At 45.1% G+C, this 71,722-nt stretch overlaps 1 protein-coding gene and 1 pseudogene across 2 annotated transcripts; one reads left to right on the top strand and one right to left on the bottom strand.

Annotated features, from left to right (window-relative positions):
- Positions 1-8,483: 8,483 nt before the first annotated feature.
- Positions 8,484-8,737, top strand: LOC129044229 (NADH dehydrogenase [ubiquinone] 1 alpha subcomplex subunit 3-like; annotated as a pseudogene).
- Positions 8,738-26,415: 17,678 nt separating this feature from the next.
- On the bottom strand, positions 26,416-44,239 carry SDE2 (SDE2 telomere maintenance homolog). Of its 2 annotated transcripts, XR_008504634.2 has the most exons (8): positions 42,916-44,239; positions 38,980-39,097; positions 36,601-36,712; positions 36,103-36,272; positions 34,950-35,070; positions 31,587-32,079; positions 29,879-30,002; positions 29,063-29,196 (listed from the first exon to the last, which is right to left on the bottom strand). XR_008504634.2 is itself a non-coding variant. In XM_054501978.2 (7 exons), exons 1-7 carry the CDS (start codon positions 43,033-43,035, stop codon positions 28,975-28,977), a joined length of 1,356 nt encoding a protein of 451 aa, XP_054357953.1. In that variant the 5' UTR covers positions 43,036-44,239; the 3' UTR covers positions 26,416-28,974. The 2 variants fall into 2 exon arrangements, 1 of the variants encoding a protein (XP_054357953.1); XM_054501978.2 differs by lacking the exon at positions 29,879-30,002 and having other exon boundaries at positions 26,416-29,196.
- Positions 44,240-71,722: the final 27,483 nt, after the last annotated feature.

Here is a 71,722-nt window from a genome sequence, read left to right as displayed (position 1 = left end):
TGTGGGGAATGGAGGAAAGGAGGCCAGGAGGAGTGGCCTCTGTGGTCACACAGAAGAAAAATTGTGGGACCTGAATCATGGCAGTAGCAAATGGGACAAAGCCACTAGCAATCCAGGAGGTGAGTCTATGGTGACCAAGGACTGAGTAGATGTGGCAGAGGAGACTCCCAGCCTGTAAGAGGAGGCGGGTCCAGATTTCAAGGGAGAAGACATCAGGTTCTGTCTGAGTGATGAGGAGCCTGTGGGAAGTCTGGGAGGAGAAGTTATGGAACCATGACCCTGGGCAACATCAGCACAGCATGTAGGTGGTACCTGGAGCCATGGGGGAAGAGGCCATCATCAGATGATATAGGAGAAGGACACTTATGAAGCCCTTTGGAGACATCCACCAGAACCTCTCCAGAGAAAGATTGTTGTGTAACAAATTATCTTGACTTGGTGGCTTAAACACCAAGCATTTATTGTCTCACCGTTCCTATGGATGAAGAATCCAGAAACAGTTTAGCTGCATGGTTCTGGCTCGGGGTTTCCCATGAGGTTGCCATGAAGATGTCGGCTAGGGCTGCAGTCAGCTGAAGGCTTACCTGGGGCCCGAGGATCCACCTGCAGGATTCACTCACATGGCTGTTGGCTGAAGGCTTCAGCTCCTCTTTGGCTCTTTGCAGAAGGCATCAGGTCCTCCCTGAGTGGACCTCTCCATGGGTTTTCAGAAGGAAGCTGCAGACCCACAACTTTTACTCAACAGAGGAAGTCAGGGCTTAAAAGAGAAATCTGTGAATTGTCCAAATAGAAGTAATACTTGATGTCACAAAAACAAATGTCACAGAAAGAGAGAGACGGATTCTGACTTTATTTAAAAGTCGGGCCGGGCGTGGTGGCTCACACCTGTATTCCCAGCACTTTGGGAGGCCGAGGCAGGTAGATCACCTGAGGTCAGGAGTTCGAGACCAGCCTGGCCAACATGGCAAAACCCCGTCTCTACTAAAAATACAAAAATTAGCCTGGCATGGTGGCGTGTGTCTGTAATCCCATCTACTAGGGGGCTGAGGCAGGAGGATTGCTTGAACCTGGGAGGTGGAGGTTGCAGTGAGCTGAGATCGCACCACTGCACTCCAGCCTGGGAGATAGAGTGAAACTCTGTCTCAAAAAAGAAAAGTTTGGGCCAGCCACAGTGGCTCACACTTGTAATCCCAGCACTTTGGGAGGCTGAGGTGGGGACTGCTTAAGCCCAGGAGTTCAAGACCAGCCTTGGCAACATGGTGAAACCCCACCTCTACAAAAAATACAAAAACAATTAGCCAGACATGGTAGTGCATGCCTATAGTCCCAGCTACTTGGGAGGCTGAGGTGGGAGGATCACCTGAGCCTGGGGAGGTCGAGGCTGCAGTGAGCTGTGATTGCACCACTGTACTCCAGCCTGGGCATCAGAGTGAAACCCTGTCTCAAAAATATATATATATATATTTTGATATTTTGCTCATTGTGATTTTTTGGTGTTAATTTTCACTGAAAAAATGTTAAATTAAAATATTGTTTATCTTGATTACTGAATTCTTTGGTGCCCTCTTAGATTTTGCATCCAAGGTGAGTACCCCACTGACCCCACCTGGGCCCAGTCCTAGGGAGAGCAGAGGGTCCCAGCTGGGGCCTGGGAGAATAGCAGGAAAGTGAGAAAACAAAGTCGAGAGAGGAAAGGGTTTCAGAAAGAAAGCATGGTCAATGAAGACACAGCAGCGGAGATGGGACCGTTCCTTCCTCTACGTGGTTTTTTCTTAATTTATCAAAGGTGAGAGGAGAATTTAGAACTTCCTAGAGTCCGGCCTCAGGCAGTGAGAGATATTTCCAGGCAGATCCCCAGGGGGCTTTGTGGCTTCGATTCCTGCCTCCCAGAGGTTGCAGCACTATCTAAAGAGCAGATCCCCCTGTAAGAAAATCATTTTTGAGAAGGGGGAAAAAGTCAACCCTGAAGCTTCAAATGGTGTCGCCTCTCTTCAGAAGGACCAAGAATGCGAGTGAACTGGGCACAGTGGCTCACATCTGTAATCACAGCACTTTTGGAGGCCATGGCGGGAGGATCCCTTGAGCCCAGGAGTTCAAGGTCAGCCTGGCCAACATAGTAAGACTGCGTCTCTAAAAACAAAATAAGATAAAATAAAAAATAAAAGAATGGGAGTGAACAAGGAACCCTGTGGCTCCCTGATCCCCATTTAAGGCTCAGTGTGTAGTGTTTGTATCTACCCGGGCTGGGTCTCCTTGCTGTCACAGGTGTTCTATTTCTACCCTCAAAACAATGGAGGACTTTGGAAGGGAAACTGAGGCCAAAACGCACAAACTAATTCATCCAAGGCCTTGCAGTGTGACTGCCATGTCAACATGCCATGTCAACAGGGTCAGGGTGTCCTGCTGGGATTTGAACCCAGCCCCCTGACCAGTCTAGGCTGCACCTTTGGCCCCTTAATCTAATGGGTAAACAATCTCCTAATCTTAGTAGATGGGCTACTTCTGGGCAGCAGGCTAATCCCATCCACAGTTCATTCATGCAATCCACATCTACTGAGCACCTATCCATCATCAGCCACCTCAGAGCTGGGGATACAAAGCCCGGGTCCCACCCTTGAGGAGCTCAGTGTTTAGTTAACAGGATGATAGTGGACAGGATACGAAGTGTGGCTGGGCCCAGGCCATGCTAATGTGGATTTCCATCAGCTTCCCACTGAGCAGCTGATTTCAGATTTTCCTTCTTTTGGAGTCAGAGGCCCTTCCACGTTGACTGAACGGATGCAGCCCTGCCACCGACTGAGCAGTGGACCCGGAGAAGGCCCTGGCACAGGGACACACAGGTATAATCCTGGGTATAATCCCTTCAGACCTGCCTCTACTCTTGCCTCATTGCAGGAGGGCTGAGCCACAGCCTTGCTTGCAAAGCAAGTGGCATTCTTGCCACCCTAAAGGACACTGGCCCCAGTTAACGTGACCTGGCTTTGAAAGACCATCAATGAAATAAGACTGGGATGGCCGGGCACAGTGGCTCACGCCTGTAATCTCAGCACTTTGGGAGGCCAAGGCAGGTGGATCACTTGAAGTCAGGAGTTTGACACCAGCCTGGCCAACATGGCAAAACCCTGTCTTAACTAAAAAAACCCTGTCTTTACAAAAATTGGCTGGGCGCGGTGGCTCACACCGATAATCCCAGCACTTTGGGAGGCTGAGGCGGGCAGATCACCTGAGGTCAGGTGTTCGAAACCAGCCTAGCCAACATGGTGAAATTCTGTCTCTACTAAAAATACAAAAAATTAGCTGGGCGTGGTGGCAGGCACCTGTAATCTCAGCTACTTGGGAGGCTGAGACAGGAGCATTGCTTGAACCCAGAAGGCGGAGGTTGCAGTGAGCTGAGATCATGCCATTGCACTCCAGGCTGAACAACAAGAGCGAAACTCCATCTCAAAAACAAACAAACAAACAAACATAAATTAGCCGGGCATAGTGGCGTGCGCCTGTAATCCCAGCTACTCAGGAGGCTGAGGCAGGAGAACCACTTGAATCCAGGAGGCAGAGGTTGCAGTGAGCCGAGAACACACCAGTGCACTCCAGCCTAAGTGACAGAGTGAGACTCCTTCTCAAAAAAAAAAAAAAAAAAAAAAAAAAAAAAAGAAATAAAAAGAAATAAGACTGAGCCTAAAAGAAATAAAGTGATGTCAGGAAATCCGCGGCTGAGACCCACATCAAGGATGCTGGCTTCTTTATTCAGCAGAGACCCCTCCAGCCTGCACTGTCCCTTCCTGCTTCTGAGTGGCCTTGCGCCCACTTCCAGGCAATGTCATGTGCTGGCCAAGCCCACAGAGCCCTGAGCCACATTGCCCAGGCCGGAGCCCAGTTCACCACTCCAGAGTCAGGTGGTCTTGGGTACCCTCCTTGCCTTGGTTTCAACATCTGCAGAATGAGGAGGATAACAGAGTCTTTTTTCTAGGTTTTGTAAATCACTTGCTATTTATTAGGCTCTAAACAGTTCCCAGAACATGGAAAACACTATGTAAATGCTTTAAAAAAACAAAATAAATAAAAGAAGGGAGCCAGGCACAGTGGCTCACACCTGTAATCCCAGCACTTTGGGAGGATCGCTTGGGCTCAGAAGTTCAAGCAGCCTGGGTAACAAAGTGAGACCCTGTCTCTACAAAAAATTAAAAAATTAGCTAGGCATAGTGGCATGTACCCGTGGTCCCAGCTACTCAGGAGGCTGAGGCAGGAGGATCCCTTGAGCCCAGTAGGTCGAGGCTGCACTGAGCTATGTTTGCACCACTGTACTCCAGCCTAGGTGACAGAGCAAGACCCTGTGTCAAAAAATAATAAAAACAAAATAAAATAAGGAATCCAAGAGGCTCTTTGATCCCACTGCTTTCAGCAAGGATCCCATCATCCATCGGGTGTGGAAAGCCTTAGAACACAGCCTTGGCTGGCTGAGGTGGCTCACGCCTGTAATCCCAGCACTTTGGGAGGCCGAAGCAGGTGGACCACGAGGTCAGGAGTTCGAGACCAGCCTGGCCAACATGGTGAAACCCCATCTCTACTAAAAATACAAAAAATTAGCTGGGTGTGGTGGCACACGCCTGTAATCCGTGCCTGTAATCCTCAGGAGGCTGAGGCAGGAGAATCCCTTGAACCCAGGAGTCGGAGGTTGCAGTGAGCCAAGATTGTGCCACTGCACTCTGGCCTGGACAGCAGAGCAAGACGCTGTCTCAAAAGAAAAAAACAAAACAAACAAGAAAAAACAAAAAACCAGCCTTAATCAGCGGAAGGTGGCATTATTCAGGCACTAAATTAGTAAACACTTCTTTTGACCCACCTGGGCAACATGGTGAAACCCACCTCTACAGAAAATACAAAATTAGCTGGGCATGGTGGCAAATGCTTGTTGTCCCAGGTACTTGGGAGGCTGAGGTGGGAGGATTGCTTGAGCCAGGGAGGCGGAGGTTGCAGTGAGCCGAGATCATGCCACTGCACTCCAGCCTAGGTGACAGAGCGAGACCCTGCCTCAAAAAAAAAAAAAAAAGACTTCTTTTGAGAAGGGAATAGCGTTGGTGAGGGAGCAGTGAAATGGTTGCTAGGCACGCTTACAGGTGTCATCTTGTTGTGCAGTATCTTGGTAATATGTGTCAAGAACCTTAAAAATATTTATATCCTTGGCTGGGCGTGGTGGCTCACACCTCTAATCCCAGCACTTTGGGAGGCCGAGGTGGGCAGATCCCTTGAGGCCAGGAATTCAAGACCAGCTTGGCCAACATGGTGAAACCCTGTCTCTACTAAAATACAAAAATTAGGGAGACTGAGACAGGAGAATCACTTGAACCTGGGAGGCAGAGGTTGCAGTGAGCCAAGATCGCGCTGCTTTGCTCCAGCCTGGGCGACAGAGTGAGACTCCATCTCAAAAAAATATACGTATATATATATTCATAGACTAGCGCCAGTAAGGGCCTATTTGTGAATGTCCTGGGGCGATCATTTGAGATTCAGGCAAAGGTCAATATGCAAAGATTTTATACAATTTCAAAAAAATTAAGAAATGCAAATGCCTCACAAAACAAGAAAGGTCAAATGATGGTGCATACACAGAGAAAACTGTTATATGGTCATTAAAAACCACATGTGGAAGAATTTTACATGCCATAAAGAAAGCTCATACTATGCAATGTCAAATCAAAAAGGAACACATATCATCATCACTCATAATATATGATTTCAGTCAATATACACAGAAAAGCAAACAAACAAGGATATTTACCAAAGTATCAACAATGACTATTACTGAGTTGAGGACATCTGGGTGATGTTTAGCCTCATCTTTATATTCTTTATGTATTTTCCAGAATCTCTGAAAGCTTTTTTTAAATAATCAGAAAAAAAGAGCTTTATTCTATTTCATTTTTAATGCACAAACTGAAGTCTCGACAGATAAATTCCTCCAATAACCTACCTAACCTACCTACTTAGAAGCTTAGGCAAGTTATTTAACCACTCGGACACTCCGTTTGATCAACCATGAGATGTGAGAACATCAACTCCATGAAGTGTGGGGATGGAGAATGAAGCAAGGCACCAGAACCTGTGGTCCAGACCCCACCCGCCACATCCCCTAGACGGGATGCCTAGGGGAAGAGTCCTATCCTCCCTTGGGATGTCTTAGAATTTTGTTTCTTTCTTTCTTTCTTTTTTTTGTTTGATGGAGTCTCACTCTGTCACCCAGGCTGGAGTGCAGTGGCGGGATCTCTGCTCACTGCAACCTCCACCTCCCGGGTTCAAGCAATTCTCCTGCCTCAGACTCCCGAGTAGCTGGGATTACAGGCATGTGCCACTGTGCCTGGCTAATTTTTGTATTTTTAGTAGAGATGGAGTGTCTCCATGTTGACCAGGCTGGTCTCGAACTCCTAACCTTGTGATCCGCTCGCCTCGGTCCCCCAAAGTGCTGGGATTACAGGCGTGAGCCACAGAGCCTGGTCGGAATTTTTAGTTTCTGAAGGAAGTACTTCTTGGCTGTATAAGCTGTCTTCATAAACCCACATATTCAAAGAAATTTCCTTCTGAGCACGCCAGTGAAAGAGTATTCGTGAAAAAGGTCTTGCACACTAAAGTGGTCAAGCAACGTCCAAGGGTGGGGGATAGTTACCGGGAAGAATTGTGTGAGGTTTCTCGGGGTCCCTGTCCCACCCCAGGCTGTAGCGGGGGAAGGAGGAAAGAAGACGAAAGGGAGGAGTGGGGAAAATGGACTCAGAGGACCCACCCACCTGCAGCTGCCCAGGCTCCTGGGCAATGCCCTCCAGGAAGCACAGAAGTAGGGGCTGGAGGCGGGCTTCGGTGGACCCCGAGCCCGGGCCGGCAGCCAGCAGGGGTCGCTGCAGACATGGGAATCACCGTGCATCTGCAGCGCTGTCTTCAGGTGCTTTTGCTGAACGGGCATCTCTTCTCTAAACCCAGGGGGTGCAGAGGGTCCTCCCAGATGAAGAAACCGAGGACAGAGAGGTCAAAGGACTTGCCCAGAGTCCCTAACTGGTTAATGGAAAAACTCCTGCTCTTCTAACTTACGTCAAGCCGGAGGATTCAGGCAGCGACTATAAGACACCCTGTAGGAGAGGAAGGGTTACGGCAAGAGTTTATCAAATGTTTAAAAATTATATATTTTATAATAATTCGGCCAGGCGCCGTGGCTCACACCTGTAACCCCAGCTCTTTGGGAGGCCGAGACGGGCGGATCACCTGAGCTCAGGAGTTCCAGACCAGCCTGGCCAGCCTCTCCTCTCTCTGTAGTAGAGAAACTCCGTCTCTACTAAAAATTCAAAAATTAGCTGGGTGTGGTGGGTGCCTATATTCCCATCTGGAGGTGGAGGAACGAGAATCGCTTGAACCCGGGAGGCAGAGGTTGCAGTAGGCCGAGATCGCGCCATTGCACTCCAATCTGGGCGACAGAGTGAGACTCTGCCTCAAAAATAATAATGGTAGTAATAATAATAATAAAATTAAAAAAATATATTGAGCAATGAAATGAGTGTATTTGTTTCCCAGAATCCTCAGCAGTACAGGGAAGTTTCAAAATTAGCTTTCTTGTTTTGTTACTGGTATAATAGCTATAATATGACTTCTCAGTATTGATTTAGGCTATTCTTATTTACAAAAACTTGGTAATTAAACTATATTAAATTTAAGAAGTCCTGTTCATCAAAAGACACCAATAAGAATGAAAATTCAAGCCAGAGTGTGGGAGAAGATATTCATAATTCATATACCTGACAAAGGACTTGAATCCAGAATATAGAAAAACTTGCTAAAAGTCAATAAGAGGCTGGGCACAGTGGCTCACGCCTGTAATTCCAGCACTTTGGGAGGCCGAGGTGGGCGGATCACCTGAGATCAGGAGTTCGAGACCAGCCTAACCAATATGGTGAAACCCCATCTCTACTAAAAATACAAAAATTACGCAGGCATAGTGGTGGGCCCCTGTAATCCCAGCTACTTAGGAGACTGAAGTAGGAGAATCTCTTGAACCCGGGAGGCAGAGATTGCAGTGAGCTGAGATCGCACCACCGCAACAGAGCAAGACTCCATCTCAAAAAAAAAAAAAAAAAAAAAAAGTCAATAAGAAAAGGACAGTCAGACAATTCAATGAAAAAAATGGCAAAAAAAAAAAAACACTCACAAAATGGGCAAAAGACTAGAATAGGCACATGGTAGAAGAGGATATCCATGTGGCCAATCAACAGGAAAAAATGCTTGGCTTCATTAGTCATCAGGGAAATGCAAGTTAATACACGATGTAGCCGGGCACGGTGGCTCATGCCTCTATTCTCAGTGCTTTGGGAGGCTGAGGCGGGAGGATTGCTTGAGCCCTTCAAGACCAGCTTGGGCAACATAGTGAGATGAAATCTCTAATCACAAACAAACACACACACTCCCACTGTAATAAATATATTAAATATATATATATGGCCGAGACCAAGATGCTTGTGAGACTTGGCGCCTTCCTCAAGAACGCCTGGGCCAAGGAGCCAGTGCTGGTGGTCTCCTACATCATCAGGAGCCCCGCTGTAATTCTGCCCCCACTCAGTCCCTACACCAAGTACTCCATCATGATCAATGAGGCCACACCCTACAACTATCCAGTGCCCATCCACGATGATGGGAACATGCGGACACGTGCAGCCACCCCCAGGGCCCCCAGGGCCCCAGCTTGGAGTGGCTGAAGAAAGTGTGAGCACCTCCACTGACAGAAGAGGCCCCTCCCATGGCTCCCAATAAAAATATGAAAACCAACAACAAAATATATGTGTGTGTGTGTATATATATATATATATATATATCTCAAGTGTTGCTATTCCTCCCAATATCTCCCAAAGCTGAATATTTACATATCCTGTGATCAGCATAGGTATATACTGAACAGAAATATGTTCATGTGTGTGATGGTTAATATTAAGTGTCAACTTGATTGTGGCCGGGCGTGGTGGCTCACGCCTATAATCCCAGCACTTTGGGAGGAGGCCGAGGCAGGCAGATCACTTGAGGCCAGAAGTTCAAGACCAGCCTGGTCAACATGGCAAACTCCGTCTCTACTAAAAATACAAAAATCAGCCAGGCATGATGGCATGCACCTGTAGTCCCAGCTACTCAGGAGACTGAGGCAGGAGAATTGCTTGAACCAGGGAGGCAAAGGTTGCAGTGAGCCAAGATTGCGCCACTGCGCCCCAGCCTGGGCAACAGAGCAAGACTCTGTCTCAAAAAAAAAAAAAAAGTGTCAACCTGACTGGATTGAAGGATGCAAAGTATTGTTTCTGGGTGTTTTTTTGTGACAGTGGTACCAGAGGAGATTAACATTTGAGGCAGTGGACTGGGAGAGGCAGCGTGGCTAGAAATAACAGGCAGAAGAAGATGGAAGGGCAGACTTGCTGAGTCTTCAGGCCTTCATCTTTCTCCGGTGCTCGATGCTTCCTGCCCTGGAACATCAGCCTCCAAGTTCTTTGGTTTTTGGACTCTTGGACTTACACTGGTGGTTTGCCAGGGGCTCTCGGGCCTTTGGCCACAGACTGAAGGCTGCACTGTCGGCTTCCCGACTTTTGAGGTTTTGAGACTCAGACTGAGCCACTACTGGCTTCCTTGCTCCTGAGCTTGCAGAGAGTCTATCGTTGGACTTTTCCTTGTGATCTTGTGAGTCAATTCTCCTTAATAAACTTCCTTTCATATATGCATACATCTTATTAGTTCTGACCCTTTAGGTCTGTCCCTAATACAAGGTGTTGATCAAAAGCAAGTTCTAGAATGTTCAGGCTGATTCTGGGCACAGTGCCTATGGGTTAGTCCTCCTACAAAAGGAGCAGCACCAGTTCGGTAAAATAGCTACAGAAAGAGAGAGAGAGAGAGCGAGATTGTTCCATAGTGTAGGGAAAAGAAAGACAGATCAGACTGTTACTGTGTCTATGTAGAAAGGAAAGACATAAGAGACTCCATTTTGAAAAAGACCTGTATTTTAAACAGTTGCTTTGCTGAGATGTTAACTTGTAGCTTTGCCCCAGCCACTTTGCCCCGCCACTTTGCCCCAACCTGGAGCTCACAAAAACATGTGTTGTATGAAATCAAAGTTTAAGGGATCTAGGGCTATGCAGGACGTGCCTTGTTAACACATGTTTACAAGCAGTATACTTGGTAAAAGTCATCGCCATTCTCTAGTCTCAATAAACCAGGGGCACAATGCACTGCAGAAAGCCGCAGGGACCTCTGCCCTTGAAAGCTGGGTATTGTCCAAGGTTTCTCCCCATGTGACAGTCTGAAATATGGCCTCGTGGGATGAGAAAGACCTGACCGTCCCCCAGCCCGACACCCGTAAAGGGTCTGTGCTGAGGTGGATTAGTAAACGAGGAAAGCCTCTTGCAGTTGAGATAGAGGAAGGCCACTGTCTCCTGCCTGACCCTGGGAACTGAATGTCTTGGTATAAAACCCGATTGTACATTTGTTCAATTCTGAGATAGGAGAAAAACCTCCCTATGGTGGGAGGCAAGACATGTTTACAGCAATGCTGCTTTGTTATTCTTTACTCCTCTGAGATGTTTTGGTGGAGAGAAATATAAATCTGACTTACGTGCACATCCAGTCATAGTACCGTCCCTTGAACTTAATTGTGACATAGATTCTATTGCTCACATGTTTGTTGCTGACCTTCTCCTTATTATCACCCTGCCCTCCTACTACATTCCTTTTTACTAAAATAATAAATAATCAATAAAAACTGAGGGAACTCAGAGACCGGTGCTGGTGCAGGTCCTTGGTATGCTGAGTGCCGGTCCCCTGGGCCCACTGTGGTTTCTCTATACTTTGTCTTATTTCTTTTCTCAGTCTCTCGTCCCACCTGACTAGAAATACCCACAGGTGTGGAGGGGCAGGCCACCCCTTCACATAGCAGCACCATTAATAATACCCCCAAACTGGGAATTATCCAAATGTCCATCAAGAGTAGAGTGGATGAACTGGTGCACACTAGAATACTATAAAGCAACGAACATGAATGAATGACCACTACTCATGAATGAATGAAATAGTATGGGGAATCCCACATACATCATACATGTAAAAGAAAACTTGCCTTCTCTCAGATTCCATTTATACAAGTCGGGATAATGGTACCCTTGGAAGGTGGTGACCAGAAGGGATCTCCAGGGCTTTGGAGTTCTTATAATGTTCTGTTTCTTGATCTGGATGCTGGTTACAGAGTTCATTTGTAAAAAAAAGAAATTCACATTATACATTCTGATTTATTCATTGTTCATACTGTTTGTATGTTATATTCAATAACACAATTTTTAAGACACCATTAAGGAAATGGAAAGCTGAGAGTAGGAGGAGATATTTGCAACACATAAAAAATATCACTTAGGTCTTTGCCTTTACTCTAAATTAAGTAAAGGGCGAGGCGTGGTGGCTCACGTCTATAATCCCAGCACTTTGAGGGGCCAAGATGGACAGATCACCTGAGGCCAGGAGTTCAAGACCAGCCTGGCCAACAGAGTGAAACCCTGTCTCTACTAAAAATACAAAAAAATTAGCCAGGCATGGTGGCGCACGCCTATTGTCGCAGTTTCTTGGGAGGCTGAGGCATGAGAATTGCTTGAACCCTGAAGGCAGAGGTTGCAGTGAGCCAAGATCACGCCACTGCACTCCAGCCTGGGCAACAGAGAGAGACGCCGTCTCAAAAAAAAAATAAATAAATAAATTAAGGGCTTTTTTTTTCTTATGATCTCTTCATCTTTCTCTATGAATTTTATGTGTTTCTACAGACATACGTAATTTGAAAATAAATTACTCTTTTTGATTTATGGAATATGTTTCTCCCCATTACAAACTTCTAAATGGAGATGAGTGGAACTTTTGCTATTTCTCTGGAGAAAAATTTCAAATTATTTATGTTGCCCTTGTTTTTTTCCCCCTTTGGCTAAAAGATTTTGTAGTTTTATTTTTTAAGCTCTTCATTCCCCCCCCCCCCCCATATTCTTTGTTTCTCTCTCTCTCTACATCTTTTTTTTTTTTTTTTTTTTCTGAGACAGAGTCTTGCTTTGTTGCCCAGGCTGGAGTGCAATGGTGCGATCTCGGCTCACTGCAGCCTCCGCCTCCTGGGTTCAGTGATTCTCTTGCCTCAGCCTCTCCAGTAGCTGGGGTTACAGGCACTCACCACCACGCCCAGCTAATTTTTGTATTTTTAGTAGAGACGGGGTTTCACCATGTTGGCCAGGCTGGTCTTGAACTCCTGACCTCAGATGATCCACCCACCTCGGTCTCCCAAAGTGCTGGGATTACAGGTGTGAGTCACCGTGACTGGCCTCTCCCCACACCTTCACAAAACTGCTGGGAAGTCACGAGAGGATGCCTGCTGTCAGCATCACCCTCCTTGATGTGACGTAAGAAGAAACTGAGACCTTCAGTCCAGCTCCATGATCTGGAGGGTATGGATGCAAGGAAGAGGAAGAGAGGGGAAAACTAGGCTTCCTAGCCGTCGAACTCAGCCTTTTCCAAGGCCATACATCACCTTCTACTATTAGTATTATTTATTTATTTATTTTTGAGACAGGGTCTCACTCTGTTACCCAGGCTAGAGCGCAGTGACGCGATTATAGCTCACTGCGGCCTCAACCTCCCCAGGATCAGGTGATCCTCCCACTCAGCCTTCTAAGTAGCTGGGACTACACACGCACCACCGTGCCTGGCTATTTTTTTTTTTTTTTTTTTTTCAGTAGAGACAGGGTTTTGCCCTGTTGCCCAAGCTGGTCTCAAACACCTGGGCTCAAGGGATTCGCCTACCTTGGGCTTCCAAAATGCTGGGATTACAGGCATAAGCCACCGTGCCTGGTTCTATTAGTATTTTTATAAACTGCATCTAGGACAAGTGAGCAAGTGACAACAAATCACGCCAGGTGGCACCCCCAGCCAGCCGGCCAGCGCCACATCCAGGGGCACCGAGGCATCCTTACTGAGCCCTGAACACAGCAGTGACCCCAATGGGCCTGTGCCATGAAGCCCACATTCCAGTGAGGGGAGACAGACATAAGCCTCCAGGGACACCAGATAATGGGAAGGAAGGAAACAGGGTGATGAAAGGGAGCGACTAGGGAGGGCTCGCTGAGGAGTTGACTTGAGAATGAACGGCACAAAAAGGACTGGGAAGGTAGTTCCAGACAGAGGGAGCAAGGGGCAGGGTTGAGAAAGGGCTTGGCGTAGTTCCGGATAAGGATAGAGCAGGAGGCGAAGGCCAGGGGCCACAGGAGGAAACCCAGGCCGTGGTGAGGCTCTGACCCTGACAACCATAAGCAGCCACTGAGGAGCTTCAAGCAAAAGACTGACATGGTCTGATTTGCATTTAAAAAAACAATCAGACCAGGTGCGGTGGCTCACGCCTGTAATCTCAGCATTTTGCGAGGCCGAGGCAGGCCGATCACTTGAGGTCAGGAGTTCGAGACCAGCCTGGCCAACATGGTGAAATACCATCTCTACTAAAAATACAAAAATTAGCCAGGCATAGTGGTGTGGACCTGTAATCCCAGCTACTCGGGAGGCTGAGGCAGGAGAATCGTTTGAACCTGGGAGGCGGAGGTTGCAGCGAGCTGGGATTGCGCCACTGCACTCCAGCTGAGAGATGACAGCGTGCTGGCAGTCCTCACAGCCCTCCCTCACTCTGGGCGCCTCCTCTGCCTGGGCTCCTACTTCGGCGGCACTTGAGGAGCCCTTCAGCCCACCGCTGCACTGTGGGAGCCCCTTTCTGGGCTGGCCAAGGCCAGAGCCGGCTCCCTCAGCTTGCAGGGAGGTGTGGAGGGAGAGGCGCGAGCGGGAACCGGGGCTGCGTTCGGCACTTGCCGGCCAGCTGGAGTTTCCGGATGGGCGTGGGCTTAGCGAGCCCCGCACTCGGAGCAGCCAGCCAGCCCGGCCGGCCCTGCTGGCCCTGCCGGCCCCAGGCAATGAGGGGCTTAGCACCCGGGCCAGCGGCTGCGAAGGATGTACTGGGTCCCCCAGCAGGGCCAGCCCACCGGCTCTGCGCTCGATTTCTCACCCGGCCTTAGCTGCCTTCCCGCGGGGCGGGCTCGGGACCTGCAGCCCGCCATGCCTGAGCCTCCCACTCCCTCCATGGGCTCCTGTGCAGCCCGAGCCTCCCCGACGAGCGCCACCCCGGCTCCATGTCGCCCAGTCCCATCAACCACCCAAGGACTGAGGAGTGCGGGTGCACAGCACCGCGACTGGCAGGGAGCTCCACCTGCAGCACCCGTGCTGGATCCACTGGGTGAAGCCAGCTGGGCTCCTGAGTCTGGTGGGGACGTGGAGAACCTTTATGTCTAGCTCAGGGATTGTAAATACACCAATTGGCACTCTGTATCTAGCTCAAGGTTTGTAAACACACCAATCAAAACCCTGTGTCTAGCTCAGGGTTTGTGAATGCACCAATCCACACTCTGTATCTAGCTACTCTGGTGGGGCCTTGAAGAACCTTTGTGTGGACACTCTGTATCTAGCTACTCTGGTGGGGAGGTGGAGAACCTTTGGGTCTAGCTCAGGGATTGTAAACGCACCAATCAGTGCCCTGTCAAAACAGACCACTCGGCTCTACCAATCAGCAGGATGTGGGTGGGGCCAGATAAGAGAATAAAAGCAGGCTGCCCCAGCCAGCAGTGGCAGCCCGCTCCGGTCCCCTTTCATGCTATTTTTTTGCTCTTTGCAATAAATCTTGCTACTGCTCACTCTTTGGGTCCATACTGCTTTTATGAGCTGTAACACTCACTGCAAAGGTCTGCAGTTTCACTCTTGAAGCTAGCGAGACCAGGAGCCCACCAGGAGGAATGAACGACTCCAGATGCGCTGCTTTAAGAGCTGTAACACTCACCTCGAAGGTCTGCAGCTTCACTCCTGAGCCAGCAAGACCACGAACCTACCAGAAGGAAGAAACTCCAAACACATCTGAACATCAGAAGGAACAAACTCCAGACGCGCCACTTTAAGAGCTGTAACACTCACCGCGAGGGTCCGCGGCTTCATTCTTGAAGTCGGTGAGACCAAGAACCCGCCAATTCCAGACACACAGCCTGGGTGACAGTAAGAATCCATCTCAAAACAAATCAAATGGATAAACAAAATGGAGTCTATTCATACAATGGAACATTATTCAACCTTAAAAAGAAAGTAAATTCTGGTCCTGCGCGGTGGCTCACACCTGTAATCCCAGCACTTTGGGAGGCCAAGGTGGGTGGATCACAAGTTAAGGAGTTTGAGACCAGCCTGGCCAACATGGTGAAACCCCTTCTCTACTAAAAATACACAAATTAGGCCAGGCGCAGTGGCTCACGCTTGTAATACCAGCACTTTGGGAGGCCAAGGCAGGTGGATCATGAGGTCAGGAGTTCAAGACCAGCCCGGCCAAGATGGTGAAACCCCATCTCTACGAAAAATACAAAAATTAGCTGGGTGTGGTAGCGCTCCTGTTGTCCCAGCTACTGTGGAGGCTGAGGCACGAGAATCACTTGAACCCAGGAGGCAGAGGTGGCAGTGAGCTGAGATCCTGCCACTGCACTCCAGCCTGGGCAACAGAGTGAGACCCGTCCCAAAGAAAACAAAAGATACATCATTTTTTTCAACAACAAGATTTTAAAACCCACACAGGACAATAAAGCAGGGTGCAGTGGCTCATGCCTGTAATCCCAGCGCTTTGGGAGGCCAAGGTGGGTAGATCGTTTGAGGCCAGGAGTTCAAGACCATCCTGGGAAACATATCAAGACTCCGTCTCTACAAAAAATAACTAAATAAATATTAGCCATGTATGGTGGTACACGTCTGTAGTCCTAGCTACTCAGGAGGCTGAGGCGGGAGGATCACTTGAGTCTAGGAGTTTGAGGCTGCAGGGAACTATGATGGCACCTCTGCATTCCAGCCTGGATGACAGAGCAAGACTCTGTCTCGAAAAAAATAAAAACCGACAGGCAAGGCCACTGCAAGTCCCCAAACCCAGCATATGTCAGGGTGTGGGGTGCCTGGCCTCAGACATCATGACCTTGCGGCTCTTATTCCAGTGGAGGCTGGCTCAGCAAGCTCCATTCCCTCCTGACTCCCAGGGGGATTGTCTAATGGTAGAGGGCGACATTCCAGTCCCTGAGCACAGGAAGGCGCCAGGCACCGTGATGGGTGCTTTAGGGAAATCATCTGCAGCATTCCAGAAACTGCTGTATGAGGCAGGACCTGTGTCCCATAAATTACAAATAAGGGAGCTGAGGCTTGGAGAGACTGGGCTATGAGCCTCTGCTCTCTGTAGCTAGGTCCCAGTGGTCAGTCCATGCTGCTGTGCCCTGGGGTGGGCACAAGGTGGACTCTGATAGCAGGTGGGCTGAACACAAAGCCACCAGTCCACAGTGGGGAGAAGCTCTCGGTTCCCAAGGGGTAGGAGGAGGCTCAGAAAGGAGTCCCATCCAGAACCCCCCTGGGGCCAACAGAGGCAGAGGGGGAAACAGAGGTCCTGAGGGCAGGGCTCTTTCTGGTTCCTTCTCTGGGGCAGGGCTGGGCCTGACTGGCTGAGAGTGTGGGGCAACACAGGCGTTGTCTGGAGAAGCTGGCCTCGGTAGGACCTTAGGACCACCCTTCAGAGGGGGAGCCCCACTGACGCCAGCTTGGACCAGAGCAGGGTTGGCGGTGAGGAGGCCGCAGGCGGAACGGAAGCTCGTGGACTCAAGAGTTGGAAGGCCTCGGCCTCACCCCGGCTCTGCCCTCTCTGAGTTGTGTGCCCTTGGGCTGCTTATTTAATATTTGTCAGCCTCGGTTTCCTCACCTGTAAAATGGAGATGATAACAGTATCTACGTTGAAGGGTTGTAGTGTGAAGCAAATGAGATAAGGCATTTGAGCAGTGTTTTATTCAGACTGTGTGTTGGAGGAGGCTTGGGAGGGTCCGAGGGAGATTATGAGGGGAAGGGGGCAGCGAAACTTCCCCACCTCAGCCAGCCCTGGGCACTGCCTCTCAGTAGGAGAGGATTTATTTATACATCACTGTGTGGCATGGAAATGCTATTTCTTCTTAAGAGCCTTCTCATTTGGCCTCCATGTTTTGCCTGGCTTGGGAGATAGCTTTTAAAACCCAGGGTTCAATTCACCTCCCCAGTGACCTCGCCTCACTCCACCAGATGGAATGCCACACCTCCATCCGCTCCCCGGATGACTGCACTTCATTACTGCACGCTGTGTGTATACAACAACTGTAGTGACATCATAGCCACCTGCTCTTGCTAGATTTGAGTTCTCTCGGTGAGGGAGGCATCCCGGGCTGGTACAGAGCAGAGCACAGAGCAGGTGCTCAGCAGGCACTTGTTGAATAAAATTGAACTAAATCATCATGATATACATATTCCAAGAAAAAAGCCCTAACTTTCTTTTACTATTATAAAAGTATATCTGGGCCAGGTGTGGTGGCTCACACCTGTAATCCCAGCACTTTGGGAGGCCGAGGCAGGTGGATCACCTGAGGTCAGGAGTTCGAGACCAGCCTGGTCAACATGGTGAAACCCCATCTCTACTAAAAATACAAAAATTAGCTGAGTGTGGTAGTGCATGCTTGTAATTCCAGCTACTTGGGAGGCTGAGGCAGGAGAATTGCTTGAGCCTAGGAAGCAGAGGTTGCAGTGAGCCGAGACTGAGATCACACCACTGCACTCCAGCCTGGGTGACAGAGCGAGACTCCGTCTCAAAAAAAAAAAAAAAAAAATGTGATCACAGAAAGCTCAGAATAACAAAAAAGATTGGGAAGAAGGGAAAACAATCCACTTTCATATCCCCAAGGAAAATTTTGGGAAACATTAACCTGTATTTTCCTTCTTGTCATTTTTCCCTAGGCATAATCTTTGTTTTTGCATTAATGGTTTTGCAATCTCCACAAAAATTTTATGTCGTTCCTCTTCTAACATGACAACAGGTACAATATTTCATTCTTATATCTCAGAATCATTTTTCATCTTTTTTCCCCACTTTACTCAGTTAAGAGCTATCCATTTTTCCAAATTCATATTTCTATACAGTGATATAAAAATTAATGCCTGCAAACTTTCAATTTTATCAGTGCTTTTGTAAATAGAATCTTACCTAGAACTCCAATATACAAAAATATAACAGTGATTATCTATCTATTTATCTATCCATATTTTAATAGAGATGAGATCTCACTATGTTGCCCAGACTGGTCTCAAACTTCCAGACTCAAAAGATCCTCCTGCCTCAGCGTCCCAAAGTGCCTAACAGTGATATTTTATTCAAATAAATATACTTTTTGAGTCTAAGGCTTGATGCTCACTTTGGTCATGTTGGTCAGTATGTGTCCTGAGGCTCTTCACACGAAGACAAAACTGGAGCCTGGAGCCGGGGAGGCCCACCTTACAGCCTCATCCTCCTGAGCAACCACAGAAACACAGCCCCTGAAATCGCACTGCCACCGCACAGGGCCTGGCCTGAAGGATCTGTCAACTCCTCGGAAGCTGGGCGGACAAGTCCCCTCCCCACACCTTGCTGTGCCCACTCAGGACTTCCAGGCAGTTCTAGGAGCCCTGCTAACTACACCTACATGAATGGAGCTGGGGAGGAAGGGCGCCTCCTGGACCCGGTCTGCCTGAACACCAACTAAGGATGACCTGGGGAGATGAACCTAGATCAAAAGCAGCCACTTTTTCTCTGAATTTCCAGGGTGAGGGCTGGGATTTTGTCCTCCTCTTCCCCTAGCCTTGTGTTTCTGTGTTTTCTAGATGCAGACTCTGGGCAGAGGCCTCTTTTGCCTGCCTGGTCTAAGAGCAGCTCAGGTCGGGCGTAATAACTGAGTTGAATCCTAATGTCAACACGTGCATTTCCCACCAAGGAGAAATGCAGGGGCCAGTTGCAAATAAATATGTCAGAGCTACACACAACACAGTTATATGTGCCCCCAGATTTATTTATTTATTTTATTTTTATTTTTATTTTTTTTTGAGATGGAGTCTAGCTCTGTTGTCCAGGCTGGAGTGCAGTGGTGCGATCTCGGTTCACCGCAACCTCTGCCTCCTGGGTTCAAGCAATTCTCATGCCTCAGCCTCCCGAGTAGCTGGGATTACAGGCACCCACCAGCATGCCTGGCTAATTTTTGTATTTTTAGTAGAGATGGAGTTTCGCTGTGTCGGCCGGGCTGGTCTCAAACTCCTGACCTCAGGTGATCCGCTCACCCCAGCTTCCTAAAGTGCTGGGATTACAGGCATAAGCCACCGCACCCGGCCCCAGATTTATTTTTGATAACACAAAAATAAAGACATGGTTGTATACACAGATACTGAAATTCCTCTAGCGGAAAACAACAGCAAATGATTAAGATAACGTTGTTTGTTGAGGACAGAAGTAATAATGTTATGGGATATTCAGCAAGACTGTAAATGATTTATTCACCACCTGTACAGAGAAAACTGAAGCTAAATCTGAGAATTCAAGAATCAGAAAGAACAGAGCGCCAGGCGCGGTGGCTCACCTCCGTAATCCCAGGAATTTGGGAGGCCGAGGCAGGCTGATCACGAGGTCAGGAAATGGAGACCATCCTGGCTAACACGGTGAAACCCCATCTCTACTAGAAATACAAAAAATTAGCCGGGCATGGTGGCGGCGGGCGCCTGTAGTCCCAGCAACACGGGAAGCTGAGGCAGGAGAACGGCGTGAACCCGGGAGGCGGAACTTGCAGCGAGCCGAGATCGTGCCACTGCACTCCAGCCTGGGCGACAGAGCGAGACTCCGTCTCGGGAAAAAAAAAAAAAAAAAAGAACAGGGCCTAGTCCAACCCAGGCCAGCTGCACCTAATCATCAGTCTGCCACTTATGGTGTGTAGGGGAGTGTAGGGACGGGGAAAGGTGGGTCTCACAGGATCCTGCTTCCTGTTACCCCACTGCCAGGCAACACTGCCGCATCACCTCCTTCCCGCCTTCCCAGCAGTCTCTCCCTGACGGCTTTGGCTGGCATTTGTTAGTGCACAGCGCCCTCTAGTGGTTACAGGAAGAGTCTTCCACAGAAATAAGTAACCTTTTTAATGGTTGGCTGGTGTTGAGCGACTCAACAGAATCCCTTTCTATAGAATTGCCACTCACGCGCTCACTTCAGTTGCTCTCAGATTTTGGTAAAACAGTAAGTCCCAGTCATTTCCCTCAACCACCTTCAAAGACACCCATTTCTTTCTTTTTTTTTTTTGAGGAGTCTCTCTCTGTCACCAGGCTGGAGTGCAGTGGCGCAATCTCGGGTCCCTGCAACCTCTGCCTCCTGGGTTCAAGCGATTCTCCTGCCTCAGCCTCCCGAGTAGCTGGGATTACAGGTGCGTGTCACCACGCCCGGCTAATTTTTTTGTATTTTTAGTAGAGATGGGGTTTCACCATGTTGGCCAGGCTGGTCTCGATCTCTTGACCTCGTGATCCACCTGCCTCAGCCTCCCAAAGTGCTGGGATTACAGGCGTGAGCCACCGCGCCCGGCCTAAAAGACACCCATTTCTACAAGCAAATGTTTCAAAGCAGGTACATACACCCCAAACTCTCTGCCCTGGCAGAGCTTATTTTCTGAGGGGAGAGGGACATTTAATTTAAAAAAAAGAAAGTATGATAAGGGGTAATAAGTACTATTAAAACAAAACAAAACAAAACAAAAAAACCTGTCAGGACCTGGCACGGTGGCTCACGCTTGTAATCCCAGGACTTTGGGAGGCCGAGGCAGGCGGATCACGAGGTCAGGAGTTCAAGACCAGCCTGACCAACACAGTGAAACCATGTCTCTACTAAAAATACAAAAATTAGCCAGGCGTGGTGGCACGTACCCGTAGTTCCAGCTACTCAGGAGGCTCAGGCAGGAGAATTGCTTGAAGCCAGAAGGCGGAGCTTGCAGTGAGCCAAGATCGCGCCACTGCACTCCAGCCTGGGCGACAGAGCAAGGCTCCATCTCAAAAAAATAAAACTGTCGGCTGGGCGCGGTGGGAGGCCGAGATGGGCAGATCACCTGAGGTCAGGAATTTGAGACCAGCCTGGCCAACACAGTGAAACCCCGTCTCTACTAAAAATAAAATCAATCAATCAATCAATGAATAGCTGGGTGTGGTAGCGTATGCCTGTAGTCTCAATTACTTGGGAGGCTGAGGCAGGAGAATTGCTTGAACTCCGGAGGCACAGATCGCAGTGAGCTGAGACGGCACCACTGCACTCCAGCCTGGGCGACACAGCAAGGCTCTGTCTCAAAAAAACAAACCAACCAACCAACCAGTCAGGAAAGAAAGTGATGGGGGTGGGGGTTGCATTTTAAACGAGTGAGAGGTGAGAGAGTCTTCCCTGGGGACGTCTGGGGAAAGACTGTTCCCGAAGGAGGGACAGTCAGTGCCACGCTGGGGGAGCACAGTGTGTTTGGTTGGTTCAGGAAACAGCAAGGAGGCCCCGGGGGCTGCGGTGGAGTGAGGAGGAGTAGATGAGGTCAGACGGGGAGAGGCGTGCAGCCTGAGAGGGGATTGCCGGCCACTGCAAGTGCGTGGACTTGTATTCCAACGCTGATGGAGGGCTCTGACAGATGAGTGACATCATGTGGGGTGCACCCCCAAATGTTTTACTGATCAGACATGCACAATTAATGTTTGGAGGCTGGAGGGCTGCAGAATAAACTCCATAACAAGCCCACTGTTTCCTCACTGAGGCTCACAGTTGGAAGAGGAAGCCTGTGAGCCATCTTGAAAGTTAAGTACCAGCTTGGCAACACAGTGAGACCTTGTCTCTGCAAGTAATTTTTAAACGATTAGCCAGGCAGGGTGGTCCCAGCCCGAGCGGTGGAGGCTGCAGTGAACTGTGATTGTGCCACTGTACTCCAGCATGAGCTACATAGCAAGACTTCATCTCAAAAAAAAAAAAAAAAAAAAGCAGAACTTCAACAAGGAGAGATGGGACATACCAGGCTAATTGCCATTCCTACACCACCCAGTAATTGGACCAAATGATCTACTTGATCTACTTGGTAAACTGAGGGATCCAGCACTACGGTGTGGTGCAATACCCAGTATCACACTCCTGTTTGCATTGAGCATTTGTCTACAACTCCTAATTCCTTACTACTTTTTCGCAAGATGCTTTAAAGTCTGTTTGTCACCCCCATGCAAATTTCAGCTATGCCTCACAGCTTAATTCATAAAATTAAACAGATACCGCAGTCTGCCAGATGAGGTCACCCAGCCCCGCACCAGCAAGGCCAAGGTTAGGACTCACAGATCACAGCTCTCGCACTTGTTTCTGCACCTCTGCCAGCCTGGCATGTAAGGAGTCCCCACAGGAAAGACATCTGACTGGTCATAAAGCTTTTATTTTCATATATTCCACTTATCACAAGGGAGGCTGAGGGAAGGGCAGAGCATGCTAAAAGCCCCAAGTCCTCTCAGCCTCATTTGGCTTTGATTCAGCTCTGTACACTTGTGTTTGGATTAAGGTAGACAGTTCTGCTGTGCTCACTGCCTTGCCTTAGATGTGTTCTAGAGGGGCACTGCCTAATACAGGAGCTGAAAGTCACACAGGGCTATTAAGCACCTGGAATGTAGCCACTGTGAATTGAAAAGTGCTGTAAGTGTAAAATACACACCAGACTTCAGACTTAGCACAAAAATGTGAACTATCTCATTAATAATTTTCTATTACTTATTGAAATATTTTGAATATTTTTGGGTTAAATAAAATATATTGCTAAAATTAATTTCACCTGCTTCTTTGTAATTTTTTTTTTTTTTTTTTTGAGATGAGGTCTCACTCTGTCACCCAGGCTGGAGTTGCAGTGATGCCTTCAAAGTTCACTGCATCATTGGCTGGGCGTGGTGGCTCATGCCTATAATCCCAGCACTTTGGCAGGCTGAGGCATGCAGATCACTTGAGGTCAGGAGTTCAATACCAGCCTGGCTAACATGGTGAAACTCTGTCTCTACAAAAAATACAAAAATTAGCTGGGCATTGTGGTGCGTGCCTGTAATCCCAGTTACTCAGGAGGCTGAGGCAGGAGAATCACTTGAACTCGAGAGGCGGAGGTTGCAGTGAGCCAAGATCATGCCACTACACTCCAGCCTGGGCAGCAGAGTGAGATTCTGTCTCAAAAAAAAAAAAAAAAAAAAAATTCACTGCAGCCTCCAACTCCTGGACTCAAGCAATCCTCCCACCTCAGCCTCCCAAGTAGCTGGAACTATAGGCATGCACCGCCACACCTGGCTAATTCTTTGTACTTTTTAATGACTGAAAGAAAATGTAAAATTACATTATCTGGCTCATATTACATTTCTATTGGACAATGGTGTTGTAGAGCATTCCAACAGCTTCCATTTACTGAGCAACTACAAATTTGCTAAGCACGGTGCTAGGAACCTTACATACTACTTTAATCCTAACATCCCTAAAAGTAGATATGACCCCATTTAATAGCAAGAGCAGGAAACTGATGCTCAGAAAGGCTATGGAGCTTGTCTGAGGAAACACTATTAGAAAGGAGGAAAATCAGGATTTAGACCCAGATCAATAACTCTAAAACCCTTGCCCTAAGGCCTCCCACACCACATGGCCTGTATTCCAGGGAAAACCGAAGTATAACCATGCACATTCTTTCCTTCAGCTCATCAGTATTATGTGGGGGCCATCCTGAATCAATGACCTATGAATGGTTTGAGTGTAGGCTTACTTTATAGAGCATCATTAATTTAGTTTTTCTCAAAGGAAATCTCATGGAGGTGAATGCAAAGAAAAAGTAGTACCAAACACACCAGGGATGAGACTGGCACTGACTGAATCAGAGATCCCTCCCAGAAACAGGCCAATAGGCAGGTGGCTTGCAGCAACAGTGTGGGTGGCACAGGGCCACCTGGAGTCCATAATATCCTTTCCTGTATTCTAGTTCAGGCACGCAAATAAGGCCGTAAAGTTTAAGTCAACGTCTTTAGGATTTTGATCAGAACCAGCCTAGAATTAACACCTGGTGTTCCTAGACTTTCTCAGGGGGTACTTTTCACCTTGAAAATCACTAACAGGTGCTGGCTTAAGATGGTAATCTGAGCATATTTGTTTAATTCCCTCTTGCAAACTCCCATTTGAACTGACAAAAGGAATATAATGAGAAAGCTTGCAGTATGAGCACTAGAAGAGGAAGGAGGAAGGTAGCTATCTCCAAATCAAAATGTGTGGGTGAGTGAAATGGACCCACAGCAAAAGCCCATTAGCATCCCCACGCACAGATCAGTGAGGGCTGGAAGAACTACAGCCACCTAGGAAGAGTGGCAAGATGGTCAGTTTCTGCTCATCAGCAGCCTCCTTACTTTTAGCCTTTAATGCTACAAGAGAGGGGGCAATTACAAAACTCTACAGTCTTTTCATTTTGCCAGTCAAGGTCTATTTGCCTGCAGGGAGCAGGGCAACGGCTGCTCACACTCCCATGCTAAATAAAGCAGGGCCCAGCTAGAGCTCTGGCAACCTGAAGAGGATAACCAGGCCAATTAGGAAAGGGGCACTGGCCCAGCCAGCTTCACGCTGCCACAAAAGAAAGAAATTCTTTGGGCATGGCTGCCTTAGTCTCCCAAAGATGAACCTCTGATCTTGTAAAGTAAACCTTCACTACGCTGGGTGCGGTGGCTCAGGCCTGTAATCCCTGCACTTTAGGAGGCCGAGGCAGGCGGATCCCAAGGTCAGGAGATCGAGACCATCCTGACTAATACAGTGAAACCCCGTCTCTACTAAAAATACAAAAAAATTAGCCGGGTGTGGTGGCACGCGCCTGTAGTCCCAGCTACTTGGGAGGCTGAGGCAGGAGAATGGCATGAACCCGGGAGGTGGAGCTTGCAGTGAGCCAAGATGGCGTCACTGCACTCCAGCCTGGGCGACAGAGCAAGACTCCGTCTAAAAATAAAATAAAATAAAAAAATTTAAAAAAGTAAACCTTCACTAAATGTTTCCCTTCTCCCTTTGGGTGTGCTTTTTAAGATCTAAACAGGCACCCACATAATTTGAAGAAAACTGTTTCCAACTACCCAAACTAGAAAAATAATCCTCCCTAAGTAACAGAATATACTGTGGCAGTCACGAAAATACGCCTCTCGGATCTCCTGCTGTGGGGAGCATCATTCAGTGATGCTCTGGGGCCACCGGGTTCACACTCCAGCCACACTTTCTGGGGACTCTTTATAGGCAATGAGCACAGTGCAGGTACTAAGGCAGGCCCATTCTGCCAAGATGCCAACTCCTCCAAAAGGCAACTTTGGCTTGAAGACTCTCCATCAACTTAGCTATATTACAGAAATCATCTGAAGAACACAGAGAAGCGTTTGGTGGAAAAAAAAAAAAAGACAGAGACTCAGAGACTGAGACCGAAGCTTATAGTATATTTATAACTGAAGTCCCAGGAGAGAGAAAACATGGGTCAGGAAAAGATCTGAGGAAATAATGGCTGACACTTTCCTATATTTGATTAAATGGCATAAGTTTAGAGAGCCAAGAAATTCATCAAACTCCCAAGATAAATACATAGAAAACCACACCTGAAAGCTGCCAAAGAGAAAGACGGATTCTATAAAGGGAACAACTATTTGAATACCCACTGATTTGTCATCAGAAACAATGAAGGCCAGAAGACAGAAACAAGATCTGTAAAGAGATTCTTTTTAGTTTTTGAGACAGGGTCTCACTCTGTCACCCAGGCTGGAGTGCAGTGGCATGATCTTGGCTCACTGCAACCTCCACCTCCTGGGTTCAAGCAATTCTCATGCCTAAGCCTCTCGAGTAGCTGGGATTACAGGCACGCACCGCCACACCTGGCTCATTTTTTTGTATTTTTAGTAGAGACAGCATTTCATCATGAAGGCCAGGCTGGTCTTGAACTCCTGACCTCAAATGATCCGCCCGCCTCAGCCTCCCAAAGTGCTGGGATTACAGGCCTGAGCCACTGCACCTAGCCAAGAGATTCTTTTTAAAAAAGAGAAAACTGGCCAGGAGCGGTAGTAATCCCAGCATTTTGGGAGGCCGAGGTGGGTGGATCACAAGGTCAGGAGTTGAGACCAGCCTGACCAACATGGAGAAACCCCATCTCTACTAAAAATACAAAATTAGCCGGGTGTGGTGGCACATGTCTGTAATCCCAGTTACTCGGGAGGCTGAGGTAGGAGAATCGCTTGAACCCAGGAGGTGGAGGATGCAGTGAGCCGAGATTGTGCCATTGCACTCCAGACTGGGCAACAAGAGCGAAACTCCATCTCAAAAAAAAAAAAAGAAAAGAAAAAAGAAAAAGAAAACTAATTTGTTGCAGGAGACACAAAAAATGCTACAGAAAGTTCTTCAGGCTTAAGGGGAAGGCTATTAGATCTTCAAGAAGAAATGAAGAATATTAGAAATGGTAAATATGTGAATAAATAGAAAAGATTTTATTTTTTCCTCTTAATTTCTTTAAAATACATATCATTATTTAAAGCAGAAACTGTAACTTATGACAGGACTTACAATATTTAAATATGTAGATTTAATATGTATGACAACTACAGCATAAAAGACAGGTATGATAAATGGATGTACATACTTACAAGATTTCTACATTTTATGTGAAGTGGCACATCAACTCTAGGTAGACTGAAAAATTAAGAATGTATATTGTGATCACTAGAACATCCAACTTAAAAAAATTATTAAAACAGTATAGCTAAAGAGCCAATGAATTAAAATACAATTATAAAATAACCTTATCTAAACAGGAAACATGTAAAATATTAGAAACCTATTAATAATTACATTTAATGTTAATAAACTTATTAAAAGATACAGAGAGAATAGATAAAAATGCAAGACTCAAGTATATGTTGTTTAAAGAAACTACTTTAAATAGGCACAGAAGCACAAAGTAAGTTAATAGAAAGAGGTATACTGTGCAAACACTAAGCTTAAGAAGGCTGCAGTGGCTATATTCACATAAGATAAAGTAGATTTTAAACCCAAATGACCAGAGACAGAGGGAAATTTCATAATGATAAAATGGTCAATACATTAGGAAGACTTAAGTTATTAGAGCTTCATACAAAAACTGGTAGAATTTAAGAAATAGACAATTCCACAATCGTAATTGAAGATTTTAACATCATTTCTCAGCACCTGATAGAAATAAAAAAATCAGTAAAGACATAGAAGATCTGAACAATACTATCAACCACTTAATCTCATCGATATTACAAAACATATTAACCCAACAATTCAAACTACATATTGTTTTTCTTAGAGACATGGTCTTGCTATACACTGCCCAGGCTGGTCTCGAAATGATCCTCCCACCTCAGCCTCCCAAAGTGCTGGATTACAGGCATGAGCCACCACACCTGGCCTAAAATACGCATTCTTTTAAACTGTGTGTGGTACATTCACCATGACAGACAATATATTGGGTCATAAAACAAGTCTCAATAAAACTAAGAGGACTGAAATCAGAAAGAGGATATTTTCTGACCTCAATGGAATTAAAGTAGAAATCAGCAACAAGAAGATATTAAGAGGAAAAAAACCAAATGTTTGCTCATCAGACAACCCACTTCTGATAATCCATGGGTCAAAGAAGAATTGAGGGAGGAAATTAGAAAATAATCAGAGGCTGGGCATGGTGGCTCACACGTGTAATCCCAGCACTTTGGGAGGCCAAAGTGGGTGGATCACCTGAGGTCAGCAGTTCGAGACCAGCCTGGCCAATGTGGTGAAACCCCATCTCTACTAAAAATACAAAAATTAGCCAGGCCTGGTGGCTGGAGCCTGTAATCTCAGCTACTGAGGAGGCTGAGGCAGGAGAATCGCTTGAACCCAGGAGGCAGAGGTTGCAGTGAGTTGAGATCGTACCACTGCACTCCAGCCTGGGCGACAAAAGCGAAATTCCATCTCAAAAAGAAAAAAAAAGAAAATTAGAATTGAATAATAAAAATACGACATAATAAAATTGTAAAGTCGCAACTAAAGTAATGCTTAAAAGGAAATGTATAGCTTTAAATATGTATTTTAAATAACGTCTAAGATCAATGACCTAAGGCTTATCTTAAGGAACTAAAGAAAAAAGATCAAAGGAGACTCAAGCTAAATAGAAGAAAGAAAATAACAGAAATTAATTATATAAACAATTGAGAAAAATAAAACCAAAGGTTGGTTCTTTAAAAGTTAAATCGTCGGCCAGGCGCGGTGGCTCACGCCTGTAATCCCAGCACTTTGGGAGGCCGAGGCGGGTGGACCACGAGGTCAAGAGATCGAGACCATCCTGGCTAACACAGTGAAACCCAGTCTCCACTAAAAATATAAAAAATTAGCCGGGCGTGGTGGTAGGTGCCTGTAGTCCCAGCTACTTGGGAGGCTGAGGCAGGAAAATGGCATGAACCTGGAAGGCGGAGCTTGCAGTGAGCCGAGATCGCGCCACTGCACTCCAGCCTGGGCGACAGTGTAACACTGTCTCAAAAAAAAATAAAAATAAAAAGTCAGATCAGTAAAACTGATAAACCCCTACCCAACCTGATTAGGAAAGTGAGAACAGAAATTACCAGTGTCATAATGAAAAGGAAATTATCAACACAGCTCTTAAAGACATTAAAAGGGTAAGAAGGGACCATTATAAATAACCTTATGTCTACAAATTTGATAACCTAGGTCAAAAGGATAGATTCTTTGGATAGATTCATTACCTAAATGACACAAGATCAAACCAAAAAATGTGAATAGCCCTATATTTACTAAATACATTATAGAAAACCAGACAAAGAAAATTTAAGGCCCAGATGGTTTCAGACATTAATTCTACAACCCTAACAAGGAAAAAGGGGATAGTTAGAATTGGGTTACTAAAAAAGTAGCTTTTAATATCAACAGGAATACTGGTCAAGAGTCCACATTATGCAGGTTGTAAATGGTAGACACTATAAAGAAATAGGAATCAGCTCTGATGATACTCATTTTTTCTTCCCTTTCAAAGGCTTGGCAAATAAAGCCGGGTCAATTTGCTCCTTTGCCAGTCCTCTGACAGAGAAGAGTCTTGCTGCCCGCTCCTGCAGAGTGCCCCCACATTTCAGTCCAAGGGCCATCAGTTCACATTTGAGCTTCTCCAAACCCAGCAACTCCAGTTCTGCAACAGAGGTGAACGCCAATAAATCTATAGTTTCCTTATCAATAACCTGAGGGAAAAAAATAAGAAAATATTTAAAACAGGCTCCTTCCTCTGAATAAAGACTCTTTAACTGTCAACTACATTTCTTGAGAAATTTTCATTTAATTTGCCATACCTTGCAACTGAATTTTAATCATCATCCATCCACATGTTAGTCCATAAGTATTCTCAATACACATAATAACTAATTTTTCATCTATACATTTAGAAACAAGCATTCAGAACAGTAACAGAAGTATAGCATTCCCAAACAGATTTTTAATATTGCTCTTTCTTTTCTGATTTTTCTAGTAAACATCTAAACAGTAAAATATAGCCAGCCTATCCCCACACTATTCCCACAGAAAAGAGCAGGTACTCCTAAAAGCTTAATGAGAATCCCATGCCTCTGAATCTACTAATTCCATAATCTTAATGCTTTCTATTCTAATTGAGTAATTAAAACTACCTGTCAGAGCTCTCCCTTATATAACTCAACAAACTCAAATGCTGTTCAATAGACTTGCAACTGTTCTACCCACCAAGTGCCTTTATAGACTTTAAGACAAAATTAGCCTGTAATCCCAGCCCTTTGGGAGGTGGAGGCAGGCGGAACACTTGAGATTAGGAGTCCGAAACCAGCTTGGTCAACATGGTGAAACCCCATCTCTACTAAAAATACAAAAATTAGCGGGTGTGGTGGTGCTTGCCTGTAGTCTCAGCGTGCCTGTAGTCTCAGCTACTCGGGAGACTGAGGCAGGAGAATCACTTGAACCTGGGAGGTAGAGCAGAAATCACACCACTGCAATCCAGCCCGAGCAACAGAGTGAGACTCTGTCATTTAAAAAAAAAAAAAAAAAAAAAAGACAAAATTAAATACTGCTAATGATGCCTTGAAAAGAATGAAAATGTTCATCTTTGAGTGATTTTTTATATTCAAAGAATAACTTTCACAGTTTTAAAATATTAAAGAGCTCTGGAGACATATTCTATCTTTCTAGTTGATCTTTGTTTTCTTAAAAAAGCTGTTTTGTTAGATTTCTGGGAGTTAACCTTGGCTTACTTATGACCAAATTCTAAAATACCACTTATGTGTGTTTAAAGAATCACAGCTGGTTGTCAGGAATACAACAACTGTTACTACAACATCAAGAACAAAACTCCATGGCTAATACTGAAAAATATCAGGTTTTATCCTATGATTCCTTTTTTATTTTTCTAAGACTTCAGTCAGGATAAAGCTCTTACTTGTATACACATAACACAAAAATTACATGCTTACAACTCCAGAGATTGTAAGGACCTTAGCATAAAAAAATTCCAATATTCTCACCAGAAAGGGCAATTTATGCATTTTTACTTACTTACTGGGGGCAGGGGAAGGTGCTGGCTAAACAAATGGTAGGTTTTGTGTTTATCGAAGGAAATTAAGTAGTTTAGGTTTCACCTCTTCTAAAAAGCAAACCATTAGATCAAAGAACAGAGATTTTTGCTGGAAGCCAGTCTATTGTAGATAGTGAAAAACCAACTTTTTGAGAGAATGTACTATGAAAATGCCTTTTTTATTTTATTATTATTTTTTGAGATGGAGTCTCACTCTGTCGCCCAGGCTGGAGTACAGTGGTACAATCTCATCTCACTGCAACCTCTGCCTCCCAGGGCACAAGCCATTCTCGTGCCTCAACCTCCTGAGTAGCTGGGATTACAGGCGTGCACCACCATGCCCGGCTAATTTTTGTTGTTGTATTTTTAATAGAGACAGGGTTTCACCATGCTGGCCAGGCTGGTCTCGAGCTCCTGACCTCAAGTGATCTGCCCACCTCAGCTTCCCAAAGTGCTGGGATTACAGGCGTGAGCCACCGCGCCTGGCTGAAGATGCCTTTTTTAAAAGGCTGACTGTGGGTACTTAAGATTTAATGATAAATTTAAAAGGAGGTTCCTCTTCTATACAAGAGGTTTTCACATTCAGCTGAAACTATTGTTCAAGCTATCCTCACATTAGAAAAAGCTGAGTAGCAATTTAGTGACAGGAAAAATGAGCACATTTCATCAAATCTAAAATGCCATCTATCGTAATATACCCTTATTCATGTATTACTAAGAATAAACAATACCAATTAAGTTATAATATGTTATACACATCTCATTTTAGACATGCTAAAATGTGGAAAACATGCAACTTACAATTGATGCAATATGGAATCAAGGACACCACCTAGTGGCAACATAGTATAAATGCCAGAGCTTAAAAAGAGTCTTTTTGGGGAATAAGGCAAGCTTCACCATAATCTGTACTTCTTAAAATCAAATAAGCCTTTCACTAAGCAGCTGAGGGGCAAAAGTACATTTTCATTTTAATGACTTATTGTGGAGATTAAATTGATTTGGCTCTAGGTATCAACCCCAAAACATACTTACTGCGTTTCCTGGCTGGCTTTCCTGCAGTTTGGCAACGGCAACGTTTTCCCTTTCTTCACATGCTACCTCAGCAACTCTTTCCCCATCAGTCCTTTCTTCTGTCTCTTTATCCTTATTCAGTCCAGCCCCAGTGGGTTCCTCTTCTATGGGTTCTCTACTCTCTGCCTTCTTCTCCTGGGTCTCTTCTGTTTCTGTAACCATCCTGCTTTCCATGTGATCTTTGGACTCCCCCAGCTCAGCACATGAGTCTTCTGAAATATGCCTCCCAGAGTCAGTCACCGGGATCTGCAGTTGTTCTGGTGATCCAGGGTCTGTATTCACTACTCTCGCCCTCTGAGAACCACTGGGAAATTTTGCTGCCATCTCGACACCACTGCCACCAATTTTTGGAGCATGGAAACCCATTCCTGAAGTGCTTGGTGCTTCTTCACTGTCATCATCTGAACTCTCAGAGCTGGACCCTTCTGCAGTCTCTAGTCCCTCCATGCCCAACCTGTCAGAAGCAACAGAAAGGTTTAACAGCGTTTGTAGCTTCTATTTAAAGCAAAGAGTTGGCTGGGCGCGGTGGCTCAGGCCTGTAATCCCAGGACTTTGGGAGGCCAAGGCAGGCAGGTCACGAAGTCAGGAGTTTGAGATCAGCCTGGCCAACATAGTGAAACCCCATCTCTACTAAAAATACAAAAATTAGCCAGGTGTGGTGGCATGCGCCTATAGCCCCAGCTGCTCAGGAGGCTGAGGTGGGAGAATCACCTGAACCCGGGAGGCAGAGGTTGCAGCGAGCCAAGATCGTGCCATTGTACTCCAGCCTGGGTGACAGAGTGAGACTCCGTCTCAAAAATAAATAAATAAATAAAGCAAAGAGTTATAGTTTGTTCAGGAAACAGAATCTGTTTCTGCTAGCTTGAGATGGAGAAAAGGCAAATTTCGGAAAAAGATATTCCAGAGCTTATAAACAGAAGGAAAAAACATTTCAATGAGACTGGAACCAACTGTCCCAAAGATCCAAGAGGATCTCCTTTCTAAAGTTCTGAATCTCTAAAAGCAAAATTGATTTTGCTTAAAGCTTTTTTCCCCCACATTACACTACCTTCAACAGTTGGAAATTAGATAAAATAATAAATAGTTGGCCGTGCGTGGTGGCTCATGCCTGTAATACCAGCACATTGGGAGGCCGAGGTGGGTGGATCACAAGGTCAGGAGTTCAAGATTAGCCTGGACAATATGGTGAAAACCCGTCTCTACTAAAAATACAAAAATTAGCTGGGCCTTGTGGCGGGTGCCTGTAGTCCCAGCTACTCGAGAGGCTGAGGCAGGAGAATCACTTGAACCAGGAGGCAGAGGTTACAGTGAGCCGTGATTGCACCACTGCACTCCAGCCTGGGTGACAGAGCAAGACTGTCTCAAAAAAATAAATAAATAATAATAATAAATAGTTATAAAGAAAATCCATCCAGGCATGGTGGCTCACGCCTGTAATCCCAGCACTTTGGGAGGCTGAGGTAGGTCGATCACTTGAGGTTAGGAGTTCAAGACCAGACTGGCCAACATGGTGAAACACCATCTCTACTAAAAATACAAAAATTAGCCGGGTGTGGTGGCACATGGCTGTAGTTCTAGCTACTGGGGAGGCTGAGGCAGGAGAATTGCTTGAATCTGGGAAGCAGAGGTTGCAGTAAGCCAAGATCGTGCCATTGCACTCCAGCTTAGGCGACAGAGCAAGATTCCGTCTCAAAAAAAAAAAAGAAGAAAAAAAGAAAATTCTTCGGTGCTGCCCCTTGATTTGATTGGTGAAAAAAATATATAAAGAAAATCCTAGGAACAATTATTCTGTTTTACAGAGGTGTTGCCCAATAATAAATATTAATACACACACACACACACACACACACACACACACACATTTACAAATCCTATGCTTGGGCTGGACGCGGGGCTCAGGCCTATAATCCCAACACTTTGCGAGGCTGAGGCAGGAGGATCACCTGAAGTCAGGAGTTTGAGACCAGCCTAGGCAACATGGCAAAACCCTGTCTTCACAAAAAAATTAAAAAAATCTGCTGGGCATGGTGGTATGTACCCAGCCCCAGCTACTCAGGAGGCTGAGATGGGAGGATAGCTTAAACCTGGGAGGTCAAGGCTTCAGTGAGCTGAGATCGTGCCACTGCACTCCAACTTCAGCAACAAAGTGAGGAACATGTCTCAAACAAACAAACAAAAAAAACCACCTATGCTTTATTAATAATTACTCAAACCCAGAAATTACCCAGATGTCTACCAAATGGAGACTGGATAAACAAACTGTGGTACATTCATACCATGAAATGATACTGAATAATAAAAAAGAATGAACTACTGATACATACACTACCATGGATGAATCTCTAAAGCTTTATATTAAGTGAGAGAAGCCAGACACTAAAGGCTATATGACATCCTAGAAAAGACTAAACCATAGTAACAAATATCACACCGGTGACCAATGGTTGCCAGGGTCTGGAGGTGGGGAAAAGGGACTTAACTACAAAAGGGCACGTGGGAACTATTTCAGGTCATTAAAATACACTCTATCTAGATTGTGGTGGTGGTTACATGACTACATAGTATACATTTTTCAAAAGTCATAGAACCAATCAACCAAAAAGGGTGAATTTTGCTATATATAAATTATACCTCAATAAACCTCATTAAAAAAATACAAACCACAGGTAATGTCACCACCCTTTCTCTTAGGAACATTTAATTCCCATTTCAGAAAGAACAAACATTGTATGCTGACCTCATAGTGTTATATGATCTTTGATTAATAATTATCTGTTTATCCCCAAAGGGGACAAACTTATTTTCAAGAACTTGGCCCAAGGGAAGTCACTGGCAACAAGAGGACCAACTAGAGGGACAAGAGAACTATCAGAAAAATGGACAAGAAAAAGTACTGCTGTGCTTTTTACCCTCAAGTGCGAAAGTGGTGAAGAGAAGTCTGGCAAAGTGACCAAAGACCTCAATGATGACTGCGAAAAACCACAGAAAACAACCACCTGGAAAGTACAGCTTGATTTCCACCTAGAATTTCTAAAAGTTAAACCCCTTCAACACCAAAAAAGTAATTCAAATATAAAGCTATTTTTATGTTTCAGTGTAAGGAAAAAATTCATCCTTTACATTCAATTAATGGCATTCACAGCAGAAACCATCACCAGTATGTACAATGTGACAATCACTGAAACCTAAAGCCTGAAGCACTCTGGAAATTTTCTGAGCTCCCACCAAACATTACACAAAAATGTGTTTATGCCAGATAAACAAGGAGGAAATGTCTCATGCCAGTCCTCAAAGATCAATTGGGAACAAAAGTAAAACACTTACCAGAAGCATCTCCTCTTTCCCGCACTGGCTTCTCTGTCTGTTTGAGATTTAGTAGGCCATTGCCGTTTCCGATTCTCACTGATTTCTGCTGAAACCATCTTGCTGGAGGCAGCCTGCATACCTAACCAGGAATTTTAACAACTCAGTTTCTACTATAGGGACTAAGTTTAAAGAAATCATAAATAACATGGATTGCAAAAAGAGCTGCAATCTACAGCTCCAGATTTAAATTTCTTAAGATACCAACATTTTATACAGTTAATCTCAAATTTACACAGATTTAAAATAATAAACATTCTAGTCTAGGAGCAGATTTTTTAAAGCACCATTGCACAATTTGTAACTTTGAGACTGACAAGTTCATACCCAGCCCTCCCCAAACCTATTTATCCCTGCATTAGTTATTTCCACACACTTGTCTTTTTCCTGTTATGTCATAACCTTTTTGACGGAAAAAGATTGTTTCTTATTCAATTGTTCCCATACTAGGCCTGCCATGTTTTGGATGCTAAAAACAAAAGTTAATGAGAATCATTCACATTAAAAACTGACTTAAAACTGGCAGCAAATTCTTTGAGATCTAAACATCTTCTGAAGACTTAGCTTATCCCTAAACACAAACAAAAAAATGTTCTTACCTGGGGCCCATGGCCCCATGGAATTCAGGGGTTAAATATGCCAAATGTTGGCTGGGGTCATGCCTGTAATCCCAAGCACGAGGTTAGGAGTTTGAGACCAGCCTGGCCAACATGGTGAAACCCCGACTGTACTAAAAATACGAAAATTAGCCAGGCATGGTGGCGCGTGCCTGTAATCCCAGCTACTCTGGAGGCTAAGGCAGGAGAATTGCTTGAACCCGGGAGGCAGACGTTGCAGTGAGCCGAGATCACACCATTGCACTCCAGCTCTGGGCAACAGAGCAAGACTCTGTCTCGGGGGGGGGAAAAAAAGCCAAATGTTGTGTATGTGTTCTTTTTTAAAAAATATACTGTGTTCATTTTTGACGATAAAAGTTCCAAGGTTTTCATCAGATTCTCAGACATCTGTAACCTAAAAAAAGCTTAAGAACTGCTCCTTGTGTGTAGTGTACAGCAGTCTGAACAACTGGCTTCAGGGGTGCCAGCTGAACACACTAAGGAATCCTCATTCTCACCTTTGAGGACGGAATCCTCCAGACGCTCAGCCATCTCATGGCACTGCTGCTGGTAGTCAGGGCTGGTGAAGCAGTGCTTGGGTTCTACAAGCTTCCGCTGCAGTCGCTCTAGCCGTTTCTGCTCCTTTTCAGCCTCTCGCTCGGCTTGTTGTTTTACCCATTCAGCCATTCTGGGGATGAGGGAGGAAGAGATATAACTGAACAGATATATTACATATACACTTTTATATATAAAATGTCTCTGACAAATTAATGCACTTGTTCATACTGTGATATTCTCTTAGAAAGGTGAGCCATGCTTACTACTAGCATATGGTACTGATCTTAACTTAATCCCAAAGATAACTATTAAATTATGGAAAAGGTTAAATCTGATAATAAATTTGGATGTAAATATTTTAAGTTTCCATTTCCAATATGCGTGGCATATGTATAATCATTACTGATAGGAAAGTATATGTCTCTCTTCAAAAACAGAAAAAAAGGTGGGCATCTTACGCTTTTTCATGATTGACATCGCGTAGTCTCCTTCCACTGAGATCCCGACAAGCTTCTCGATTGGTTGTCTTCTCAATCTGAGCACCAAGTGCTCGGAGCATAGATCCAAAACCTGAGCAGACGTATTTGGAGAAAGCAGGTTAAAATGTGTTCAAGGACGGATAAAAGCAGAATTTGTGAAAACAATCTATATCACAAGATTAACAATGATCTCTACTTTCTTCTTTTTTTTTTTTTTTTTTTTAAGAAAAGATGAACATCAAGGTTCTAATTCAGGCAGCAAAAGTAAAAAGACTGATTTAACCTCATGCCTTTCACCTTTCATTTTATAGTTCTGAGATAAAATACCTAGCCTTCCCAAACCTAATTATTTATCCTTGTGTTAGTTATTTGCATACAGGTATAATACCTGTACAGCTAGAATATTTAAAAAGCTTTACCCAGGCCAGGCGCGGTGGCTCATGCCTGTAATCCCAGCACTTTGGGAGGCTGAGGCAGGCAGATCATGAGGTCAGGAGATCAAGACCATCCTGGCTAACATAGTGAAACCCCGTCTCTACTAAAAAATACAAAAAATTAGCCAGGTGTGGTGGCGGGCGCCTGTAGTCCCAGCTACTCAGGAGGCTGAGGCAGGAGAATGGCGTGAACCCAGGAGGCAGAGCTTGCAGTGAGCCGAGATCGTGCCACTGCACTCCAGCCTGGGCAACAGAGCCAGGCTCCATCTCAAAAAAAAAAAAAAAAAGCTTTACCCAATGACAGAGATCCCAAGATTCTCAGATTACGAACTTAAAAAGTATATAGTGAGACTTTTCAATGAGTTTAGAAGGAAAGGCAATTTTAAGCTCTCACTGGCTGATACAACATGCTTCATTCATTCATTCTTTTTATCCCCCCTAAGAGATGGGGCCTTGCTTTGTCATCCAGGCTAGAGTGCAATGGCTTGATGTAATCAAAGCTCACTGCAGCCTTGAACTCCTGGGCTCAATGGATCCTCTTACCACAGCCTCCCAAGTTGCTAGGATTACAGGCGTGTATCGACGCAGCTAGCTAATTTTTTTTTTTTTTGTAGAGACCAAGGTCTTACCATCTTGCCCAGGCTAGTCTCAAACTCCTGGGTTCAAACTATCCTCCCACCTTGGACTCTCAAAGTGTTGGGATTATAGGAGTGAGCCACCATGCCTGGCCACATGCTTCATTCTTTTTTTTTTTGAGAGAGTCTCACTGTGTCGCCCAGGCTGCAGTGCAGTGGCACAATCTCAGCTCACTGCAGCCTCCACCTCCAGGGTTCAAGTGATTCTCCTGCCTCAGCCTCCCAAGTAGCTGAGATTACAGGCGCCTAACACCACACCTGGCTAATTTTTATATCTCTAGTAGAGACGGGGTTTCACCATGTTGGCTAGCCTGGTCTCGAACTCCTGACTTAGGTGATCCGCCCGCCTTGGCCTCCCAAAGTGTTGGGATTACAGGCGTGAGCCACTGTGCCCAGCCCATGCTTCATTCTTAATGATACAATTTCAAACAGCTGGATATAGTCTGAGATGTCAGCTCTCTGAAAACCAAACCAAATCACTGTAGATTTTGAGAAAGCTTAGGGATCACATGTTACTACATTAGGAGAAATACCACGAACTGTTTATACTGTTTTCCCTCTGTTATTTTCTTTCTTAGTAGTTGTGTTAAACAAACAAAACCTTAATCTGCCTCAACTTGTAAACAATTGTGTTTCCTAAGGTAACTTTAGACTTCCTTTGGAACTACAAAAACGAGACAAAATCCTGATTAAAGCAGAAGGAGATTTAGAAAAAAAACTCTTTATTCAGCAAATTGAACAGAATAATGGCCATCTCTCTTCATCTAATTTTCCCCAAAGTTTTAGAGCCTAGGTTTCCTAAGAGCTATCCAGCTGAAGAAAGTGGGAATTGTATCATACAATATTTCTTCCTCGACCAAAATAAAAGACAGCCTGGGCAACATGGGCAACATGGCAAAACCCCATCTCTACAAAAAATACAAAAATCAGCTGGGCATGGTGGCGTGTGCCTGTAGTCCCAGCTACTAGGGAAACTGAGGTGGGAGTATTGCTTGAGTTCAGGAGGTCAAGGTTGCAGTGAGCCGCGATCGTACCACTGTACTCCAGCCTGGGCGACAGAATGAGACAGTGTCTCAAAAGAAAGAAAACAAAAGAATAAAAGAGAAAATGCCCAAAATCAGGTTAAGTAAATAAAAGAATTCATAAGGCAAAACAATATTGGCATACTAAAGAGACTAAGAAGTTTGTTAATTTAATACCATGGCTGAAGACAGCAAACGTCAGCAGCAGAATATGAAAATAAAGACTGCAAATGTGCTACAACTAAGTAGTCAATGTTCACGTCCTACCTCCTTTTCCACCGCAAAGTCTGGGTTCCAAACTATAAACAGCTCCATGCTGCACTGTGTCACTGGTGTAAATGAGTGCTCCATTGCATTTCACAAAGAAGTTTTCCACTGGAACATTCTAGAGACAAATTTGTTTTTTTAATGCCTTCTATGAGATAATAACCTAAGTTTGTTACAAGAAGGGACCTAGCTGTCTTTTTATTACTCTGGTTACAACAGAGGGTGTTCAATTAATATTTGTTGAATTGAAAATGTAAACTACTAGGAGAAAAAGTCATTTCACATGATGCATTTTGGGTATATTTTTTTCCCAATATTACCTAATCATCACATATAGAAGAAACTTCAGTCTTTGTGGTGAAAACAAAAACTGCTTCTTCTTCTCCGACAGGTAATTTGAGTCAAGGTAGAAGACTATGCAGGACTCAGATTAAACAACTGTGGAGGTCCCATTTTCTGACTTTCTTAAACAGGTAAAATTAAATTGAACATCAAAAGTAGTCCTCAATCCTAAAAAGTGCAAGTAGGAATAAGTAGTAGAGAAGGAAGGAGTCAAGAGTGTGGTTTTTAATACACCAATATAAGTACACCATAGGAGACATAAAAACATGAAAAATGAGCAAAAATGAGCAAAGTTGCTGAAGGCAGCCTAAGATGCTGGGCAGCCCCAGATTCTGTGTAGCTGCCCAAAGCCTACGTGAATCAATACTCTCAGCAGTCCTGTAACCCAGTAAAAGCCCACTCTGGACCAAGGAAATACAGAATTACCAAGCAGCACCAGGCTGGTGGATGTATGGAGACTGAGCTATGTGATTATAGTTCTCTACCACAGTCACTGCCCAGATGCCAGGGCAGAACAGGTGGAGATTTGGATTTATGTTGTCTGGGATTCTCCCAGACAAATATAATGGCGGGAGAGAGGAGCAAGGGAGCTCAGGCTATTTGCAATGAGGTAACATGAATGACTATTCTTGTCTTTAAAATACTGTCTACCTTAAAGAGCTGTTGTAAACATGAAATGAGATATGTAATACATTTTGTATCTGTTTAATGTTTACACATTAGAAGCCTTTTGTATGTCTAATGGGTATGGTATTTCTAAATAATTTTAAAAGATATTAATATGAAGGCAGAAAGTATACACCATGAAAATGATGTATACTTCATTTCCAAACAGAATGGCTTATTAAACAAAACAACTGATCAACAAAATTGCATTTTCTACTTAAGATTCTTGTCAATGAAGTCACAAGCAGAAAAAAGGATACAACATTTAGACTCAATTTAACTGCTTTTAACCATTTGTGCATTGTAAAGTGCTTCAAACACAAATTATCATGTGTGTTTTAGCACAATCAGCCTAAGACTATCAGAGATAAACCTGTCAAACTTACTGATTCACTGCAACGAGGGGAACTGCACATCAGGAGTCATGGGTATCTCACCAACCCAAAGAAAGGAGTGTCATTATAAGATTTGGGGCTAGGGTGGAGTTGAGGTGAAATTTACAACAAGCAGTGTTTAAACAGGTTCAAAATAAAGCAGGACTGTATATAAAAACGTCAACATCAGATCTGGATTGTGAGGCTCCTCTCTCCTTGGAAACTACAAATTTAAGATAAATGTGGAAAGTTGTGTCCAGAAACCCTTAATGGGAAGCTCTGACCTGGGTTGGAAATCAAGAATGCTTCTCTACAAGGCAAGAGTGGGAAGGTTCACTCTTATTGAGAGAACTTCAAACAGCAAAATTTCTTATATATTCTATGGTTTTTGAGACCAAGGTTTCTCAGTGAATAAGAAAGCAGCAGACCTTCGTGGGGGTCGTTATGACATTATGACACATCACCATTTCCTGTTAACTGTGCAGCTGTACATCGGTATAGTGTGGGGGAAACAAAAACAAAAAACAAAAACTTTGCAGCTGGCTTTATCTGTGTCTGTTATCCCAGCCTGATGAAAAGCAGAGCAGATTTTTATTTTCTCAGTGGGAGTTAACACTAACTTCATCATGTCTCAGAATAGTTTTGTTTTTAAAAACATAGGTGTGAACTTGAGCTATTCTTACTTGTTCCAGTATCTCAGCAAATACTCTTTTGTGTTTCTATTCATATTTGCTATGGTCATGTTCCTTAAGTTTCTGACTGAATCCACTCATTTATATTTCTTTATATATATTTTTTGAGACCGAGTCTTGCTCTGTCACCCAGTTTGGAGTGCAATGGCTCAATCTCGGCTCACTGCAACCTCCACCTCTCAGGTTCAAACGATTCTTCTGCTTCAGCCTCCTGAGTAGCTGGGATTACAGGCGTCTGCCGCCATGCCTGGCTAATTTTTGTGTGTTTTTAGGAGAGATGGGGTTTCATCATGTGGCCAAGCTGGTCTCGAACTTCTGACCTCAGGTGATCTGCCCGCCTCGACCTCCCTAAGTGTTGGAATTACAGGCGTGAGCCACCACGCCTGGCCTATATTTCTTGCTTCCGATTTAAAAATTCTTTTTTCCAACATACCTCATGATTAAGATCCTATTTTTTCTGGTTTCACTTTGGATCAATTGTCAGCAAGTTTGAAAACTGTACTCATAGGCCGGGAGGAGTGGCTCAAGCCTGTAATCCCAGCACTTTGTGAGGCTGAGGTGGGCGGATCACCCGAGGTCAGGAGTTCAAGACCTGGCCAACGTGGTGAAACCCTGTCTCTACTAAAAATACAAAAATTAGCCAGGCATGGTGGCAGGCGCCTGTAATCCCAGCTACTTGGGAGGCTGAGGCAGGAGAACCACTTGAACTCAGGGAGGCAGAGGTTGCAGTGGGCCGAGATCACGCCATTGCACTCCAGCCCGGGCAACGGGAGTGAAACTCCGTCGTGGGGGTGGGGAGGGGGAGAAAAGAAAACTATACTCATGAAATAAGAATTACTTTCAAAGGAATTAGAATGCAATTGTTTTCATGGTCAAAAACAGTTGTGCTTACAGTTTTTAGACTGGATTACAGAGCAGGAAGGAAAACATGGAAAGTGAAAAACCGTATTATTTGCAAACACACATTGCTTCTTCACGGAATCGATCCAAGTCTCTTAAAATTTTGGTTTAGACTGCAGTGTTAACATTTGTTAAGCTTATAAATAGTAAGCAGAGGAAATAGCCGAGGAAAGCACGGATGAGGTGCGGAAAGAACAGAGTTCTAGATCAAGTGCCAACATTAAAATTAGATTCAGGGAAACCACTAAATTCTTTTGACAACTGAACAGGTTTAATATCTTATAGCTGGTAAAAGCTTACTTACTTGAGAGTTCAGTAAAAGCTCACCTGTAACTTTGGAAGTCCCTGGTAGGTTTTCACAAATATGCACGGACAAATGAGACCATCAAATGAATAGTGAACACTTCTACATAACAGGCCCTAAGAACTCAGGCCCTCAACAGGACACACGTGAATGCTTGGTCACAACGAGTGACCAGAAGAATCAATTTTCCTTCCCAATCATCCTTTGGCCTGGGTTTGGATATGACATACTTCTCTAGGCTGGGGCTAACAAGGCTGCGTGATGAGTGGACAAAATACACGTCATATAACCATAGTAAGAAGGTGAAGACTGGAGCCTTAAAAATCAGCCGGCCCAAATGCCAGAAGACCATTATATTTACGGATAAAGAAAGAGAAACAAAGTATTTGTAACTGTGAGCGGGACTAAGTGCCTGTAACAGTTTTTTTCTCCCTCTTGGTGGGGAGGCAAAACCACCACCACAAAAGAAAAGCAAAGGAAGGTCTCAGTAACAGTTCGAAGCACCTTAACACTGAGGAACTCTCAGCCTCAACGAGTGAAAACCCCAGAGAATAGAAGTACCCCCCCCCCCGACCCCGCCCCGGACAGACCTACTCCGCAACCAGCGCTGCCACCTGTCTGCCTCTTTCTGCTTCCTAACAGGAACCGAAATCCTCACCTGATCTTGGCAGTGCCGGTGGATAAAATCCCGGACAGTGCAACGAGCCGAGGCACACCGCACCGCTTTGCACCCGAAGCCAGGGCCGCGAATCCACACCAGCGCCGCGGCCTCCGCCATGTCAACGACTACCCGAACCTCAAGCCTCCCCGAGACACCAGGCGCCGCAACTCGCCCGGCGCATCTTGATGACGCGAAGCATCTTCCAACGCCCCACCCCTCACGCTTCCGTTCACCCCTCCCCTCCCCTGGGGCGGGTCAAGTGAGCCGGGCGGGCGGGCGGCGCGGGTTGGGGGAGGGGAACAGGAAAGGCCTGGCGGAGGCAGATAAGGCGGCAGAGCACGGGGCGAGGCGTTGCTAGGAGAAGTTGCTAGGGCGGGGCTCGAGGGACCGGCTATAAAAGGCTGGCGCTGGGTTGGGTTTTGAGCTTCCTGGCCGTAAGCGATAAGGCTCTAACTAAGTACTGCCTTGTGCTGTAGGTTTTGGCCCTTTTCCTCACATCTGTGTAGTTATTTTTGGGTCGCGGAGAATTGTGGCCCGAGAAGGCTCTGCTCCTTGAGAGTGTGGGGAGAGAAGCTGCAGTCTCGGAAGCGGTTTTAGGGGGCCGCTTCCTTGGCCTGGAGGAGCCCCCCAACCCGAGGGGGCAAGGGAAACGACCCCCAGGAGGCCCCTAAACAGTGGCCCGCGTGGTTTCTCCTCCAGGTTTACAGAGCCTTCTTTTCCCCTCCAGAAACAGCCAACCTCCGGGTTTCTGCCTGCCACGCACGGTTTATTCTTATTTCCGCCTGTTTGTGCTCTGCGTTATCTCCACTTCAGCTCTGTTTTCAAAATATTTCACAGCAAGTGGGCTCTTGTGAAAGTCAGTGACAGGAGTGACGTTTATAGTCATGCTGCTTCAAAAAACCCTAGCATAACTTTTATTCTGCACCATGGAAACACACTCGAACAGATTTGCATAACGTAACCTTAAGGCTCAGGGAATACGAAAGAGTCCCTTAATATTTAATAGAATGAGATTATGATATTTCTAAAACCCTGAACAATTCAAAAGCCACCAGTGTGAAGATAGGAGGGTTATTTGGAGATATCTGTGCCTGCTAAACACAAATGCATCGGCCCACAGAATTGCCTTTTCTGCTGCTAAAATGCTTGGCAAATGGAACTCCTAGCTGAGGGGGTAACAACAAAAAATTCAGAAATCGTTTAGCGGTGGCAGTATGTGCGAAAATGGAATTCCAAGGCCTGGGAAGTTAATAGATTCAGTGGTCTGCATTTCACACACGAGGGAAAGTTGGGGAGAGAAAGGGCCTCCATGGGGATGCCAGTAGATAAAGAAAAATTACCAAAAAAATAATAATAATAATAAAGATAGATTGTACTGGCCGGGCGCAGTGGCTCATGCCTGTAATCTAGCACTTTGGGAGACTGAGGCGGGCGGATCTCGAGGTCAGGAGTTCGAGACCAGCCTCACCAACATGGTGAAACCCCATCTCTACTAAAAATACAATAATTAGCCGGGCGTGGTGGTGCGCCCTGTAATCCCAGCTATTCAGGAGGCTGAGGCAGGAGAATCGCTTGAACCCGGGAGGCAGAGGTTGCAGTGAGCTGAGACTGTGCCACTGCACTCCAGCCTGAGCGACAGAGCGAGTCTCCGTTTCAGAAAAAAAAAGATATATTGTACCTAGGAAGCAGTATTTCGGAAAGGTGGTGCCGTGGCAACCCTGGGGCGTGAAGGTGTCACCAGGTTACATGTAAGCCGTCCAAACTCCAGAAACCTGAAGTCCCTCTCCAGTCTGCTCCCCAGCTCTCTGTCCTCCAGGTTCCTGAAAAAGTAATCTACAGATCTGAGCCTTAAGCCACTTCTTTTTTTATTTGTGATTTCTTCCTTCTGGTGATCAAAAATGACTATTTCAAATAATAAATAATTTTTTTAAATGACTATTTCAAAGGTCTGAGATCCTGTAAGTAACTGTATAAAGATAAGTTTGGGTTTCCAAAACATTTTTTGTGTCAGGATAATGCTTCGTATCTTGTGAGGAATGATTATGATTTGTCTTTTCTTTCTTTCTTTCTTTTTTGAGACACTCGCTCTGCCACCTGAGCTGGAGTGTAGTGGCGCAATCATAGCACACGCAGCCTTGAACTCCTGGGCTCAAGTGATCTGCCACAGACTCCAGATGGAATTACAGGTGCATGCCACCACACCTGGCTAATTTTTAAATTTTTTGTAGAGACGAGTTTTTCGCTAAATTGCCCAAGCTGGTCTTGAACTCTTGGGCTCAAGAGATCCTCCCGCCTCAGCCTCCCAAAGTGCTGGGATTACAGAAGTGACCTGCTGTGCCTGGCATAAGTAGTACTTTCCAGTAAGGAAACTCCACATCATTTATTACTAACATTATATTTAGTCCTCATAAAACCTGATGTCTGAACGGAATTTTTCGCTTTTTATCCCTCTGTTGCATTTAAATTCCTATTATTTAAAGAATCCCAAGTATTGAATAGGTATTTGTCATTTAAAATATGAAATAACCATTGATATTAGCTTTTTAAAGACACAAATTTCCAAGTAATATATAATTTGTTGTTAAAACTTCAAAATGAGCCTGTAGTACCATGACATGTACAGAGCAGACATTAAGTAAGTATTAGTTGGATACTTGATGGATTACTAAGGTAGAAGTTAATTATTCTCAATGTACATATGACGAAATATATTTTGCACTAATATAACACAATCTATTCTAAGGATGCAGAATTTAACTTGGATTGCTATTAAATTCCTTTAAAGAATGGGGAAATTGAAGCATGTAAAGTTAGGGCTATGGCCAAGAACACAGTGCACATCAGTGAAAAAAAAAATCTAGAAAGACAGCTATTAGCTGGGTTACTATGGGTGTGTGGTAGCTTCCAGTTGACAGTGCTATGTGGCGGGGCTGATCAGTGATTATGGAAAAGAGCCAACTGCTGCTACCTTTCCCACCTCATGATGTCAGGTAGGGAAGGCACAGGAAGGCACGTGTGTGGTTGTGACAACTAAATGGTGAGTGGGAGGGGGGCCAGTTCCTCTATTGTCTACATAGTGTGGCCATGCTCCTAGGACTATATTTGGTGTGCTTTCCAGTAAACCACACTGGCTTTGTTCCTGCCTATGTTCTCCAGAAGAATGCTCTGGCCACACATTTGCCTTTTGAGGACTGGTTCTGCTGCCATGAGAGGGACACTGGGAGGGCATCTTGAGGCAATGTGGAATAATTGTTCACTGCCAGGAAATGACAGCACCAGACAGACAATGTTTGTGTGGCAACTCATGACAGGGGCTCAATTGAGCCAAATGTCATGCTGGTCTGCAAGAACAGGAAGCAGAACTGTATGCTGGCAATTTCCATAAACAGCAGCCACGCTCCTAAACTAGTGAATCTATATCCATGTGTGACATACAAGTCGCACTTCTGTGTTTTCAGCCATGTTTGTGCGCAGAGAGTAAAGGTGGTTGCTAATACCTTATTTATGACAAAAGACGATGGGACAGACTGACTCCTTCTGTGCCAGAAATGCAAAACTGCCATAAACCCCCAAATTGGCAAGTGTCGCCTTATAGATGGCTCCAGCCCCAGGGACAATGAGGTCAGCTCCTAGGATGGAAAAACAGCATCTGGGTGAGAGCTGTGTAGTCCACAGCGGGTGGTGGATGGTGTGGGAGGTGGAGCCTGAAGCAAGTCCCAAGATGCTGGCTGCCAGGGAAGGCACAGCCCCGCCCTCCTTCCTTATTGGATGGAAGAAAACAGGACAATGGTGAGGTGGAGTTGAGAGGCAGAGAAGGGTTGTGTTCAGCACTGACACTGAAAAGGAGCATGAGAGGGCAGAAAAGAACACTAGGGTAGAGGTGCAGAGCAGAGAGAAAAAGCTGGCCTCACAGTCAGTGCTGAGTATAGAAGCCCACCTCTTTGTAGTATCAGCAAGACAAAAGGACCGTCCTTCAGAGTGGACTTCCGCCAATAAATTCTATCACTCCCAGTTGCTCTAGATATTACCTTGTTTGCATTATCATGACAACACTAGCTTACAAAGCCCTACTGGTTATCATTACTCTTATCATCACCATCAAACAATGTTGTTTCATTTCAAAAATAATAATTTCTATATTATTCACTGTACTAAAACTATAAAGCAAAACTAGCATAGTGCCTATCTTCCAGAAATGTAGTATCTCAGTACTAGAATTTTTTTCAACATTGAATTTGATTTCTCTCTGGTCGATAAAAATCCATGGTCCTGTCTGAATTCTGTACAGCCAAGCATTTCAAAGGGGGATTTTCTTGCTGGAGGAGTGATAGGCCTTTGGGGATAGTTTAATTAGTTGACATTAGTGTATGTCTACTCTATTAGGGTTTTCCAGAGAAACAGAACCAATAGGATGAATGGATGGATGAATAGACAGATCAATAAATACATAGATAGATAATAAGGAATTGGCTCACATGATTATGGAGGCTGACAAGTCCCAAGATCTGCAGGGTGAGTCGGCAAGCTGGAGACCCAGGAGAGCTAATGGTGTAGTTCCCACAAGAAGGCCAGCAGACTGGAGAACTAAGAAAGAGTCTGTGTTTTAGTTCAAGTCCTCAAGTCCAAAGGCAAGGAAAAGCTGATGTCTCAGTTCAAAAGGAGTCAGGCATGAGGAGTTCTCCTTTACTGGGGGAAGTGTCAACCATTTTGTTCTATTCAGGCCTTCAACTGATTGGATGTGGTCCACCCACATTAGGGGAGGCAACCTGCCTTACTCAGTCTACTGATTCAAATGTTAACCTCATCCAAAAACACCCCAAAGGAACACCCAGAATCATGTTTGACCAAACATCTGGGCACATGATGGCCCAAGCAAGTTGACATAAAATTAACCATCATATCCACTAACTGAATATTTTTGATAAATAAATAACCTTTGGCTGGGTACGGTGGCTCACGTCTATAATCCCAGCACTTTGGGAGGCTGCGGCGGGCAGATCACTTGAGGTCAAGAGTTCGAGCCTGGCCAACATGGTGAAATCCCCTTCTACTAAAAATACAAAAATTAGCCAGGCATGGTGGTGCATGCCTGTAGTCCCAGCTACTTGGGAGGCTGAGGCACAAGAATCGCTTGAACCCAGTGGGCAGAGGTTGCATGAGCTGAGATCACACCAAGCTGAGATCACACCACTGCATTCCAGCCTGGACAACAGAGCAAGACTCTGTCTCAAATAAACAAATAACCTTCATTATTTTATTTAAATTTAGCTGTGCAACCAAAGAGGAAATGTTATTTAGCAAATAGAGAGAGACTGACTGAAAGTCAAATGTCTCTTATTCCCTAGATGTTTTGCTGTGTGAACTCAGGAAGCTCATCTGACTATTTTACACATTTGTTTCTGAATGGTTGAAGAGTTATGACTATGACTATTGGTAGAATTTACCTATCTACCACAGGATGTGGCCAGACTTCCAGACTGTGAATCCTTTGAGATTTCTTTTCTTTTTTTCTCTTCTTTTTTTTTTTTTTTTTTTGTGAGACAGAGTCTAGCTCTGTCACCCAGGCTGGAGTGCAGTGGTGCTATCTCGACTTACTGCAACCTCTGCCTCCCGGGTTCAAGCTATTCTCCTGCCTCAGCCTCCCAAATAGCTGGGATTACAGACATGTGCCACCACACCTGGCTAATTTTTGTATTATCAGTAAAGATGGGGTTTACCGTTGGCCAGGCTGGTCTCGAACTCTCAACCTCAGACGATCCACCTGCCTTGGCCTCCCAAAATGCTGAGATTACAGGCGTGAGCCACCGCGCCCAGCCTTCTTTGAGATTTCTAAAATAGAAGGTGTTGTGCCCTATCAATTAAAAAGTCAGGTGCTAGCTGGGCACAGTGGCTCACGCCTGTAATGCCAACACTTTGGGAGGCCGAGGCAGTTGGATCACTTGAGGTCAGGAGTTCAAGACCAGCCTGGCCAACGTGGTGACCCTATCTCTACTAAAAACACAAAATTAGCTGGGTATGGTTGTGCACGCCTGTAATCCTAGCTACTTGGGAGGCTGAGGCAGGAGAATCACTTGAACCCAGGAGGTGGAGGTTGCAGTGAGCTGAGATCACGTCATTGCACTTCAGCCTGGGCAACAAGAGCAAAACTCCATCTCAAAATAACAAAAATGCTGGGCGCAGTGGCTCGCACCTGTAATCTCAGCACTTTGGGAGGTCGACATGGGCAGATCAGGAGGTCAAGAGATTGAGACCATCCTGGCCAACATAGTGAAACCCCGTCTCTACTAAAAATACAAAAATTAGCTGGGTGTGGTAGCGCACACCTGTGGTCCCAGCTACTCGGGAGGCTGAGGCAGGAGAATTGCTTGAACTCAGGAGGCGGAGGTTGCGTTGAGCCAAGATCATGCCACTCTGCTCCAACCTGGTGACACAGCAAGACTCCATCTCAAAAAAATAAAATAAAAATAATAAATAAAAATAAATAAATAAATAAATAAACTAAAAAGTCAGGGGTGGAAGCTGAAGTAGGAGGATCACTTGAGCCCAGGAGTTCAAGTCCAGCCTGAACAATATAGCAAAACACTGTTTCTGAAAAAAAATTTTTAAATAAAATAATATAAAAGGTCAGGGGTCATTGGGCAATTGAATTAGGATTCAGCTTTGAATAAGTTTACTGAATTTATTTGAAAAACCCAACATTCTGGTTAACTCACCTATCTGGAATACATTTTTGTTTTTTTGAAACAGGATCTTGGCCGGACGTGGTCACTCATGTCTGTAATCCCAGCACGTTGGGAGACCAAGGTGGGTGGATCACTTGAGGTCAGGAGTTCACGACCAGCCTGGACAACTTGGCTAAGCTCCATCTCTACTGAAAATACAAAAATTAGCCGGGCATGGTGGTGCACATCTGTAGTCCCAGCTACTCGGGAGCCTGAGGCAGGAGAGCCTAAGGCTGAGGTTGCGGTGAGCTTAGACCGCACTAGTGCATTCCAGTGTGGGTGACAGAGCCAGACTCTGTCTCAAAAAAAAAAAAAAGAAAGAAAGAAAAGAAAAGAAACAGAGTCTCACTCTGCCACCCAGGCTGGAGTGGGCAGTGGCCCAATCTTAGCTCACTCAGCCTCAAACTCCTAGCCTCAAGCAAACCTCCTGCCTTAGTCTCCCAAGTAGCTAGGACCACAGGTGTATACTACCACACCCAGCTACCTTTTTTATTTTTAATTTTTTTTTTTTGTAGAGACAAGGTCTTGCTCTGTAAATTTTAAAAAACATTTTTTGTAGAGGTTGGTCTTGAATTCCTTGCTTCAAGTGATCTTCCCACCTCAGCCTCCCAAAGTGTTGGGATTACAGGTATGAGCCACTGTAGCACCCTGAAAAACATTTTTAAAAAGTAAAAATAGAAATAAGTGCAATGGCTTCTGAACAGTTAATGCCTGTATAATTTTCTTGTAGAATTCTAGGCCCTTCTTGTTTTAAAAAATATTCTAGGCCATGTGTGGTGGCTCACACCTGTAATCTCAGCACTTTGGGAGGCTGAGGTGGGATAATCACTTGAGTCCAGGAGTTCAAGACCAGCCTGGACAATATGGCAAAGCCTTGCCTCTACAAAAAATACAACAATTAGCTGGGCAAGGTGGCACACGCCTGTAGTCCCAGGTACTCAGGAGGCTAAGGTGGGAGGATCACTTGAGCTTGAGAGGTTGAGGTTGCAGTGAGACAGGATTGCATCACTGCACTCCAACCTTGGTGACAGAGCAAGACCCTGTCTCCACTAAAATAAAATAAAATAAAACAGATTCTAAAATAGATTCTATTGTGCTCTGCTTAACAGCCTGAAGAAAATTAGTGAGGAGACAGGAAGAGAAGAGAGCAAAATGCGGGCTGCAAGAGGCTGGCATGGGGACAAGAATGAGAAATAAGAGCTGCCTACCATAGTGATTTTTTTTTTTTTTTTTTGAGACTGAGTCTCTCTATGTCACCCAGGCTGGAGTGCAGTGGCACAATCTTGGCTCACTGCAACCTCCACCTCCCAGGTTCAAGTGATTCTCCTGCCTCAGCCTCCCGAGTAGCTGGGATTACAGGCACCCACCACCACGCCCAGCTAACTTTTGTATTTTTATTAGAGATGGGGTTTCACCACGTTGGCCAGACTAGTCTTGAACTCCTGACCTCAAGTCACCCGCCTGCCTCAGCCTCCCACAGTGCTGGGATTACAGGCGTGAGCCACCGCCTGTATTTAAAGACAAAAATCAGGCCGGTGTGGTGGCCCATGCCTGTAATCCCAAACCAGGAGTTTGAGACCAGCCTGACCAACATGGCGAAACTCTGTCTCTATTAAAAATACAAAAAACTAGCTGGATGTGGTGGTGCATGCCCGTAGTCCCAGCTACTCCAGAGGCTGAGGTGGGAGGATTGCTTGAGCCTGGGAGGTCAAGGCTGCAGTGAGCCGTGATCATGCCACTGCACTCCAGCCTGGGTGACAGAGTGAGGCCCTGTCTCAAAAAAAAAAAAAAAAAGAAGAAGAAGAAGAAGAAAAGAAAGGAAAAGGAAAGAAAGAGAGAGAGAGAAAGGAAGGAAGGAAGGAAGAAAAAAAAAATCAACACAGAGAAGGAACTCCAAATCACCACCATTGGGGAAAAGATTGTATTGGGTCAAACTATGTGACACACAACAATAGGCCCTAAAGGGATTTCCATATCCCGAGTCTAATGCAAAGGCTCAGTTATGTTCAGTGTTTTCTAGTTATGATGGCAAGGCAGCACGAAACACATTTTAGAAAAAGTCGGCCGGGCATAGTGGCTCATGCCTGTAATCTCAGCACTTTGGGAGGCCGAGGTGGGTGGATCACCTGAGGTCAGGAGTTTGAGACCAGCCTGGCCAACATGGTGAAACCCCGTCTCAACTAAAAATACAAAAATTAGCCAGGCGTGATGGCAGGCGCCTGTAATCCCAGCTATTCGGGGGGCCGAGGCAGGAGAATTGCTTGAACCCGGGAGGCGGAGGTCGCAGTGAGCCGAGATCGCGCCATCGCACTCCAGCCTGGCGGACGAGAGCGAGACTTTGTCTCAAAAAAAAAAAAAAAAGAAAAAGAAAAAGAAAAAGTTCTCCAAAAAGGGAAGACTTTTGAATATTCGTGAATTTATGGGTTAAACCCTAACAATCAGGTTTTCTAAAAGTTCCAGACAGTGAAGGTCTTAGCTGTTTAGGCACTCCTCCAAATAATTTTTATTTTTATTTTATTTATTTATTTGAGACGGAGTCTCGCTCTGTCATCCAGGCTGGAGTGCAATGGCTCCATCTCAGCTCACTGCAACCTCTGCCTCGTGCGTTCATGTGATTCTCCTGCCTCAGCCTCCCGAGTAGCTGGGATTACAGGTGCACACCACCACGCCCCGCTAATTTTTTGTATTTTTAGTAGAGACAGGGTTTCACCATGTTGGCCAGGCTGATCTCAAACTCCTGACCTCAAGTGATCCACCCACCTCATTCTCCCAAAGTGCTGGAATTACAGGCCTGAGCCACTGCGCCCAGCCGATAATTTTTATATTCTAATGTATTTCAGACAGAGGGTAAGACAAGCTGCTTTATGTACAAATAAACAATTTCCTCCTTGTTAGTGTAATGTGACATTTAATTAAATACCTCACTTTTCTTTTTAATTACCTGTAGCCTTTGAATACAGACAACCTACATCATTCTGAATAAGAAGGTAAGGATAGGAACGATACAAAAATTCTCTCATCTTCCATAAATTAGTAGAGGGTTTTCCTTAGCATATTTACCAGAAATCTAGAATCCATGTATCTGAGCTGTGTAAAGGATTCATAAAGAACATGAAATGCATAGTCACTGTCGAAGTCCTCTGGACATTGATAGAAGGAAAGGAATAATGAGCATCATGTGCTGCTGTTAGGAGATGAAACAAATCTATATACAGGCTCCAGATTCTATGAAGGTTAAATCAGAGCGGTATCTCCCAAACTGCACTCCAGAAAACCGTAGACCACAATGTGCTGTTATAAAAGAATTCCATTTTCAGATACATTTGAGAAAACTCCTGTCTTAGTCTAACTTGGGCTGCTATAACAAAATACCATACCAGGCCAGGCGCAGTGGCTCATGCCTGTAATCCCAGAAATGTGGGAGGCTGAGGTGGGAGGATCACTTGAGGTCAGGAGTTCAAGACCATCCTGGCCAACATGGTGAAACCCTGTCTCTACTAAAAATACAAAAATTAGCAGGGTGTGATGGCGCCTGCCTGTAATCCCAGCTACTTGGGAGGCTGAGGCAGAAGAATCACTGGAACCCAGGAAGTGGAGGTTGCAGTGAGCCGAGATTGTGTCACTGCACTCCAGCCTGGGCGACAGAGCGAGACTATCTCAGAAAAGAAAGAAAGAAAGAAAAACATACCAGGTAACTCACACAACAGATATTTATTTCTCATAGTTCTAGAGGCTGGGAAGTCCCACGATCTAGGTGCCGGCAGATTCAGTTCTTGGTGAGGGCCCTCTTCCTGGCTTATAGACGAATGCCTTTTCGCTGGCATATCCAGATGGGAGAGAGAGAGAGCAAGATGCAGTCTCTTCCTCTTCTGATAAGGGCACTAATCCCATCATGAGAGCTACATCCTAACCTCTCTAGCCCTAATTACCTCCCAAAGGCTGCGTCTCCTAGTACCATCGCACTGGGGGTTAGGGCTTCAATATGTGAATTTGAGCCAAGCATGGTGGCTTGAGCCTGTAATCCCAGGAGGCTAAGGCAGGAGGATTGCTTGAGGCCAGGAGTTTGAGGCTGCAGTGAGTTATGATGGTGCCACTGCACTCCAGCCTGGACAATAGAGTGAGACTCCATCTCTTTAAAAAAAATTGAATTTGGCAGAGACACAAATATTAATTCTGTAACAACTCCCATACCATATGCCCTCTTTTAGAGATTCACAAAATTTATTAACATAATAAAAGCCCTGAGAAATTTTATTTTCTTTGTTTAATCCAGTATTTTGCAAACTTAATTGACTATGGAACTTCTTTTCAAGTCACACCTAATAATATGCCCTAAGATTGGTATTCAAAGAAGTCTGAGATTGAAGTAAGGAACTATAAGTTAACTAAAGAGTTTCTACACAAAAAACCAGAGATGCAGATTACAGAGGCACTGCCTTCGATTCCTCAGGATATTATAGAGCTCAGTTCTTTTCTTTTCTTTTTTTTTTTTTTTTTTTTTTGAGATGGAGTCTCACTCTGTCACCGGTCTAGAGTACAATGGCGAGATCTTGGCTCACAGCAACCTCTGCCTCCCGGGTTCAAGTGACTCTCCTGCCTCAGCCTCCCAACTAGCTGGGATTACAGGCACCTGCCATCATACCCAGCTAATTTTTGTATTTTTGTAGAGATGGGGTTTCACCATGTTGGCCAGGCTGGTCTTGAACTCCTGACCTCAGGTGATCCGCCCACCTTGGCCTCCCAAAGTGCTGGGATAACAGGCATGAGCCACCATGCCCAGCCAGAGCTCTTCATTTTAATTCATAAACACCCACACTCTTTTTTCTCCACACACCATCAAAATCCACTTTGCTGTATCTTTTTTTCTAGTTGTTAAGACTGACATGATGAGCTAAGTCTCCCCACCTTCTTCCACTTGGAGGATAAGGTAATTACTGAACACAGCTACCCTATGTGTCCTCTTTATGCTCACATGCAGAACCAATAACCACAAAGGAATTCACTGTGTAAAGATGAAACTCTGTATCATCACAGCTCACTCTAAAGATTTAGAGACCTGCAGTATGAGTGGCTTGTTCAATTCATTTTAACAACCATTTATTTCTTACCTCCTAAGTGCAGGAAAAGAGGGATGAGAGGGAGGGAACTTGACAGAGAGATACCAGGATAAAAAGGTAAGGGCCTACTCTCCAGATGTTCTAAAACCATAATAAATACAAAATCATTCTTGAAATGTCTCAGACCAGTAAATGCTATAACAGACCCACAGGCACACACAAGCTACATCCCAAAGGCACTTAGGGGAGAGAGAGACAAAGAATTGGGATTTTGAATGGGTATGCATTGGATAGGCTGATCAGGTTAAAAAATAAAAGCGTTGATGACAAACACACAGATGCACTTAATAGAAAGGCACTGAGGAGGAGCACGGGGTTCGTTCAAGGAATGGAAAGAAGTATGACGTTACTGCAAGAGCATACATAGCAGGGGAAAGGGTGAAAGCATGGAGGATAATGGCTGAAGAGGCAGACTGGGCTTTTAACACCTGGCTGAGACATCTGGACTTCACTCCGTAAGGAAGGAGAGACCACAGCAGGTTTTGAAGAGAAAGGAGACATGGTCAGATCTGTGCTTTAGAAAAATAACCCTAGGGGCCAGGCGTGGTGGCTCACGTCTGTAATCCTAGCACTTTGGGAGGCAGAGGCGGGCAGATTACTTGGCTCACGTCTGTAATCCTAGCACTTTGGGAGGCAAAGGCAGGCAGATTACTTGAGGTCAGGAGTTCAAGACCAGCCTGACCAACATGATGAAACCCCATCTCTACAAAAATACAAAAATTAGCTGGGCATGGTGGCACATGTCTGTAATCCCAGCTACTCGGGAGGCTGAGGCAGGAGAATCACTTGAACCTGGGAGGTGGAGGTTGCAGGGAGCCAAGATCACACCATTGCACTCCAGCCTAGGTGAGAAGAGTGAAACTGTCTCAAAAAAATAAAAAAGAAAAGATAAGAAAAAGAACCCTGGATAGAGATTGAAGGCATAAATAACAGCAATACTAGTCACCATTTATTGAGTAGCCATCTCTGTTTTACAAGTGTGGAAACAGAAAGGTGAAGTGACTTAACCTAGGTCACACAGCAATAAGGTATCAGAACCAAGATTTCAACTTGGGTCTGAGTGATTCCACAGCATAAAGACCAGTCAGGCTTCTGCCAAGGTCCAGAGGGGATGAAGGCCTGCAGACAATGGCCGCAAATGAAGGAAAAGGGCGGGACACCCTGAGGAAGCAGAATGACTAAATGGCTCCCTCTTTACTCATGGGAATCTGGTGTCCTCAAAGACAAAGCACAGTCCAGAAGGTAGAAGATCAGGGAGGAGGAAAAAAGAGACATTTGATCAATCTCCTTGAGTGTCCTCTTCCTGCCAGAAACCTTCATGATCACTCACTACTGAGTGCCGAGTGGGAAGGCTTGGGTGGGAATATTTTCAGCGTGTCTTCATCTTCAATGTACTCCTTGCCAGGTTCCTTTTCTTTGCCTTTCCCTTTCTATAGCTGGGTTCCATGTACAGCCCGTCAATGTCTATGTCATGAATGTATAATGATATTCTGTATTATCTGCATAAATCTGGAAAATGCCTGTGTGATTGTATCACAGATCCCACCGAAACAGAAAAGCCCAGTGAGAAGCGCTGGATGCTGTTGTGATATTATTGGAACACAGATGCAGATGAAGATATTAGGCCTGCGCCTGCCATTCTGAGTTACATTCCTTTGTGTGATTCTTGCAATTTTGGATATATACCTTATTTGTGCATCAAAATTACTGTTTGCTGTTGATGAGGCAAGAGGGACTATGCTATAATTCTGACACTGTCTAGGATTTATTTTAGAGTAAGAGTGGCTTCTTACAAATACCATTACCTTTTCTTTGAAAGTTCAATATCCACAAGACGTAAGACATAAAGATGGGATTTCTCCATCAAATATTCCAGTTCTACTGGCTTCTTTTTCACAATCTGCATACATATTTATGTTTCACATGTCTTAAACTTAAAAACCAGCCTTGGCTGGGCATGGTAGCTCGTGCCTATAATCCTACCACTTTGGGAGGCTGAGGCTGGAAGATCACTTGAGGCCAGGAGTTCTGGATCAGCCTGGGCATAGAGCAAGACCCCATGTCTACAAAAAATTACAAAATTAGCCAGGCATTGTGGCATGCATCTGTGGTCCCACCTACTTGGGAGGCTAAGGTGGGAGGATTCCTTGAGCCCCAGAGTTTGAGGCTACAGTGAGCTATGATCACACCACTGTATTCCAACTCTGGTGACAGAGCAAGACCCTGTCCTACCCCCCCCAAAAAAAACACCCTTTTCCACCGTGTGCCCTTTGTCTCTTCCACTGTCAATCTGCCCCTCCCAGCCAGGTTCTGCAGAGGTTTCTCTGGGCTTGCCCTGTCCCTTTCCTTGCCCTGGCTCCGCAGCATGCCATGGTGGGCCTCTTTCTCAGCTCTCTGGCTCTGCCATCTGGATGTCCCATATGTATCTCAAGATTAATTATCTTCCCCATAAACTTGCTTCAGCTTTTGGGTTCCGTAATTCAGTGAATGGTACCACCATCTATCCACCTGGGCGTCCAAAACAGAGTCATCCTAGATCCCATGCTTTGTCATCTCCCAAATCTAGTCAACATCCAATTGCTTCACTTCTCTCTCCCTGCCCTTCCTCTCCCAATGCTAACTCTGTGTTTCAGCCACCATGGGCTCCGGTCTGGGTCAACCACCTACCTACCACCAACTCAAACCCTTCTGCCTGCACTGCACACTGCAGCCATAGTGATCTCCCTGAAACCAAATATAATTATGCCACTCCTGGTTGGGCACGGTGGCTCATGCCTGTAATCCCAACACTTTGGGAAGCTGAGGTGGATGGATCACCTGAGGTTAGGAGTTTGAGACAGCCTGGCCAACATGGTGAAAGCCTGTCTCTACTAAAAGTACAAAATTAGCTGGGCGCGGTGGCACATGCCAATAATCCCAGCTACTTGGGAGGCTGAGGCAGGAGGATCGTTTGAACCTGGGAGGTGGAGGTTGCAGGAGCCGAGATTGTACCACTGCACCCCAGCCTGGGCAACGAGAGCGAAACTGTCTCAATAATAATAATAATAATGCCACTCCTGTGTTTGAAACTCTTCAGTGGCACCCTCTAGCTTCTGAAGAAAGTTCAAACACCCAAACTGGCCTCTGCCTCATGCTGTGTCTTGGTTCTCACGCAGTCTCCCCACTGGGACCCTGTGCTTCGGCCATGCTGACTACCTGTGCTTCTCTGTGTTCAGCTGCTTATTCACACCTTCATGTCCTTGTTCAAATTGGACCTTTCAAGCTTCTCCTATCCCTGCCTTTCCCCAACCTTCCCCACTCTCCCTGCTATCACCGCCCATCCCTTCCTGTGTGCTCTGCTGGGAGCTTATAGAACTCTAACATAGGGCCAAGCACACTGGCCCTAGCATCTCCTTGTCTTCCTTTAGGACAGAGACTGCATCTTATGTTTCCTTTTTTTTTCTTTTCTTTTCTTTTTCTGAGTCAGAGTTTCGCTCTTGTCTCCCAGGCTGGAGTGCAATGGCACAATGTCAGTTCACTGCACCCTCTGCCTCCTAGGTTCAAGTGATTCTCCTGCCTCAGCCTCCCCAGTAGCTAGGATTACAGGCACGCGCCACCATGCCCGGCTAATTTTTGTATTTTTAGTAGAGACTGGGTTTCACCATGTTGGCCAGGCTGGTCTCGAACTCCTGACCTCAATGATCCACCCACCTCAGCCTCCCAAAGTGCTGGGAGTAATCACAGTGGCTGAGCCACCGTGCCTGGCTGCATCTTATGTTTCTATTTCTAGCTTCTAGCACAGTGTCTAAGAGAGAGTTGATGCTCAAATAAATATTTGAGGAAGGAATATTAGTTAATTTCCATTAGCTTCTTTATTGTTGGTAACTTCAAATTTTTATCTTTGGGTGAGGATAACGTCCCACTTATGTTTTAATTCAGCATATTTTGACCTTTCTCTCCCATTATGGTTTCCAGCTAGTAAAGGCTCTGATGTTTCTTTTCTAAGTGGGGTGAAAGAGGAAGCAGGAAGCAAGAAGGGAACACTTGGTTAAGATGAACCAGGTCAAGAGAAGAGGGTGATTTGGCACCAATAATGTTACTGCAGTTTGGGTGAAAGAATGATTCCCTTTAAGACTATGAAACCCGGACAACATGGTGAAAACCCATCTCTGCAAAAGATACAAACATTCACCGAGGCTGGGCGCGGTGGCTCACACCCGTAATCCCAGCACTTTGGGAGGCTGAAGTGGGCAGATCACGAGGTCAGGAGTTTGAGACCAGCCTGGCCAACATGGTGAAACCCCATCTCTACTAAAGATACAAAAAATTGGCCAGACATGGTGGCGTACGCCTGTAATCCCAACTACTCGGGAGGCTGAAGCAGGAGAATCGCTTGAACCCAGGAGGCAGAGGTTGCAGTAAGCTGATATCATGCCATTGCACTCCAGCCTGGGTGACAGGGCGAGACTCCGTCTCAAAAAAAAAATTAGCCGAGTGTGATGGTGCATACCTGTAGTGCCACCTACTTGGGAGGCTAAGGTGGGAGGATCACCTGAGCCTGGGATATCAGGAGATTGAGGTTGCAGTGAGCCAAGATCATGCCATTGCACTCCAGCACAGGCAACAGAATGAGACTCTGTCTCAAAAAAAAAAAAAAAAAAAAAAGACTATGGAGTCAACTGCAATTGTATTTATTTATTATTATTATTTTTTCAGATGGTGTCTTGCTCTGTTGCCCAGGCTGGAGTACAGTGGCACAGTCTTGCCTCACTGCAGCCTCTGCCTCCCAGGTTCAAGTGACTCTCCTGGCTTGGCCTCCCAAAGTGCTGGGATTACAGACATGTGCCACCACGCTCAGCCTGCAATTGTATTTATATTCAAATCTAATCTCAAGTTATAAAAAGTTTATTACTGGGGAGTGGTTAAGAGTAGCAGAATAATCTTTATTCTTGGAATTTTTTTTGCAGAAAAATCTATGTGTGAAAAATGTTCTCACTTTTAATATAGTCAAATTTATCAGTCTTTCCTTTTCAGTTAAATACTGTTTAGGTATTATTTAAGAAGTCTTTTCCAACTTCAAAGTCTGAAAGAGTCACCTATATGTTCTTTCTTTTCTTTTTTTTTTTTTTTGGAGATGGAGTTTCACTCTTGTTGCCCAGGTTGGAGTGCAATGGCACAATCTTGTCTCACTGCAACCTCTGCCTCCCAGGTTCAAGTGATTCTCCTGCCTCAGCCTCCCAAAGTGCTGGGATTACAGGCATGAGCCACAACACCTGGCCCTCCCACTGGTTTTATATGCCATCTCTGGCATATGCCAAAGTTCCACACCGTTCCATTCTATTCCATTGGTCAGTTTGTCTCTCCCCAGGCCAGTACTGCATTGCTTTAATTATTATGTTTCATAATGGGTTTTGTTATCAATAGGTTAAGTTGCTCCTTACTGATCTTTTTCCAGACAGGAACATCTTGTCTCCTGTTTACAGTAACAAAAACCCCAAAACAATCCAAATGCCCATCAAGAGGAGAGAAGATGAGTAAGTTGTGTTTTATTCCTACAATGAAATGTGGTTCAGCAATTAAAACAAATGAACTATTCTTTCAGTGGGCTCTGAAAAAAATAAACAAACAAAAAACAAATGAACTACAGCTACAGATAACAATATGGTTGAATCTTAGCAATATAATATTAAGTGAGGCAATGGCCCTTTCCTCAAGAACTCCCAGTTGAATTTGTGTCCAGCAGAGAGATAAATAGGAAAAACTCATCCACACGTAATAAACACGCATTTCTGTGAAGTCTTCATACTATGCCTTTCTCTGAAAGGGCTCAGAGCCCTGTGGGCGCCCCCTGCCTTGCCATTAATTCTGATAACAGCCCATGGAAGGTTATTGAGGATGTCTGTCCTTGCTTTGTGAGGCCCTGGCCCTCAGCTCTCTGACCATATGTGGACCAGGTGTTTCCCAAGTTGGGGAGCTCCCCAGCAGGACCAGGCAGGACTCGAGTGCGCGAGCAGATTTCCTCCCTGTCAGGTGGTGGCCAAGCCGTCAAATCCCTTACCTCAGCTTGCCAGCCTGCTTCTGAATTGTATGGGAAGCACCTTGCCTGGTGACCTCCAGGGCTCAGAGGCCTGGTACTGGCAGGAGCACCTTTCTCTGAGCAGAATCTTGGCTCCATCTTGAGATCAAAGACAGGTAGAGAGAGAATGTTCAACTATGACATCGTCAACCCGCTTTTGATGGAGAGGGCAAAATGAGGTCATTTCTGTTTTTCACATGCAAAAACCAGGTTGCAAAGATAGGACAAAAATGGCTACTTACACATATATTTAATATTAAGCACACTCGAGGTAGACAATAAAGCATCTCCCCACAACTTTCTCCCTTGATAAATACGTTTTTCCTATAGACCGGTGATTCTCAAACTAGTACCACACAGAGGAGTTGTTAAAATCGATTGCTGGGCCCCATTCCCAGAGCCTCTGATTCTGTGAGTCTGGAGAGAGGCCTGATAATCTGCATTTATAACAAGCTCTCAGGTGATGCTGTCATTGCCAGATAGTCGGGGACCACACTTAGAGAACATGTTACAGACTATGAGCAATATAGTTGTGACAAATCCTTTGATCCCATACCTTAGAACATTCTAAAGGAAGGCATTAGAAAATCTGGAGTTCAACTATAAGATCTCTAAGGTCTCTTCCAGAATCAGATTCTATTATGAGGGCACAGTCAGCAATTTACTGAGGAATTTGTATCCCAAAGTCAATAAGCCAGTTGTGTACACCTCAAGAAGCATTTTCCTGCAAAAATATGATTACAGGTAGTGGTTGAAGGTCCCAGTCCAAATCACAAAAAGCCATTTAGCCCATGGTTTACATGAATTTATAGCATTGTTTCAACAACTTACTAAAGATTCTCTTTTCCCTCTGGTTCGTTGCATCTCTTCTTCCAGCTTAAGGGGCTGCTAACAGCTGAGCCTCGGTAGACGCCACTGTGTGTGCTAGGGAGGGGCCTGGGGAGGAGGCATCATCAAGTTATTCAGATATATTTGCCCAAGATACATCATTCAGATATATTAGCTGGGCATGGTGGCTCACGCCTGTAATCCCAGCATTTCGGGAGGCCGAAGCAGGTAGATCACTTGAGGTCGGGAGTTTGAGACCAGCCTGGCCAACGTGGAGAAACTCCATCTCTACTAAAAATACAAAAATTAGGGCCAGGCGTGGTGGCTCACACCTGTAATCCCAGCACTTTGGGAGGCCGAGGCGGGTGGATCACCTGAGGTCAGGAGTTCGAGACCAGCCTGACCAATATGGTGAAACCCTATCTCTACTAAAAAATACAAAAATCAGCCGGGCATGGTGGCGGGGACCTGTAATCCCAGCTACTCAAGAGGCTGAGGCAGGAGAATCGCTTGAACCCGGGAGGCGGAGGTTGCAGTAAGCCAAGATCACGCCACTGCACTCCAGTCTGGGCAATAGAGTGAGACTCATTCTAAAAAAATTACATATTATATATACTATAGAATATATATGTATATATAATATATGTATATGCGTATATATATTATATATATGTTATATATAATATATATACATACACACACACACATATATATATTTGCCCAGAAGGGAATCCTCCTTCTTCCACGAAAGCATATCCTGAATTGGGCTCAAAGGGTAGTTACAGACTGAGCGTCGGTGCCTCCTCCAGTACTTGTTTGCTTGTTTTCCAAGTCTGAGTTGGGAATCAAGGGCTGTCCACACTGACATTAGCTGTGTAGGGACCAAAACCAACAATGAGCCTCCGAAGTCAGAGCAAGGTACAATGAGGCCAAATTACTCCGTTAGTTGATGGCAGATCCAGGTTAAAACCCTACACCTTCTAGCCGGGCGTGGTGGCTCATGCCTGTAATCCCAGCACTTTGGGAGGCCAAGGCGGGCGGATCACCTGAGGTTGGGAGTTTGACACCAGCCTGACCAACATGGAGAAACCCTGTCTCTACTAAAAATACAAAAAATTAGCCGGGCATGATGGCGCATACCTGTAATCCCAGCTACTCGGGAGGCTGAGGCAGGAGAATCACTAGAACCTAGGAGGCGGAGGTTGCAGTGAGCCGGGATCGCACCATTGTACTCCAGCCTGGGCAACAAGAGCGAAACTCTGTCTCAAAAAAAACCCAAAAAACAACAAAAAAGAAACCAAAAAAAATACAAAAAAAACCCAAACCCTACACCTTCTAATTTAGGGTCTGGAATTAAGTCTTTATATGTAATTTTTTGGTCATTGTTTTAAGTAAATTGTACTTTTTTGGCATGCCAGTCATAGAGGTCTGGGTTCTTCTAATCTCACAATTAGTCTAATCAAAGTTGCCCCTTGCACACCAGGAAATGGTTTAATCTGATCTGCTAAAGAGAGAATTAGCATTTGGTATGTAATATAACCCTGGCTGTTTGTACATTGGATTTTTCTTTCCTGGAAATATAAGCCAGGAGTGGCTTTATGATCATACTGGGTATAAGCCCTGTCTGGTTAAGCTTGGCTGGGCTTTTCATTTTTTTTTTCTTTCCTGCTGGCAGGTGAGGACATTCAACTTTCACCAACACATCTGAGACATGCTCTAACAGCATCCTGTTGTGATTTACTGCTTAATTATAACTGTATCCATGTTTGCCTGGGCCTGCAAAAGTATTGAAGCTCTTTTAGTTCCATCTAATGTAGGCAGTCATAGCTACAGACTCAGAGAAAACATTTTTTATGTTTAGTGAATTATTGGTAAAGTGGTACTAACCCAAGTCAACCAAAACAAGGATGCAGGAATAAAGCAAAGAGAACAGAGAGAGGAAACTTGCTATCAAGGAAAATGGAAGTTAAAGAAAATCTAAGCTTCGGTGTTGAAGCAATATTCCCGAGCTTGGGTCATAACAGATTTTCAAGTGGTAATCAAGAGATGGCTTGACCTATTCCATGAGTGACAGGGAGGGAAAGAGGGAGAGAGATTGATTCGTAGTGCTTCATGAAAGCAGAACTCAGGCCAAAATTTATACACTCAGAACAAAAATAACAACTTGAACGTGCAGGTCCTTTTTTTTTTTTGAGACCAAGTCTGGCTCTGTTGCCCAGGCTGGAGTGTAATGGCATCATGATCTTGGCTCACTGCAACCTCTGCCTCTTGAGTTCCAGCAATTCTCCTGCCTCGGCTTCCTGAGTAGCTGGGATTACAGGTGCCCACCACCACACTCAACTACTTTTTGTATTTTTAGTGGAGACAGAGTTTTGCCATGTTGGCCAGGCTGGCCTCGAACACCTGGCCTCAAGTGATCCGTCTGCCTCGGCCTCCCAAAGTGCTGGGATTACAGGTGTGAGCCACCATGCCTGGCCTGAACATGCAGGTTCTGATCCAGGTGACTGCAGGCAGATCCCAACACCCGAAAGCCTGTGAGTGCCACTAGCCAAGAGGACAAGATAGGAAGACAGGTGCAGATGACTGGTCTGGAGTCCAACTGTCCCTGCTGGAGGACAACATGTAGTATCTCGGTTTCACTTTTTCTCAGGAAGCCAAGAGTTTGTTTTGTTGGGACTTTTGCTATCTCCAGCCTTATTTTAAAGTTTGCCTTTCCTGAAAATCCTGAGTGGTGGGTGTTGAGAAGTCACTTTTTAGCCACCCTTGGAGGAGTAGCCCTGAACTCTTCCCAGTCTGAGGAAACCTGAGGGATGCTGTGAAATTTGGTTTCAGGCTTTGAAAGGGTGACATGGGCTGGGCGTGGTGGCTCATGCCTGTAATCCCAACACTTTGGGAGGCTGAGGCAGGTGGATCACCTGAGATTGGGGGTTCAAGACCAGCCTGACCAACGTGGAGAAACCCCATCTCTACTAAAAATACAAAAATTAGCTGGGCATGGTGGCTCATGCCTGTAATCCCAGCTACTCGGGAGGCTGAGGCAGGAGAATCTCTTGAACCTGGGAGGTGGAGGTTGTGGTGAGCCAAGATCACGCCATTGCACTCCAGCCTGGGCAACAAGAGTGAAACTCTGTCTCAAAAAAAAAAAAAAAAAGGGTGACATGGATCATCATAATAATTCTGGACTCTTTTAAAGCCCCTTTCATCTGAAGATCTCAAAGACCTGCATAATCATTAATTATTCTCATAGCGCTGCTTGGATGTGCATAGATGATAGGATTCTATGAACCTTTCCCTGGTGCTTATTCTATATCTGTAGACTTCAGGTTCCATCCATTATTAGAAAAAACATATTTCCCCCAGTTTGCAGGGAAAATGAAAGTGCCTATTAAGAACATAGCTCTGGGCCAAAGTCTATGGGCTGCACAAAGAAGTTCTGTATAAGGCAAGGTCTCTGCTCTCAAGGAATTGACAAGTCTATTGAGGAGATAAGGTGCATGAATACCCAGCCTGGGCAACATGGCAAAACGCTGTCTCTACAAAAAATACAAAATTTAGCCAGGCATGGTGGTGCGTGCCTGTGTCCCAGGCAGACTAAGGTCGGAGGATTGCTTGAACTCATGTCAAGCCTACAGTGAGCTGAGACTGCGCCGCTGCACTCCAGCCTGGGTGACAGAGCAAAACCCCATCTCAAAAAGCCAAAAAAAAAAAAAAAAAAAGCACGAATATAAAAAAATATAAATTATTACATGATGATATGACTAGTGTAAAATGAGAAGTTTTCAGCGGGAAGGACCACCATGGATGCTGATAGTCAACTTCACAGAGAAGGGGAGATTTGGACTGGACCTTCTGGTTACTCATTTTGTGTGTGTGTGTGTGTGTGTGTGTGTGTATGTGTGAACGCAACGTATGCATTTCAGGAGGGGATGGTGGCAATGGGTAAAGGTACTGAGGTAGGAATATGCATGACTCACTTAGAGTACAAATATCCTCATATTGCTGGAGTCAGGAGAATAAAGGAAGAAAAGATTGAAAAGTTGGGTAAGTCAGAACCAAACAATGAGGAGCCTTAATTATCAAATTCTCAAGATTTTGACTCTCAGTATATTCCAGAATAAATTAAGATAAGAAACTGGCCCATATGGACAGGTAAAGCTCATGCTTGACGTGAAATAATAAATGAATGGAATTGGCTGCAGAAAGAATGAAGAAGGACAGCTTAGAAGAGATGGTTTACCTAGAGAAGTAATTCTCACGGCGTGGTCCCTGGACTGGAGCATCAGCATCAACTAGGAACCTGTTGGAAATGCAAATTGCTGGGCCCCTGCAAGACTTATTATCAGAAACTCTGGGGCTGGACTCAGCAATCTGAGTTTTAAACAGCACACTCAAGTTTGAGAACTAGTGAACTAGATAAATAATCCTTTTAGCAGATAAACGGTGTAGCAGAATGCTCTCTATCCAATTTATGTTCTACATATGAAAAACAAAACTGTTAAACCAATTATTTGAATCATTTTAAAAACTGTTTTTGTTGGCCGGGGGCGGTGGTTCACGCCTGAAATCCCACCACTTTGGGAGGCTGAGGTGGGTGGATCACTTGAGCTAAGGAGTTCAAGACCAGCCTAGGTAACACAGCAAAACCACACCTCTACTCAAAATACAAAAATTAGCCAGTCTCATAACCTGGTCTCAAAATAAATAAATACATAGATTAAATTTTAAAATAAACAAACTCTTTTTATGTAAACATTTTAAACCTACACAAAAGTAGACAGAACAATAAACCTTCATATACCCATCATCAGATTTAACAATTATCAAGATGTTGCCATGTTATCACTTTCTCTGTCTGTGATTTTTTGTTTTAATCCTAGAAATTATTTCAATTGCCCAGGCATGGTGGCTCACGCCTGTAACCCTAGCATTTTGGGAGGCTGGTCAACACAGCGAGACCCCATGGTTAATAAATAAATAAATAAAATTTTTTAAAATTTCAATTCACCCATATATACTTCAGTATGTGTCTCTTAAAAATGTGCATATGTTCTTGTTTGACCATAATGTCAATTTCACACCTAATAGGATGAACAGTACTTCCTATTTTCACCTAATACCCAAGCTATAATCAAATATCTCTGATCGTTAAAGCACAGCCTATTTAATTCTATTGTAGTTGGCTATTTTCTATGATACCTACTTAAAACAATAAAATTAGAGAATACTAAGATGGAAAAAACTTTAGAGATTTTTTTTCTTTGTAAAATGTCTTTTAAAAAGAATATTCCTGGCTGGGCATGGTGGCTCATGCCTGTAATCCCAGCACTTTGAGAGGCCAAGGCGGGTGGATCACTTGAGGTCAGGAGTTCGAGACCAGCCTGGCCAACATGGTGAAATCCCGTCTCTACTAAAAATACAAAAATTAGCCAGGCATGGTGGCCGGTGCCTGTAGTCCCATTTATTTGGGAAGCTGAGACAGGAGAATCACTAGAGCCCAGGAGGAGGAGGTTGCAGTGAGTGGAGATCGCACCATTGCACTCCAGGCTGGGTGACAGAGCGAGACTCTGTCTAAAAAAAAAAAAAAAAAAAAATTCCTTTTAGACACGAACAAGTTTAGAAGTATTTGGATGGGGGAGGGGGTGTCCTTTATTATCTATGGATTGGATATTATCTGTAACATGAGTTTCCATTTTGGATACTGTGACATCATGCTATTTGTCAGAAAATGCAATTAATCAGATAAATCTTAGTTGTAAGTACAGCTCCCTGCCATATGTCAATAGTTATCTCCCCCATTCTCTGTGTAGTCGGCAAAAAGTCTTAGGGAAATGTGTGGTGTTTCCTGACAATGCCTTGAAAATACCTGTTCTGTTATTATCCCAAATGGGTATAGAAAATGTGGTAAAATGGGGCTGGGCACTGTGGTTCACGCCTGTAATCCTACCACTTTGGGAGGCCAAGGCAGGCCTTGAGGTCAGGAGTTCGAGACCAGCCTGTCCAACATGATGAAACCCCGTCTCTACTAAAAATACAAAAAAAATAGCTGGGTGTGGTGACGGGCGCCTGTAATCCCAGCTACTCGGGACACTGAGGCAGTAGCATTGCTTGAACCCAGAAAGCAGAGATGGTGCCACTGCACTCCAGCCTGGGTGACAGAGCAAGACTCCATCTCAAAAAAAAAAAATATATATATATAGTAAAATGTTCTCAGCACCTTTAAAATATTCTTAGCTCTGTTAATTTCCAGAGTCAGAAATAATAATAATGTGCACACTTACATAGCACTCTTAAGCCTTTTATCCACCTTTACTCAGTTTGTTTAAAAAGCCATTAAGAATGTAATTACATGATACAAGAAACAGGATAAAAACAAAAGAACTTATAAGCTAGCTGACCAAATGTTTAGGTAGTAGGAAATGGTTTTTTAAACTTAATTGTTTCAGCAAGTAATTTTCTCTGATTTGGATAGATAGATACTGTTATATTTCTACAATGATAAACTTTGATATTTGTAAAGTAAGCAATTTTATTAGTATATGCTCAAGACATGCACATAGCATAGGTGTACTTTATACTCTTACAATTATACTTTCATTTAGAAAATATAACAAAATACAAATAGTAAATTTAGGGCAAAATTGAACTGTACTACTGTGTCCAGAATTGGTGGGTTCTTGGTCTCACTGACTTCAAGCACGAAGCCACAGACCCTCCCAGTGAGTGTTACAGCTCTTAATGTGGCGCATCTAGAGTTTCTTCCTTCTGGTGGATTCCGGGTCTCGCTGGCTCAGGAATGAAACTGCAGACCTTCGCGCTGAGTGTTACAGCTCTTAACACCGCACATCTGGAGTTGCTGGTTCCTCCCAGTGGGCTCCTAGTCTGGCTAGCTTCAGCAGTAAAGCTACACCTTCGGGCTGAGTGTTACAGCTCATAAAAGCAGTGTGGACCCAAAGAGTGAGCAGTAGCAAGATTTATTGCAAAAAGCAAAAGAACAAAACTACCACACCGTGGAAGGGAACTCCAGCAACTTACTACTGCTGGCTCGGGCAGCCTGCTTTTATTCTCTTATCTGGCCCCACCCACATCCTGCTGATTGGTAGAGCCCAGTGGTCTGTTTTGACAGGGCGCTGATTGGTGTGTTTACAATCCCTGAGCTAGAACATAAAGGTTCTCCACCTCCCCACTAGATTAGCTAGATACAGAGTGTCCATTGGTGCATTTACAAACCCTGAGCTAGACACAGGGTGCTGATTGGTGTATTTACAATCCCTGAGCTAGACATAAAGGTTCTCCACGTCACCACCAGACTCAGGAGCCCAGCTGGCTTCACCCAGTAGATCGCACCAGGGCTGCAGGTGGAGCTGCCTGCCAGTTCCAGGCCGTGCACCCGCACTCCTCAGCCCTTGGGTGGTCGATGGGACTGGGCGCAGTGAAGCAGGGGGCAGCGATCATCGGGGAGGCTCGGGCTGCACAGGAGCCCACGGAGGAGGTGGGAAGCTCAGGCATGGCGGGCTGCAGGTCCCGAGCCCTGCCCTACGGGAAGGCAGCTAAGGCCTAGTGAGAAATCGAGCGTAGCGCCAGTGAGCTGGCACTGGTGGGGGACCCAGTACACCCTCCGCAGCCAGTGGCCCGGGTGCTAAGCCCCTCATTGCACGGGGCCGGCAGGGCCGGCCCGCTGCTCCGAGTGCGGGGCCCGCCAAGCCCACACCTACCCAGAACTCTTGCTGGCCCGCAAGCACTGCGCGCAGCCCCGGTTCCCACCCGCGCCTCTCCCTCCACACCTCCCTGCAAGCTGAGGGAGCCGGCTCCGACCTTGGCCAGCCCAGAAAGGGGCTCCCACAGTGCAGTGGTGGGCTGAAGGGCTCCTCAAGTGCCGCCAAAGTGGGAGCCCAGGCAGAGGAGGCAGCGAGAGCGAACGAGGGCTGTGAGGACTGCCAGCATGCTGTCACCTCTCACTACCTCTTAAAATGTGATGCAAAGACTATGGATTTTAATTTATTGATTTTATTTTATTTTTTATTTTTTTGAGGAGGAGTGTGTCACTCTGTTGCCCAGGCTGGAGTGCAGTGGTGAGATCTCCACTCACTGCAACCTCCGCCTCCCAGGTTCAAGCAATTCTCTTGCCTCAGCCTCCCAAATAGCTGGGATTACAGGTGCCCACCACCACACACAGCCAACTTTTTGTATTTTTAGTAGAGACAGGGTTTCACTATGTTGGCCAGGCTGGTTTCGAACTCTTGACGTCAAGTGATCTGCCTACCTTGGCCTCTCAAAGTGCTGGGGTTACAAGTGTGAGCCACTGTGCCTGGCTTTTTTTTTTTTTTTTTTTAATTTTTTTTCTTAACCTTTATGGGGGTGGCAGGGAGGAGGTCTGTCTCTTGTTGCTACCATCTCTTCTTTTGCCTGTTTCCTCCCTACTTCTCCCTAGGCCAATTCACAGCTGCATCACTTATTTGTTTGTTTGTCTATTTATTTATTTTTCGAGACGGAGTCTCACTCTTTCTCCCGGGCTGTAGTGGCGCAATCTCGGCTCACTGCAACCTCCACCTTCCGGAGCCTCCTCAGCCCTTGGAGTAGCTGGGGTTACTGGTGTCCACCACCACGCCCAGCTAATTTTTGTATTTTTAGCAGAGAGGAGGTTTCTTTTTTTTTTTTTAGACGGAGTCTCACTCTGTGGCCCAGGCTGGAGTGCAGTGGCACAATCTCGGCTCACTGCAAGCTCCGCCTCCCGGGTTCACGCCATTCTCCTGCCTCAGCCTCCCGAGTAGCTGGGACTGCAGGCACCCGCCACCACTCCCAGCTAATTTTTTTGTATTTTTAGTAGAGACAGGGTTTCACCATGTTAGTCAAGATGGTCTCAATCGCCTGATCTCGTGATCCGCCAGCCTTGGCCTCCCAAAGTGCTGGGATTACAGGCGTGAGCCACTACGCCCAGCCGGGGATTTCATGATGTTGGCCATGCTGGTCTCCAACTCCTGACCTCAAGTGATCTGCCCACCTCCGCCTCCCAGAGCGCTAGGATTACAGGCCTGAGCCACTGCGCCTGGCCCTGCTTATTTATTTTTAGAGATAGAGTCTCACTCTGTCACCCAGGCTGGAGTGCAGTGGCGTAATCTTAGCTCACTGCAGCCTCAACCTCCTGGGCTCAAGTGATCCTCCCACCTCAGCCTCCCAGAGTAGCTGGGACTACAGATGTATATCACCAAATATTTTGTAGGGATGGGGTTTCACTTTGTTGCCCAGGCTGGTCTTGAAATTCTAGCTTTAAGTGATCCTCCTATCGACCTGAGGTCAGAAGTTCAAGACCAGCCTGGTTAACATGGTGAAACCCTGTCTCTACTAAAAATACAAAAATTAGCCAGGCGTGGTGGTGGCCACCTGTAGTCCCAGCTACTCAGGAGGCTGAGACAGGAGAATTGCTTGAACCCGGGAGGCAAAGGTTGCAGTGAGCTGAGATCGTGCCACTGCACTCCAGCCTGGATGACAGAGTGAGACTCCGTCTCAAAAAAAAAAAAAAGAAAAGAAAAAAGTGATCCTCCTGCCTCAGCCTCCCAAAGTGCTGGGATTACAGGCATGAACCACAGCACTTGGCCAGCAAACATGTCATTTTATGATGTTTTATTTTAGACTGATTTGTAAAGTTGCAAGTACAGTAAACAACTTGATAAATGTATAGAGTAGATCGTGTTGAAGATAAGGACAATTCCAAAAATAGTTGTCTGCCTCTCTCTGTTTTTGTTCTCCCAGTAACAAAGCTCACTGCCTTTAATTATAGTTTGACACACTGTGTTGAAATATTTAATCTCTGGGTAATGACTGGATTTTAGTTTCCTAATTGGCATCTGTGTGTTTAGCATCACTGCCAAAGCCCAACTCCGAGAATGAGCATATAATACAAGATGTGGACTACACGTAAAACACTCTGATACCTGCCACCTAAGCTCTGGGGAAATACTGTCATAACAAACAAGGGAAGGATAAATATCATATACTTTATTATTCCACATATATGTATATTTTTAATGATCAGATTCCCCATGATTAACACATATTTTCTTTCCTTCTTTCTTTGAGACAGGGTC

This window comes from Pongo pygmaeus, chromosome 1, assembly GCF_028885625.2.
Source record: "Pongo pygmaeus isolate AG05252 chromosome 1, NHGRI_mPonPyg2-v2.0_pri, whole genome shotgun sequence".
NCBI lineage: Eukaryota > Metazoa > Chordata > Mammalia > Primates > Hominidae > Pongo > Pongo pygmaeus.
Note: the sequence above shows the minus strand (reverse complement) of the source record. Positions and strands in the feature narration are given on the sequence as shown.

Excerpts from the sequence above, each read along its gene's own strand:
- SDE2 (XM_054501978.2), bottom strand. The coding sequence starts at position 43,035 with ATGGCGGAGGCCGCGGCGCTGGTGTGGATTCGCGGCCCTGGCTTCGGG. Across the intron at positions 39,098-42,915 it reads ACCGGCACTGCCAAGATCAG|AATGTTCCAGTGGAAAACTT; the intron begins GTGAGGATTTCG and ends ATTTGTCTCTAG. Across the intron at positions 36,273-36,600 it reads GATGTCAATCATGAAAAAGC|AATGGCTGAATGGGTAAAAC; the intron begins GTAAGATGCCCA and ends CCTCATCCCCAG.